This window comes from Chelonoidis abingdonii, chromosome 2, assembly GCF_003597395.2.
Source record: "Chelonoidis abingdonii isolate Lonesome George chromosome 2, CheloAbing_2.0, whole genome shotgun sequence".
Taxonomy (NCBI): Eukaryota; Metazoa; Chordata; order Testudines; family Testudinidae; genus Chelonoidis; species Chelonoidis abingdonii.
This window is the reverse complement of record NC_133770.1, coordinates 209,074,421-209,146,509: the sequence shown is the minus strand read 5'-3', so window position 1 is coordinate 209,146,509 and position 72,089 is coordinate 209,074,421. Positions and strand designations below refer to the sequence as shown.

At 41.2% G+C, this 72,089-nt stretch overlaps 1 protein-coding gene across 2 annotated transcripts; it reads left to right on the top strand.

Moving 5' to 3' along the window:
• The first annotated feature begins 12,877 nt into the window (after positions 1-12,877).
• Positions 12,878-55,741, top strand: VAPA (VAMP associated protein A). 2 transcript variants are annotated; one of them, XM_075062936.1, is made up of 7 exons: positions 12,903-13,240; positions 37,967-38,119; positions 42,651-42,754; positions 47,525-47,605; positions 50,091-50,330; positions 51,595-51,771; positions 53,134-55,741. In XM_075062936.1, the coding sequence occupies exons 1-7, from the start codon at positions 13,165-13,167 to the stop codon at positions 53,290-53,292; spliced, it is 990 nt and encodes a 329-aa protein (XP_074919037.1). In that variant the 5' UTR covers positions 12,903-13,164; the 3' UTR covers positions 53,293-55,741. The 2 variants fall into 2 exon arrangements, with proteins under 2 accessions (XP_032629889.1, XP_074919037.1); XM_032773998.2 differs by lacking the exon at positions 50,091-50,330 and having other exon boundaries at positions 12,878-13,240.
• The last annotated feature ends 16,348 nt before the right edge of the window (positions 55,742-72,089 follow it).

Sequence of the window (72,089 nt, the reverse complement as noted above, 5' to 3'; positions counted from 1 at the left end):
GTGTGGCTGACACTGCACTCTTGGAAGTTAGAGGAAAATGTAGATCTCAGAAAGTCTGGAACGTTCCTCAAGATTCTACAATGGTCCAAAACATTCTAATAGGTCAGTAAAAAATGAATCCAGATACGGAATACCTGAAACATTTTACTTCAAACATTCTATTCTCCCTTTTGTTGCTAACAACAAGAATAGCACCCCAAGCCCTGCACACCCCAAGCTTGACATGCCAGGTGGTTGCCTGGGTCACCTGCTCCTAAATCTGGCCCTTCTCCAAGCTGTGGAGAGTAGCAGCAGCAGCAAGTTCTGGCTCCTTGAGCCTTACCAGCCCAGTAGCAGACATTAGAGCAGCAGCAGAGACTGGCTTACAATACCAGTGAAGGATCAGGCATAGTGGAGTTACTCTAGCAAACTCGTTCCTTCTTATGCCTCTGCAAGGGGACTACTCCATCTGCTAGCTGAGCCACAAAGTAGCCATAGCAGACAGGACAATTTGGCCTATTAGGTTTTCCTTTCCTCCTTCCTTTTATGCTGGTTAATTAAGTCTCCCTCTAATGTAGACTTTTAAAGGCAAGATTCTGATCTACAAGACTGCCGGTTTATTTTTATATAATTTCTTTCTTGATCTCTGTGCCTCCTGATTTCAGTTAAGAAATTGGAATCAAGAATAAAAAGAACAAAGAAGTACTTGTGGCACTTTAGAGACTAACACATTTATTTGAGCATAAGCTTTTGTGGGCTAAAACCCATTTCACCGGATGCATGTAGTGGAAGATACAGTAGGAAGATATATATACACAGAGAACATGAAAAAATGGATGTTGCCATACCACTTAATTACAGTAATTAATTATGGTGAGCCATTAGGTGTTTATCACTACAAAAGTTTTTTTCTTCTGCTGATAATAGCCCACCTTAATTTATTACCCTCATTACAGTTGGTATGGCAACATCCATTTTTTCATGTTCTCTGTGTATATATATTTTCCTACTGTATCTTCCACTGCATGCATCCGATGAAGTGGGTTTTAGCCCACTAAAGCTTATGCTCAAATAAATTTGTTAGTCTCTAAAGTGCCACAAGTACTCCTCGTTCTTTTTGCTGATACAAACTAACATGGCTACCACTCTGAAACCTGGAATCAAGAATTTGACCGTATATCTTCTATCCCCCATAGCTCTGTCCCCATGGCCTGATGAAGAGAGGGAATATTTGATTCAACAGTGGGTGTAAATGGCAACCACTGCTCATTGGATTTAGTGCGCGGGTGCTGGGCAGAACTGGTGACCAGTGATATGCAGAAGGTCAGGCTAGATGATCTGGTGATCCCTTCTGGTCTTAAACTCTATGACGCTAACCAGGGTAGCTGTATCCCCATGTGTATCTACTTGGGAGAGTGAGAGTACTTGAACTGCCATACTCCAATGCTTCTGTCAGAGAAGGGCAGTTTTAGCTGGTGGTCAGGATCCACTAGGGACTTGCTGGTGGAATTTGCACATGGCTGTGTTGAACTGGCGCATCCCATCCCCAATCCCTTCAGACAGCACTGGCCACTTTTGGGGCTGTACTGGCAGGCCCTGTAAGTAGGGTGGGTTTCATGGGTGCCTTATGATGGTCCAAGCCTCCCAGTAAAGCAACTGTAGAAAAATTTAGTTTCCTTATATGGCTATCTAGTATCTGCTGATAGCAAAATGGAGTGATTGATTGGATTTCACTAACTACTCAAATCCCATTAAGGGGACATGTGGGACCAAGACAATTACACTTTAAGAGCATAAAAGCTCATGTTTTCTTAATGTTTTAAACTCATGGCTCTTTATCTTGGGTTCAGTCCACTTGATTTACCACTGTCCAAATAAAGAGTTGGGGACGCTGAAGGTTACATTATGGTGATCCACTCAAGTGAGCCACTCCTTGAATGTAAGAGGCATTTCATTTAATATGCTCCCCAGTCAGATTTCAACGGAACAAAAGTCTCATGAATTATACACTGGCAAGGCCTACACCTCACACCAATAGGAGGGAAATAGAGGTTACTGAACCCTATTAAAACTATTTGAATCAGTGGCCCACATGAAACATGCAGAAACCTCCATCCAGCTAAATTTTCCCTCTGGAAGATGAACCTAAGAGAGTTAAAATATAATTTCTCATTGGAGACAAACTTAAAGGAAAAAAACCTGAAGATGTGTCATATCCCGTGTCACTGAATTGCTAACTATTACTCCCACCTTCTGAAATCATGAGCTAGGAATTTTGGAGAAAAGTCTCCTGAAGTATGGGCTCTATTCTAAATAGTGAGTCTGAAAAAATGGAATAATGGGACTCTGTTTTAGCAATCTTAATTCTGGCATTTCCTAGTTTATGAGTGCTTGCTTTGCAACCTTAATAACGATCTTTCAACTTTTTTAAAAAGTGTAATAGGTATGTAGGCTTAGAAACAATGGAGCGTATATCACTGTATGTTGAGTAAACTAAGTCAGTGTATAGGAGTGAAGATTATAAGGGTTTAAGGGGAGCATGAAGGGAACTAATGGTTGTAGACTGAGAAGCAGCGTTTATGGCTGCCATCCTGAATAAGTTTCAGAGTGGTAGCCATGTTAGTCTGTATCAGCAAAAACAACGAGGAGTTCTTGTGGCACCTTAGAGACTACCAAATTTATTTGAGCATAAGCTTTCGTGGGCTAAAACCCACTTGCATCTGATGAAGTGGGTTTTAGCCCACAAAAACTTATGCCCAAATAAATTTGTTAGTCTCTGTGGTGCCACAAGGACTCCTTGTTGTTTATCCTGAAGAACTGTACCAAAGCTTTGTGCACATTCCTAATGCTTGGCCACAAAGAGATAACTCTTATGGAATATATTTTTTTTCTGTGACTCTGCAACGCATCACAACAAAGTCTCAAGGAAGAATATGCTAGTCCTCGCTTATGCACAATGTATCAATTGCATGTTGCAACCTAACAGGTTCTCATTGGTATCACTTGCACAGTAGCTCTATAAATATTTAAACCCAAGGTTGTCAAAGATTCCATCAATAGAACTATACAGGTTTTTTTCCTGACTGCCAAAGGAATGAATATTTCATAAATCATCTCTCAGGTAAAAATGCAAGGCCTATAAGCCTAGTCTATGACTAGTTAAATGCAAACATGGAACACATTTGCAACAAACCAAACTGGGAAAATTACAGAAACCTTGTCTTTGGCCCACAGTGTATTGACTGAATTTTAAATTAAAAGCAAAGCCAGTACCTGTAATGTTCCATTTCTAGTAAATTAGTAATATTGGCCAACAACTCCTCCTGCCCCTGTCTAGAACCAGCCTTTCTGAATGCTTGTCTGTTTTTTACCACAGCATAATTGTGATGGGATCTCTTGGGGTGCAACCTGGGGCTGTGGGGCCACTGTGCCCTCTTAACTCTCCAGCCTGGGCTGTCTCTCAAAATGCCTTGCTAGCGACAAGCAGCAAACCCCTCCAGGTGCTATCGCTCAGCACAACCGCATGTGGAGCCCCACAGCCAGCTAGATTGCATGAATGCTCCCAGAGCCACTCATGAATTACAAAGGGTAAGGCACCAGCCAAATCCCCCCAACACCCAGGTTTGTACCTCAGGAATATGCCACCTTGCACTGCTCAAAACCCTTTCTTGAGCAATGCAAGTCTAATAATTGGTTCACCACTTCATCAATGGAAAGTGGATATACACCAGCCTTTGCAAACATGAGGAGATTTATCAAGCATATCAGGCAAACTCACTGGTAAAGATAAACAGTAAAACAAGTTTATTAATGACAAAAGATAGATTTTAAGTGATTATAAGTGAGAGGCAAAAATTCAGAGTGGTTACCAAAATAAAATATAAGCATGCAGTCTAAACCTTAACCCTTATCACACTAGGCAGTATTTAGCTCAAGCAATGTTCTCACCCCACTAGATCTTACAGTCCTTAATATATAGGTTTGTCTCTTAAACTTGGGCCAGTCTCCTTTGCTGGAGTCTACAGTCTTCTGAGCATTCTTCTTGCTTGTAGCATACATGGGGGTGATGAGAAAAGGCCAAACATGGGGCCACACTGTCTGTTTTATACCCTTAGTCCATGTGCTTGGAGAACATAAGGCCAGGCATGTCTGGGGGGCACTGCTGAGTCGCCAGGCAAGGTTGAGCAATTCCCCTGGTGTGGACTTGTGCAAGTGAGTCATTGAATTGTAACTCCCTTGCAGGACAATGGCTGATGATAGTTGTTTGACGCCCCATCCTTGTCCTTGTCTCTGGAGATCTAATATCTAGGTGATTCCCCAACTCACAGCATATTTTAGTGACAACCATACTACATATTATCATAACATCATATACGTTAATGAATACATATTTAGATGGAACAGTGGGTTTCAGCAGAGCATAACCTTTCCCCTGATACTGCACATAGAATCATAGAACTGGAAGGGACCTCGAGAGGTCATCTAGTTCAGTCCCCTGGCCTGCTTTATGTTCAATATCACAATTATATATAGATGAGGAATATGGGGGCTACAGGGCACTCCCCCCAAGGTATAGAGTGTCACAACAACAGCGACAGACTTGCCAGTGACTGCTTACAATATTATTGAGAGTATGGTAATAGCAGAGATGCCTTTTTAGGCTCTGATCCTGCAAATATGCATGTTTAGCTTAATGCATGTGACTATTCCTACTGGCTTCAATGGGACTACTCACGTGTACAATTAAACATGCACATAAGAGTTGGCAGGATTGGGGCTCATAGATATCGTAACTGTTATTGATACAATTGACAACTCAGTTTTTCATAAAATCATTAAATTAGTTGATATAAAACTTGGATGAAACTGGTCTTCCTTGATCAGTAGTTATTTAGCCAACAGTTGATCTGTCAGCATAGACTAATATTTCATTCATATGCTGATAATACATATTTATTTTAAAATTCTCTCTATGCATTCTGCTACCTCTGTGCCATTTGTTTGTCTAAGTGGCGCCAGGGCCTGGCTTTCCACAATTTTCCTACAGCATAAAGTGGTGTGAGAAGTGTGACTGGTTGGATCACAGAAACCCCTTTGGGACTGCCAACTGATGTGCTGAGACTACCTTTGAGCCTGTTTCCCCTGGCAGCTTAGGACTTCAGTGCCCTGCCTGGTTTGAGCCAGACCCACTAGTCTGCTGCAAACCCAGACCCAGGTCTGAACCACATCCACCAACAGCTGCAGGCTTAACTGAAAACAGCTTAAGAAGAGTTCCTGTCTCCAACACTCAGATGCCCAGCTCCCAATGGGGTCCAAACCCCAAATAAATCCATTTTCCCCTGTATAAAGCTTTTACAGGATAAACTCATAAATTGTTCACCCTCTATAACACTGATAGAGGTATGAACAGCCAGAGCCGGCTTTAGGAAGTGCGGGGCCCAATTCGAACATTTTTGGTGGGGCCCTGGCAGGGATGACTAAAAAAAAAAAAGAAAGTGTTAAAAAAAAAGCCTTTCATTTCTCATGTATTATTTACTTCCATAACTATATAAATACAATTATATATTATGACATTGCAATATATATGCTGTTGATTGGTATTAATGACTGCCATTTCACATGTGGGGCCTGCCACTCCTGCAGGTGTGATAGTGTGGGTCCCAGCTGCTCCTGCCCCTCATTGAAGCAGGTGGTGCAGGGTTACTGCCCTGGGAACAGCAGGGCGCAGTGGACATGGGGCTGGTTGGAGGCAGGCAGGGACTGGACTGGTTGGGTCTGGCTGCAGGCAGGGCAAGGGGTTGCAGGGCTGCTGGAGACAGGGGTATGTGGGTGGGCTGGCTTCAGGCTGGCTTGCAGGGGATGCAGCAGGGTTGGGAGGCTGGAGACAAAGGAGTGCGGAGACTGGCTGGCTTCAGGCAGGAGAGGAGCAGTTGCGAGACGGGGCAGGGGTTTGGGGCTGGATGTGGCGCAGGTGTGCAGGGCTGGTGCGGCACGGTGGTGGGCGGGCTGGCTGGTTTGGGCAGGGCCACAGGGGTGTGTGCAGGGGTGGCTGGAGACAGGGCAGGGAGTTTGGCAGGGGCTGGTGTGGCACGGGGTGCAGAGCTGGCTGCTGGTGGGGGAGGCTGCTGTGGCAGGCGCGTGAGCAGGGCAGCTGATACCCGGCCCTTTAAATAGTCCCCAAGCCTCCGCTATCCCGGGCTCTGGGGTTTTTAAAGGGCCCAAGGCTCCCCTGCTTCTTACCCGGCCCCTGGGACTTTAAAATAGCCGTGGAAGCCATGGAGCAATAGATGGGGGCGGGGGCTCCCGGCGGCTATTTAAAGGACGAGGTGGCAGACGCAGCTGGAGCCCCGGCTTAATAGCCCCTGAGCCCCCAGCTATCCCAGGGCTTGGGGCTATTTAAAGGCCGGAGCTCCAGCCGGGCTTCCAAGCCGAGGCCAGCGGGGCTGCGGGGCAGCTTGCGGCGTCCGCCCGGGGCTCCAGCCGGGGCTGCGGGGCTTGCCGCGCTCCAGCCAGGGCTCCAGCTGGGAGAGCAGGGCAGCTTGCCGCGCTCTGGCCAGGGCTCCAGCCGGGGCTGCGGGGCTGCGGGGCTTGCTGCGCTCTGGCCAGAGCTCCAGCCGGGAGAGCGGGGCTGTGGGGGTTGCTGCGCTCCGGCCAGGGCTCCAGCTGGGAGAACGGGGCTGTGGGGGTTGCTGCGCTCCAGCCAGGGCTCCAGTCGGGAGAGTGGGGCTGCGGGGGTTGCTGCGCTCCAGCCAGGGCTCCAGCCGGGAGAGCGGGGCTGTGGGGCAGCCGCGCTCCTGGCGGCACTTTGGTCAGGGAAGCATGGCCATGGAAGACCCCGGAGCAGACCTCAGCCAGCGTAAGTAAAAAAAATTTAAAAGGCGCCTAAGGCGCGGGGCCCTCTTAGGCACGGGGCCTGATTCCCGGGAATCGGCTGAATCGGCCTAAAGCCAGCCCTGTGCACAGCTGTTTGTCCCCCCAGGTATTAATACATACTCTGGGTTAATTAATACGTAAAAAGTGGTTTTTATTAAATATAAAAAGTAGGATTTAAGTGGTTCCAAGTGATAACAGACAGAACAAGGTGAATTACTAAGCAAAATAAAATAAAACACGCAAGCCTATGCCTAATACAGTAAGAAAGTGATTGCAGATGAAATCTCACCCTCAGAGATGTTCCAGTAAGCTTCTTTTACAGATTAGCCTCCTTCTAGTCTGGGTCCAGCAATCACTCACACCCCCATGGTTACTGCCCTTTGTTCCAGCTTCTTTCAGGTATCCTTTGTGGGTGGAGAGGCTATCTCTTGAGTCAGCTGAAGACAAAATGGAGGGGTCTCCCAGGGGGTTAAACAGACATCCTTTTGTGGGTGGACACTCCTCCCACCCCCTGTGTAGAATCCAGCTACAAAATGGAGTTTTGGAATCACATGGGCAAGTCACATGTCCATGCATGTGTTCCTTACCAGCCAGGCCACATTCCTGGGAAAGTTCGGATGTGAATTGGCATCTCCAAGTTCATTGTTGGCTTGAGTGTTTCTTGATTGGGCACTTACTGAGAATAGTCTTTTCTCAGGAAGCTGACCAACTGCTTCACTGAGGCTACTTAAAATTAAACAAGTACATAGCCAATATTCATAACTTCAAATACAAAAATGATATATGCATGCAAATAGGATAAATATATTCAGTAGATCATCATCTTTACAGAGATACGTTACATGGCATATGTAGCATAAAACATATTCTAGTTATGTCATATATACATTCATAAGCATATTCCCACAAAGCATTATGGGTGTAACGTCACAAGAAGTTGCTTTATTAATGGTATGTTTTACTCAATGGATCTGTTCTCCATATATATTAGGTCACAGCTCTGCTTAATTTAGTGACAAAAATAAGGGGTCTTTACTTTTTTTGTTTGTCCTCTCCTGTAAGTACGCAGAGCCCACACACTTTTGGGAGAAAGGTTGTGATTCCACTCATTCTCAAATACAATCAACAGAACTCGTAACTGAATTCCAACCGCCGCTCCATATTACGCATTCAACTGAGGCCTGATCCAATGCTCATTGAAGTCAATGAAAGACTCGTTGATTTTAACATGATGTGGCTGAGACCCTTGGGAATGTGTAGGCTCACCGCAGATACTTAGTTGCACCTGTGCAACCCCTTTGAGAACTAAGGAGGACTGTGGACATAATCTGACGACAATCAAACTAAGCTGCACTAACTACATATGAATGTGACCCAATGCACAGGTGAAACCAAGGGCAGAATGAGCATTACAGATTACTAGATGTCAAAGAAGAAAATCTGAAGCATGACTTCCAGATCCCAGTGTGAGTCTTCAAGGCTGCCACTTAAAAAAAACATAGTTTTATTTGTTAATATATCAAATTTGTTATGAAAATTATATATTTAGACAGCATCTGGCATTGCAGAGTCCTTGTCCATGACTGGGGCTTCTAGGCACTACAATAATACAAGAAAAAACAATAATGAGAATGATTAATAAATAATAGAGATGCAATTAATATGGAACCCAACAATACAATTTTTACAGAGTCTCTTCTCAGACTAGAACCATGCTTTAGGACTGTTTGTCTGATCTGGATACCAGCTACAATCACCTACTTATTTTACTTTGTCTTTTGGTTGCTCTATAATCCTGCTTTTATTCATTGTTAGAAATATAAAGGTTTGGCTGGAGTCTAGTCTAGCAAACTGCTTGTCTCTGCGCAGATTAAAAGAGTGGGAACCGAACTCCAGTTTTAGCTCTGTTATGCTAGCTGTCCTCAGATTCAGCATTAACCTCAAGTTGCTCCTCTTAATTTATAAAGGTCTTCAGAAGTTGATCCAAACTATCTGTTTGATCTGAGAGCTTCCATCTGGTCACCCTTTAGGCTGTGTCCAACTTACACTTCTTTCCCTAAAACTTCCTGACAAAGCAACTACCAGTAATTTTAACTCTTCTATCTAACACTACTCAGAGCTTGACATGGTGGTTAAAATACTGTTAGCCACCATTGCTACAATCGTAGTGGAACTAAACCAGTAGTAATAAAGGGAGACATTTTAAGAAAAAAGCTAGTAAAGACTCAGTTACCAACAGAGTTATTTTGATACTGGTTTGCTTGTCTCATTATTACTTGAACTGGCTACAGTGCATGGCTATTTCTTCACCTATTTAGCATGTTCTCCTTGGAGCACTGTGCAGAGTGCCAAGTATCATAAATCTTGTGTAATACTCATGCAGTTGACAGCCCTATTGCACATTCCCACACCTCATTCCTCACTCCCTAGTTGTAAGAGCCCAGGGACTGCTTCAGCCCACACCCCAACCCTCTGCCCTAGCCCTGAGCCCCTCCCACACCCAAACCCCTCATCCCCATCCCCACCACAGAAGCCGCACCCCTAGCCAGAGCCCTCATCCCCCTACTCCACCCCACCCCACATTGTGCAATATAGGGAAACTGTTAAATGCTTACTGTTTCCAGTCCATTTTTACATTATTTTAAAAAATATATATCGGCTTAGAAGGCACGTGTGGGGGGGCGGGGCAGGGAGGTGAGACTTGGACCCATTCTGGACACCACCAAAAATTATATAAACCTGCTGTCATTGTTCCCACAGTGACACTGGGAGGTCATGCAGAGGTATAGCCAGGGAACACTATGGAGAGTAGGCTCAGCAGGATGTATTGCCCAAGAGACCCAGAGTGACAGTACCCTAAGGTCCTCTGATTGGTCAAGTGCCTGAATTAACCCCACGAGTTGGCCCAGAAAGTTGTCTGAGAAACCACACAGACTTTGGCCTGCCTTGGCTCCTGATCTCTGGCTCCAGCCTGTCTCTGAGTCTGATTTCTTCCTCTGATGTCCACTCTCCAACTCCAGCCTGACTCTGATTCCTGCCTCTTGACCTCCAGCACATCTTTCGGCCCATGCTGCTTCCCGCAGCCCCCATTGCCTGGGACGGCCAACTGCGGCCACTGGGAGCCGTGATCGGCTGAACCTGTGGACGCAGCAGGTAAACAAACTGACCCGGCCCAGCGTGCCGATCCCTGATTTAGATCTTCTTTGTGGCTACTGATAAATATTTAATGTGATCTGATAATCCATCCGGTATAGGGAAGTGGTGCACAGCTAGTAGATTACATACTCAATAGTCAATTGTCTATCTCCATCCATAAAGCATGTGCAATGTAAGCGTCATTTTCTGAACATTTGGCTAACAATGTATTACCTCAACAACTTTCTCCTTTTTCATTTGACAAACATGGATGTATTCCTGGCTTTCTAATGGATTTCAAGCACAGTCGAAATTGACGTAGGGTTAGTGGAATAGGGTTGATTCATTAACTATTGCTTTAGAATCAGTAGATGGAAGCAACAAAAATGTTATTGCCTGATTTCTTCATGAAAATCTCTTTCATACTTAACCAAAAATTAGCATCAAACTAATGGATTAAGAAGGGGGCCCAAATGAAGTCAATGAAAGAACTACTTTAGTCTTCAATGAGAGCAGGAAGAGGTCTCAAATATTAGAAATATTCAGGTACATTGAATTTGAGGCCCATGCTATATGACAGAACCCCTTTAACTGTTATCTTACTGATTATTTCCCAGGTGTATATTTTTTGTTTGTTTGTTTTTTTGTCAGTTGAATTTTAGAATTATGTTATATGTTTATGTAGTGCCCCTATTATAAAAATAAATACATAGTGGTTGAAAAAACCTCCAGGATGTATAACAAACCATTTTTGTAGACTGGTAAATTTAAAAAATTTAATAATGCTATAAATCTACGGGTAATAGTGTGGACTTCAGATTTATCTTTGATTTCCAGTACAGCTAAGCAGCTTAAAACTACATTGTGATCTCATTAGCAACCAAGTAAATTACAGAAATAGTACACTGTAACTCATATGCATCCCAAGTATAACGTTATTTTTCAGAAGTCAGTAAATAACAGCAGGTCAGCAAGACCCCAGAAATTTGAATTTTGTATTTGAACAAAAGAGAAAACATTAACAAGTAAAGGTTCTTACATAATTCCATTAATCCATCCATACTGCACCTATGTACCAATTTTGCTATTACTGCAAGACTAAGTGAATCCTACAAGAATCACATAACACGTCTACGCTTGCTTTGCTACATCTCCAACCCAGGCACAATCCATTCACTCATTCTTAGCATAATGGTGGTGGGAAGGAAAAAAAAAAGATATTCACACATCAACAAATACTACATCTATCTCAGATGCAGCCACATATAACAAGGTGTTGGTGGTGGAAACCATGATTGCAAATGTGTAAAATCTGTAACCATATTAAGGAGAGACAGCAGTAGGACAGAATCCTTGCCTTTCTTCCCCTCAGTGTTTTCGTTTTGATGATTTGTGTCTAAGAACTTGAAAATGGAAGGTATTTATCTCTTCTAAATCTACTATTACTTTGATTGTGTGTAATTTATTGTTATTTTGTACCTCTTTAAAAGGAGAAAAGATGGAATGGTGGGAATGGAACAGTCTCTGTCAGTTGAAATTTTACAATTGTTCCCCAACTCTTGGTCCTTAGAAAGTTAGGCCTTTGAAGTTCTGCAAGTAGGGACAAATCTGACTAATTGGGAGGCCATCAGGGTATTCCTCAGTCAAGAATGACATGATAAAAATTCTGAGCTGATTGGAATTTTGAGGGCTAGTTATTTCCTCTGGACAGTTTACAGTATGTTGTATTGAGCTTTGGTAGATTAGTCAATACAAAGAAGAATAAAAGGGAAAGAGGAAATTATAGAATAAGTATCCATGTAAAGAAGAGAAAAATAAAACAACATGGCAGAGAAGATATTTTTACCTACCAGTCTGTGTGTAACTAGAACTGAGGGAGAAAAACATACACTGAAAGAATATAGGGAAAAAGTGGAAAACTCTTAATAGACATTGATCAGGAGACAACTTGAAATGTTTTACTGTAAATAAATTCACTACAGTCCTCATCTGGCTTGGGAGGGGTTGAGTGGACTATGGTTGTTCACATTATTTTAAAAATCTTTTGATTTAGCCTTATTTTCTTCTACACTGTTAGTAAATAATGTTATCCTATGTCTTGTTATCCACTGACAGTACTATTTTTAAGTACAGGTATAAAATGCAAACCTTAGAAAGGAGAGTGGGGAAGGCAATGGTGAGAATGAAAGGGAAAATACATTTTCTGTCTAGGAATTTATTTTATGTTTAAAGTCAGGAGAAGTGGGGTGAATTGCCCTGCTTTCTATCTACAATTAAACTGTTGCCTCTATTAACTTTAGCTATTGGACACTCTTTGATATGAATGAGGCCATATTATTTTACACCCTAACAGTAGGACAGTTGAGTTTTTGCCTAGATGAGAACCGACTAGCCTACACTGGGCCATGGAAAAGCCCGAGCTCCAATTTGCACATCTATAGCAATATGAGCTTATTTTCCTTTGCACCGACCTTTTTCTAAGGCAGACACTCAACCTGCTCCACGCAGCACTACCTTCAGCAGAGAACTAATCTCCCCCTCTTCCTAGGCATTATTCGCATAAAAGACAAATCAATTTCAACTACCCTGCCCTTGTGCACTGATGTGACCCTTGAAGACTACTATTCCTAGCATGCAATGCTCCCATCGCCTGCAGAGTATTGCATTCTGGGATCTGTAGTCTTCAGATGGAACTTTGGCCACGTAGAACACCACTTCCTGCACCGTCATAGGTTGCGCATGCGCTCTTCTTTCGTTCCTCTCGAAGCGCTCCCCGTCTGCCTCTTCCAGCTCACGCGCCCCCTGCTGCTTCAGCAGAGGCAGCGCGTGACTGCTGGGCCGCAAGGCCAAGTCTAGCGAGCTGTCAACGGACGAGGGGGCGGAAGAAGCCAGAAGGGTGAAAGCGCGCATGCGCCGGTTGGGTTCTGCGACTGCTATCGCCTCCCTCGTGCCCGCGGCGAGGTTGGCGTTTGATCGCAGTGCGCGCGACCGCGGCGGGGGTTGAGTCAATTCTTAGAGGGAAAGGGGAGAGGGGCGCGCGCGCGCGGCCACGGGGGGGAAGGAGGCGGCGGCCGCTAGGTCCGGAGTCCAGCGAGTCCTGTTCCCCCTTCCCGGCGTGAGCGAGCGGCGCCTCTGACCGGCTCCTCCTCCCTCCCCCCGCGGCAGCGAGCGAGCGAGATGGCGGCCGCTGGGACTTTGGCTAAGCACGAGCAGATCCTGGTGCTCGATCCGCCCACCGACCTCAAATTCAAAGGTATGAGCGGTGGGGGCTGAGTCGGCCGGGGCCGAGAGCTGCAGGGGGGCCGGGGCCGGGGCCGGGGCCGGGCTGCCTCTGCGGTGGGTATCGACTTCCCCGGGTCGCGGCGGCGGCAAGGCCCCGTCCCGGTTTCTCTGCGGAGCGGAGAACCAGAGCCGGTGACCGGGACACGGCTCCGCCGCCGCCATCTTGAGATCCCGCAGGGAATCGTGTGTCTCGGGCCCGGCTCCGACCCAGGCCGCTCCCGGGGAGAGGCGGGCAGGTGCCGTGCCAGCAGCCGCGCGCTACATGCCGCCTCCCCCACCTAGTGCCTGGAGCGGGGAGCCGGGCTCCTCCGCCCTCCCGCCGGGAGCGGCTGCTCGGCAGCCAGGCCCTTAAACCTCCCCAGACTTTCCAGCGGAGGGGGCAGCTGGCCTCCATCGCCCGGGAGCTGGTGAGGGACGCGCTGCATCTCTGCCCTGCCCGCTCTCGGGGCGGGTCTCTGGGCTTCAGCGGGAGTGACGGGGGCTCAGAGCGGGAATTGCCCCCTACCACACAACCTGCGTGGCGCGTCTTCCCCGGGGAGCAGGTAGAAGAGGCCGTGGGGTGGGGGTGGGGGATGCTGCATGTGTGAGGAGAGACGCTCCCCTTTTCCCCGGGTGTCCTCAAGTCTGTTTGTTCCCTGTCCGTAGCCGCGCTCTGCTTGCGGCTGGGTTGAGTCCAGCTGTTAACAAGGGTTTGTGGCTGGGAGGGAGTGGTGCTATTTTGCACCATTATCTGCTGGTATCACTTGGGGATCTGCAGCGGCACGCTCCTTTCCCAGCTGGAGTTTGACCCTTTTGGGAGGGCAGATGACATGATGCTGGCGTATTTCAGAGCAGTTTTAGGTTAATCCTTCGGAGTGTCTCAGCGGGCAGTTCGTTAACTTTTGATAATGAAGAAAAGGAATGTGAGAATTGCAAAAGCTTCTGTGTGTCAGATGTTTATTTGTGGGGAGCTAGCTGTGCAGTCTTACTAAGACTGCCTTAAAACAGTGCCGTTAAAATAGGCTCTGATTAATTACGCTGTTCGCTGATAAACCCCAGCGAGGGGGGTTAATAACGAGGGGGGTTCTGAACAGACACACATTCAGTTGCTAGGAAGACAGGCCCCTTGGAAGGTGAGGACCAAAAGAAAGTTGTGCTATGGTAGGCATAATTATGTGGTAATTTTCAGTGCCCACAGATTGACAATGGGCATTAAGTGAACAATTTATTAGTTAAAGCTTTTACTCGGAAACAAAACTGTTACTATTACTGTTAATTTGAGAAAATATAAATAAACCTAATTGCATAAATATAAATTCCTAATTATTCAAATAGCATGAGCAGTTCTTGTACTTCTTAGCTAATCCTTTAATCTGTCTTTGTATTTAACTTTTTACTTTTAACTGTTAATTCTTCAAGTTCATTTTCTATGTATAATATTTTGGGGAGCAGGGCAGTCTTTACTTGTGTTCTCTGGGAAATTTTAGAATCATTTTGGTGGCTTATTTGTAGGACCCTTTAAATGGGCAAGTAGAATAAACTGATATGATCTTGTGTCTTACAGAGGACAACTGTGTTCCTGAAAAATAGCTTTAGGTAGCTCAACAGTGCTTAAAGCTTGCTTATTAGAGAAGACAGTTTTATAACAAACTATAATTTTCATATCAGAGATTTAAATTATCCTCTACCCATTTAGTCAATCAAAATAAACTTACAGGAACGCGCTCACTTTAATATTTTTGGTAGAACTTTTTAAATTGCATATTCTCTGATACACCCAAAATCGTAGAGTTTTTTTTTCCGTTGTGCATTGTTAAAATACTGCCAGTTTTTATAAAGTCTCTCTCAGAGTTAGCAGGCCCCAGAATTGTACATGATCTTAGAGAATGGCTGCACTGTATTATACATTTCAATACCCTGTTGTCTCCCAAGAAGAGTAGAAAGAGGGTACAAGCATGCATACTAAACCAAAGCTAGTATGTATAATAATTGCAGGCATATCAACCTAGAATGTCTCACTTAGCCAAAAGTAAGCAACATTTACTGGGTATAAACAGAACTGTTGAGATGTAAGAGATGCTGTCCTTGAATCATCATTGGATTGCAAAATCTATAGGACAGATATGAGTAAGCAAACAAACAGTCTCAGTATGTACCTTCAGAATGGGAGATATATGAATTGTATTAAGTGTAAACTTAAACTTTATTTAGACATGTACAGGTGTTGGGAAAACTTTTGCGGAAGGGAGTATTTAGGTAGAACGTGAAGCAAAATGGGGCCTTTGATAACTGTATAGAAGGACCAAACCTACTGCATTTCAGATACAGCAGGTCAGTTCACTGACTCTACCTGCCATCTCAGTATGTATGCTTATGTTAAAAGTCATCAGAACAATGTGCAGTTAACAACCATGTTTGTGAACTGCAAAACACTGTTTCTCCAATGAAATAACTTAGAAAGTTGGGGGCAGGGAAGAGATTGTAAGTAATGTATTCTCCTTCTGTGCCACTTAGACAAGCTGATAATAGGTAATGTACCTTAAAAGAGGTTCTCTTTCAAATCGAATATGACAAAATTGCGTTGGTAAAAAGAATAGTGTTTTACTGTGATTGCCACTGATTTGCTGAAGTTCTTTTAATGGGGGCAGAAAAGAGAGTGATTCATATAGCATTCCTAAAATCAAACACTTGATGTGCACACTAGACATCCAGATTGGGATTTTTACAGAATCCAGAACAAAAACAGGCTATTTTTTGCTCCCAAAGGATTTACTTTCTGACATTTGTGATAATTGAATGAGGGTATGATATGTGTTAACATACTTCGGCATAAGCAGTGAGTTACATTTAAAAATAAACAAGTACCAGTCTTGTCAGGAAGCTCTGAGCATCATCCAGTAAAATGTTCCTGGTTTTTGCTTTCTTTAGAGATGAGAAAGATGGTCAGCATCTTTGCTAACTGATTTAATTATTCAGAACCTTAATCAGCAATTGCTGCATAAGGTCTGAACGAAAAGGTGTTACCATTTGAGGTTTATATAAGAAAATATCTGATGGTGGCTGATGTATTATATGAAATATTTCCCCTTCCTTCCCCCCAATGAATGAAAGACTAGCATCCAGTATTTGTACCCCTAGATATTTCAGTCTCAATAGCCTCTTACTTGCTGAGGCAAACCTAGTTTTCTCTTCTGATGTGGTGGGCAATAGTTGATCCTATGAAATTGTGGCAGTCATCAGATTTACTCATTACATGGTTGTTCTCATAAGTAGATCTCAAAACACTTGATGAAAGTAAGTATAATTAAAACCTTTTTTAACAAATGGGGAAACTGAGGCATGGAGTTGAAGTGATTTCCTGAATGAGCCACTGGCAATGCTGAGAATGGAACCCAGGTCACTTGCCTCTTATTCAGATGCTTTGTCCGCTGAACCATACTACCTTCCTAAACCAGAGTATTCTTCCATCTCTCAGCCTAAAACATTTTGCTTATAACTTGAGATCTGAGAAGGTATAGCTATAGTGCCTTGGTATTTGATTGAAAGATTTAAAAATATGTTTGCTTAAAATCCATTCGTTTGGAAAGTGAAACAACTTCACTATATAGTATAAGGCTCTTTCACATCAACCATGCAGATACTGATATATTTAGTAATTGTTGGGTGTTCTGATGTTCTCCACAGTTTTAATCTACCATTAATCTCTTGACTGTAAACAGATTTCTGTCCTGTTTAAAAGTCATGTAGTTTATTGACACTTGAAGCTTTTCAGTTAAAGCTCTGAATTGTCCTGGGATCTCATGACAATCGATAAAGGCTCTCTTTTAACCTTTAAAAGGTATTTATAATTGTGAGAGTTTAAATGGAGTTACTTTTTACATGTCAGTCCTTTTTTTCTTATCTAAGAGCTGCTCCAGCCTTTAAAAATATAATTGTCAATAATAAACAAGGTATGTGTTTTGCATGCACTACCTAAATTTCTTCAAAGTGTTGTGTCAGAGTTCATCATTAACAAATACATTTCCCAGACCTGAAGAAGAGTCCAGTGTAAACTGGAAAGTTTGTCCGTCTCACAATAGAAGTTAGTCCAATAAAAGATGTTACCTCACCCGCCTTGTCTCTCTTAATATCCTGGGAGTAACTTGGCTACAACACTGCATTAACAAGTCACTCATTTTGCTAGTATTTAATAGCCGTGCTTCTGGCCATGCTGGTGAAATGTTACTACTTGTTCTATGTCTTTTGAGTAACTATGGAATATTAGACACATTTAATTTTGAGTATCAGAGGGGTAGCCTTGTTAGTCTGGATCTGTAAAAAGCAACAAAGAGTCGTGTGGCACCTTAGAGACTAACAGATGTATTGGAGCATAAGCTTTCGTGGGCATCAAAGCTTATGCTCCAATACATCTGTTAATCTATAAGGTGCCACAGGACTCTTTGTTGCATTTAATTTTGAGTGGTTTGTAAATATTTATATCACCAAATATTTTCTCACTCCTTTTAAATTAAAAAATAAATCCTTTAGTTACTAACATCTCAAATTATTAAAAATGGAAAAAAACTAAAATTCAGATTTTATAATGAAGATTTTTTACTTTTTCCTCAATTTGGACAATGAAAATAGATTAGTCACCTTCGTTTTCTGGCTCTCTTATGCTAGCATAATACTGCTGTATTAGTTGCAAACACTGCAGAGGAGTGTTTAAATATAGTCTCTTCACTGGAATTTTAAAAAAAAGGTCTGAACATTTCTATTTACTGAGACTGAATTTTGGGAGTAATTGACTTGATAGTGGCCCTTCAAAGGATTATCAACCAGTATCTTATTTAGGGTGTATATTTCAAAAAACTTATTGGCATCGCATAGGAATATTTTAAGGTTTTAAAAAAATGCTTTCTTTTGAGTAGGGCTTATTCTTGATTCATGTTCTTCATTGAAGATCTTGTTACAGAAAATGTGAAATCCAGTTGTTTCTATTGAAAAGGTCCCTTACTTGAAAGTGTAAACAAAGTATCATTGCAAATATGAGCAAGAGTACAGTGGTGGTGTTTTTCCATTTTGTTCCTGATTTTGTCATGTGTTGGGCTAGAATAAAAACATAAATAGACTGAAATCACCCAGTTACTAATAATGATCAGTATAGCAGATCAAATTTCATTTCTTATTATCAATCTGATTTGTAATCTAAACTCATTAGAAGAGTGTAAAATTGCCTCCTGTTATAATCAGTATTCATGAAGATTATTAACACGTTCACGTTACATAAAATAGTGCAAGGAAACACTTTCTAGTTTATGTCAAGTATAGCTGTCCTCCTTGGATTTCTCGTGGTTATTAGAACCATATCAAATAAGTGTTGGAGTTCAGTAGTATGCTTTGTAATCACTGCCTTGCTATTGGTAATGTTGAAAGCTACAGGATATGCATTACTGCAAATCGAGAAGGTTGAATTTAAGAGTAAAAATAGCTCACTGTTAAATCCATCTCCCTGCCTTCAAGATCTGTTGCCAAAATTGGCCCAGGATTTTTGTGTAGGCAGGATTTGAACTCCTTAAATGTAATATGACTGCTTTTTTGAGTGTGCCTAGATTGGGTCATCTTTTCGCTCTGCCCAAAGTGCCAACAGGATTGTGGCAGATTAGTATTGAATTGTTCAGTCTCAAACTTCACTGTGAAGTAAATGTTCCTGAATAAAAATAACAGAACATAAAGTCGTACTACTTACATTTTAAAAAATCAAAATATTAGATTGCATAGGGAAAATTTGATGAAAATGGTTTTGGGCACAATTATGATTTTATTATTTATAAAATGAATTCTTTTATACCTAATGTGTCCATATGCTAAGTGTTAGCAGTGTGTACTGAGATAGATATATCCTTCTATGTGAAGTTGAATAAGGTTCAGTGAATAGTCATTTTTTAGGCCGAAAGTGTGACACCTCCTTCATAACACCAGTTACAGAGTTTCACCAAGTGACTGTTGTCCCAAAATAATCTTTAGTAAGATGAACAGACACTTTCCTTAACCTCTGCATTATATAATTTTAACATTAGCTTTAATAAAATTCTATAATTTTTTGTGGTAGCAATGAAGTGTATGATAAATTAATAATGATTTGTATGTGTTAAGAAAAAATAAAATTCAACATTTAAAAAACTTTGACCATTTAGTATTTACAGGGGAATGTTGTGACCATTGTCATCTCATAATCACACAATTAGGACAGAACTCAGAATTGAGTGATTGATGGGTTGTACTGGTTTGTCAAGTTAGGAATATTGTAGGTGTATTTGATACTGACTGCTGTTACATTTATTAAAGCCGAAAGTAGTGTGCCAAGTTATGTTTGTAATGGTGGCATGTCTTGCTATTTATTCAGATAAACATTTAGAGTATTTGTTGTCAAAGGGCTACCTTCTTCTTTCATTGGAATTAACAGGAGTTGCGTTGCTCACTTTATCCCACTTCCAGGTGCTGGAGAAACACCATCTGTACGTGATCCTAGATCTCTCTCATAGACTCATAGGTCAGAAGGGACCAATATGATCATCTAGTCTGACCTCCTGCACAAAGCAGGCCACAGAACCCTACCCATCCACTTCTATAAAAACCCCTAACCTATGTCCGAGTTATTGAAGTCTTCAAATTGCTCTCAAGTGCTGCTAATCATAGTTTGAGAATGAAACTGACAGACCCTTTTTATTGTTTAAGGCCATTATGGAAAACAGAACCTTGAAGCATAGTCCAAAGAGAGCACTGTGGTGGGAATCCTAGTTCCTTAGCTAAGAGGGTGGATGTTTCAATGCAGTGCTGTCCTCTAATGGTTCATTGCTGAATGAGGTGGTTCATATCCATATAAACTTCTGGCCAGTTTAGTCATTTGATTGATAGCTGTCTTGTAAACTTCTCAAGCACTAGCCATTTAAAGGATTGCAATATACTCATCTTGCCAGTTGCAAAATCAAGTTGGAAGAAAAGACTGAGGAGAGCTTAGTTCAGGGGTTCTCAAACTGGGGGTCGGGACCTCTCGGGGTCGCAAGGTCATTACATGGGGGGGCACCACTGTCAACTTCCACCTCAAACCCCGCTTTGCCCCCAGCATTTATAATGGTGTTATCAATTAAAAACACATTTTTATATATTTAAGGGGGATCACACTCAGAGGTTTGCTATGTGAAAGGGGTCACCAGTACAAAAGTCTGAGAACCACTGGCTTAGTTCATACTAAACTAGTAAGGAAAACTATGAAATATATGAATCCTGTTAAGAGACTAATGATAGATTGGTATTAACTTTCTCCACCCATACTGGAAGTTCTCAAATGAGACAACTGTGATCTTAAAATAAACCAAACACAGACATATTAATTTCGTAGACAAAATCAACAGAAAGTTTGCCCAGTAATACAAGTTGTAGCATTCTGCACAGTTCTTACTGAAAATAGGAAGATAGAAACATGAGTATAGTATATTGTAGTTAAGAAATTCCACTTTTTTGTTTTTTCCTTAAGTTATAAAACTTAATTTCTTATATAACAAAGATGCAATTTATTCTTGGGGTGGAGGGTGATTATAACATACTTGATTATAGTGTACTTGGGCATTAATTTCTGAGGAGAGAAGAGCTTTCAGTGAAGTTTTCTTGTGCTTTTTAGCCCAGAAGTGAAAGTTTGGATAACTCATTTTGTTTTGGAAAATTCATTTTGGCTACGTTTTGAATAATGGGATGTGGGCTGTCTGGGAGGAAGTCCTCCCCTCTTGACTTTATTATGCTTTAAATCATTTAATTTAGAAATGAAACTACCAGCATATGGTATTCAACTTGAATACAGTTGACAGTGAGGTTTGGAGAAGTCTTCCGTATATGCAGCTGTGGCAGCAAACAAAAAGCATATTAGATACTTGAGTGAATTTTTAAAAAAGATAAAGAATAACACAGAAAATATATGTTGACATAACTGAGTATAGTCTTGCTTGGAGTAACATCTAGTTTGACACTTAAGAGCCCAAAAATGTCTGGAAAAGGTGGCTTGAAGTATGGCGATAGTTAAATATGACTAGAGATCATAAAATACTAGGTTTTAGCTTTGAAAGAAGTTAGAAAAGCTTGCCTGCAATATTTAAAATTCTAGATTGTATTTCTACATTGGCTTGTAATACAAAGTGTGGGTTGGGGGCTCTCAGTGAAATCAGTCATGTAAACTTAGAACAAATCAAAAATACTGTTCCATGTACATAGCTGATGGAGTTGAATTAATTGCTTCAAGAGGTTACAGTCAAATACCGGAGCTAAATTTAGGAAATGATTAGATAATTATATTAATGCTTTTGATGTTTTTCATGCTAAAATAAGGGTGATAATTTTGATTGAAAAGGAGATTTTTATCTTTGCGGTTTTCATGATATCTATCATATGCTATTTCACTTCCTTGTCATAATTTTGGTTAGAGTTTTTGGGTGTGGAGATGTGTGTAATATGTAAAATTAAGATACCCAATTTTGAAATAAACTGTGGTTCTATTGTATAGTATAATCCTGATTTTTCCAAAATCTTGTTGTTTGAACCTCTGCATTATTCGAATCCCTTCCTAGTCCCTCATGCTGGGAAGGGATTTGCATACTAGAGCAGAGACCCCTAGCTGCAGGGCACAGTTGCCAACTTTCATGCGGTAAATAAGCACCCCGACTTTCACAGTAAGCCAAAAACCAAGCTAATCCCATTTCAAAATAAGACCAGAGCAAGCCAATCCCTAAGAACCCCAATAGTTTGTGACTAGAGCCCCCCGGTGTGCAGTCTGGGACTGTGGTGAGCCCGCTATGCACCCCTGACTCGCTTTCCTCCCCTTTGCCTCTCTTGTCAGGAGCCGATCCAAAAAAAAAAAAAAGAAACAAGCTTAAACTAGCCAACAAGCAACTCACAAGCCAATTAAGCCAAAACCAAGCCCAATTTCAGTGTTTTTTTTTCTGTGGGTTTGGCATGTCTGCTGCAGGGAAGGCTATCTTACTGTGAATGGTTCCTGCATCAGCGCAGGTAGCCCTCTGGGGCTAATTGGAAGTGCAGGGAAGGCTGTGGTCCTGGTGGGGCAGAGCAGAGTCGGGGCTGAGGGGCTCTGCTCTGCTCTGCTCTGCTCTGCCAGGACCTCAGCTTCCCTCCTGCAGCTTGTGCCTGCAATAATGGAGAGGCAGGAATGGCAGCGCAGTCTTCTGCAGCCTCACTGTCACAGGAGTGAGTGAGCAGATCCGTGACAGTGAAACTGTAGAAGGCTTCCTGTGCTGCTGCTCCTACCTTATTGATTATACAAACTTCTGATTAACTGAATAAAATCCTGAGTCCCTCCTGCTATTTGGATAATTGAGAGTATGCTGTATTAGTTTTACTTGATGGAACGTGATTTGAGGATACTGAGATAATTGTTTCATAGTTCTATATCAGGTGGAGAAAGTTATTTTTTTTAAAGCAAATGATCTAGCACTTCCCTGAGTAACTTAGTCTGGTCCCATCAGTGCCCTTAAAACTAACAGTTGAAGACATGAGTATCAGTCTGTTTCTTTACACTTCGAATGACTCTTTGCACCTCTGGGTGAAAACTCACAATGTGTTTGATTTTTGCCCATGAACCTGCAATGAGATATTTGTACATTTAGAGAGCTTGTACTTAAATGGTCTATTGGATAGAGCACGCAACTGGGAGTCAGGAGACCTGATGTTTATTCCCTGCTCTGCCACTCTCCTATTTGGTGACCATGGGCATGTCAGTTCACCTCCCTGTATCCCCCAGCTGTAAATTGGGGACTATTATACTGACCTCTTCTGATATCTTTGATATCTACTGATTGAACATGCTATGTAAGAGCTAGATATTATCTAGACCTGCATTTAGAAAATGTAAAAGATATGACACTGAAGCCTGTTGAGGTTGGACTTTGTGCATTGTGTCAGGCAGAGGTTGGAGATCAGCAACAAAAAATGAATCTCATTTGATTTTTTAAAAAGAAACTTGCATGGGCTGCTTGCTATTACAGGATGAAAAGAGCAAAAAATATCTCCCTTCCAAAGTCCCCAATAACATAAGTGCATAGATGTGTCTCTGTTCACAGCAGGAGCAGAATTATGAAACTTGCAAAAAGTTGCTTTCATTCTGTTGCTGGAACTTTTCACACAAGGGAAGCAGTGATGACCAGGAGAGTGCTTTTTGAGTTCGTGCATTATGTTCAGTACTTTGAATGTTCCTTGCTTTGAGGCTGGTCTTCTCGATAGCAAGTTTTTGTAGCACGTTAGTCCTTAGAATAAGTGTCTTAAGGTACAGTAGCTGATTTCGATTAGGCTTTTTGTGGAGAGACTGAGTAGTTTGGCACCAGGGCCATAATAGTTGGTAGTCTGAGATGATTAAAATGAATTTTTCTGATTCCTTCTATATTGTTTTAAGAATAGCTTTCCTGTTGCAGCACAGGCTAGAAATATGTATGAGAACTAGCCTGGAAGTTCCATTTTTGAGAAGGCACCTATGCCTTATGGTGCTACTTATCGGACACATTAAATAAACTTGAAACCTTCGCTGTGCTTCAGCCCCACCAACAGTTGATAGTATATCAGGTGAAAACCTTGCGGGTCCTATCTTTCATTCTCAGTGGTTCATTCAGTTTTGTTATGCCAGTCTGGCATTCTGTGTGTGGTTTCTAGTTCCTGTGAGTATCTCTGCTTAGTTCGTCAGTTATTTGGCTTACTTGGATTAGGGAACATGTTGCAGTTCCTGTGATCAAGGATCATGCCGTAACCAGTACGCTACTGAAATACAATGGTTGATCACATATACTTAGCAGTAGCTGACACGGCCTTGGAAATCACTTGTTTTATTAAAAATTCACATTTAGCACTCCTAAAATATTTCTTGCCCACTCTTCTGTTGTCATAGCAATGAGAAGGCTCTTGGAAGGGGAGAATGTTTTATCAGTGTAAAATTTTGAAAGACTTATTTTCTCTCACCCACTGTACCCCGGGAGGAATAAGAATTGTTCAAAATTGTAAAAGTTTACAATAGATGTGGAGTCCTACTATGCAGTAGGAATAACATTACCATTAAGTGAAAGTAGGACGTGAGGTTGGGATTAACAAAGAGAGATGTGGACCTTTAATATAAATAACTGAAAATGAGCCTCAAAGAAAACTTGTCACTCTGCTAAATGGATGTTTGAGGAATATCTTTCAGTAAAGCCAGGACAGTGCAGCAATTGAATATAAATCAGGCTTACTGTCTTAGCTTTAGAATTTAAAAGCACAACTTAAATTAAGACTTAAGTAGTTCTGGCAAAAAGTTACTTATTTTCTTACCAGGTATTGGTTTGTTTGGCTTATAATCACCCTGCCAAATTACAAATTTGAATTTCAATTTCAGTTTTAACACATCATAATATTAGATTTACAATAAAGCGTAACTTTTGATTGTGAGTACCGAAGCACTTCATTAAAGTTTGTTGAAATGTAAGCATGCATAGTTATGATGATAGAAATATTTCACAGCTGGGATAAAGGAATTCTCTCCCATGATGTTTCAAATTACTATCAACTATACAGAGTTGTTTTGAGTACGTATGATCTTCTGCGTATTAAGTGGTTAATGTTAGGGATTCATCATGCCACTGACACCATCAAGTGAGTGTCATGTTTTTGGACCAATATGAGGTTATAAACAAGGATTTTTTGAATGGGAATTTACTTCTCTGTCAGGGTTGAAACTGCTAAGCTTTTTTCTGGCTAAGAAGCAGGCAAAAAGTTTCCTTTTTAGATCTCTTCCCCCCCCCCCCCCCACTCCCCCCACTGTGTGGCCTATCAGTACCCCCTACAGGCATGCCTGTAAACTGCACTGATGTTGCTTCTCAGTGCTCTACCTCTGACAGAGGTAGACAGGATCTCTCTGTGGGTTAAAAATAGAGCTCTTCCCACTCATAAGGGAAAATCTTTAGCAGATCCACTAGCAATCTGCATGATGACTGACAGCCCATCAGGATGGGGAGCTAGATGGAATCTTATATAACACATGGCAAGTGGTGTACTCTTCTGGAGTCCTAGTCTAGACTCAACCTTCTGGAATTTGTGAGCATGCAAGTGTCAGGTTGCTCTCAAAAGTGCTCTGAGTGTCACATGTACGAGGAGAATGATATAACTACTACCATAGCTTGGTTCATGTCCAAGAAGAACAAACAGCAAAAGATTATATTGCAGATATTGGAATACCTGGATTTGTGACTCAGAGATACCGACAGGCTGAATGGCTGCACCATAATGAGCTGGAGGTGGGAGAATCAGAGCTAGCCAGCAAGTCTTCAGTCAGATTATATAGAATAGGTTTCTTCCACAAGTGGAGACTCATGTTGCAATCCAGTTCATAGGGAAGATAACCAAATTCTGCAAATATTTTCACTCAGAGGCTACAGTAGATGCATTACCGCTTCCCTAATTTGCATCCACATGGTCAGAGAGGTCAGCTTGGCTTGGGTTTTGATAATACTGATTTCCTCCTCTGACCCACATGCCCCTGCCTTCCCAGATAGTGTGTGCTCCATAGGTTAGTACTAATCACTTGAGATCTCATCTACCGCAACCTTTGACCTACCCAAATCTGCAGTGTGTGAAGCTTGCCTTGTGGAAACTGAACCATGATGCCTCCTAAAGTAGACTGTGAAATACTTTCAAGTTGCTTGATTTCCTTGTTAGATTCAGAAAACTTTCTACCATTTTGGCCATCCATGGTCTTTCGGGAGGAAGACAGATCCCTGGATATCGGCTATGAAGGACATTTTTAGATGTCTTTCTAGATTGTTTGCAGAAGGTTCCAGTTTCTTGACAGTGCAAGTCTAAGCAGCAAATAGTAGGTATTTCATTATGTCCTGTGCGATCAAGCTATTTCACCTGTATGTAAGGCCCTACTTAACTTGTGATATTGCAGAAATTGTGGATTCCACAGTATTAGGCTTTCACTTCAGTTTTGACAGCGGGAGGGAGCCTCGCCATGCATAGAGGTGACCAGTGGGAGCCCTGGCTGCCCTGCGGCTGAGAGCAGTAGTCCCTGTTCTCAGCGCTGGTCCTTTGCTCTCAGCCCTGGGCGGCCAACAAGAGAAAATCATGGAAAAGTAGTAATGGGCTTTATTACTGCAAATAATAAAGTAATAATAATAGTATTACTTCTCTCCAATTTTTCATGGCTTGTCTGTAACTCAGCCACAGTTTTTTGACAATCATCCTGCAGTTCAAGTAGGGCCTTATCTACATGCTTTGGCTTCTGAAAGTGGTACCTTTTCACAGGCCCCCAATCTGACACCCACTGGAACAATGGAATCCCAGTCTAACAGTAGAAACTCCTAATAAATCATATTTTGAATCACTAGAAGTGTCTTTGATTTCTTAGTCCAAAAGGCAAACTTCAAAGTTATCGCAGTGGCTTTAAGGGTTAGTGAACTTGGGATCTTCGTGTTTAGCAGTCTTGCCTTCGTTTTTCTTCCATTCAGCCCCAACTTCATTCCCAAGAGAAATATGGCCTTCTGCTTAACACAGAATCCTCTTTCACCCTGGAAAAGCGTATATGACTGTGTTTCAGTTTATACTACTACAAAAAAGCATTCATCATAGGCTCTTGAGTGTCCTTGAAGGTAGACAAATAAATACGTTACATTCCATGGCTTTCGATGTGGTCAGGGTAGTAGTGTTTTACTAAAAGAAACCATGGAGGACGTCAGATGCTCTGTTGGAGTTCTTGGGCGTGCACAGAAAGGGGTGAAAGACCTCAAAGTCCTCTCTCTAGATGAATTAAGTTTTATCAAGTTTCTAATTAAGATTCTTCTGAAGGTAATTGCCTGCTCCCCAGTGGAGATATCTGCTTGGTAGCCAAAGAGAGAGAGCCTCTTCAGATGATATTTACTGGGCAGCGACTTGTGTGTCCATGAACACAGTGACAGAACACTACATAACTAACTTGCTTTTGTTTCAACTTTTGGACTTTAGTTTTCTGTTTTTTAATCGTTTAAGCAGCTAACTTTATGGTCTCTGCATGAAACAGGTGTCTTTTGGAGCATTGGTTTGGGTATCATGCATTTCTACATCTGAAATTACTGATAATTATAAGTTGTTTTTTTTTAAATTTTAAACTAAATGTATAAGAAACTCTCATGGAACTTCTGAAGTATGAATGGACAAAAATGAACCTAATAGATTCCTTTGTAGTTACAGATAATCTTAAGTTGTGTAATGTGTACATAAATAAACTGAGGGCAGAAGGTTTTCCTTTAGTCATGGGAGGCAATCTTTTGTGGTAGTGTCTGTGTTTATATACTTATATACACACACTTCTTTCGCAAAAGTTTTATCTAAATGTCTCAAATGTCAGTTACATTCTACAACTTCCTTCCTTACTATTGTCAAACTCAATTCAACTGTCAATGAAATGTAATCTGTCTCCATGGAAAATTACAGAAATACTGTATAATTTTTCTTCCACACCTTGGTACTCTCTGGTTGGGACAGGGATTTTGGAGATTAGGAAAAATTTATGTTTGAGTAGAAAACACGGCAGTGTAACAGGCTTAAATAAACTCAAAGGGGCTCCTCCTGCACATGGCTCCAGCTGCTCAATAATGCAGTGCCTCCCCCACTCTAGAGCAATATAGCAGGCAAGCCTTGAACTCTTTGGAGCAGCCTTACAACAGGAGGCGATGATGGTGCAGAATCTCTAAGCTAGCTGTCCCTGGCTTTGTAGTGCACGAGGCTAAGCTGAAGCTGGCAGCATGGGCTGACTCTAACAGCAGCAACATTGTAGGCAAGCCTTAAGCTGCTTGAGTGGAAATTCAGCAGCAGGACATGGCATGGCACTTAGGAAGCAACAAGCCAGAAATTCATGGCTGTTTTTTTACTGTTGACTGCATGGTGTCCAGGTCTCCAAGAGGCTGGTAAATCAGAAGGACAGGAAATAGTCATGGCACAGGATGTCCCAGTACTTTCAGACTGCCACGATAACCAGTTTTTTTTTGCCCCAGTTGTTCCAGGTATGGCCGTAGTGAGTCATGGTGGTTGTTGGTATCCTGAACTCCTGCCCTGCCCCATAAATGTTTCTGTTAGTCCCCTCTTGCTGAGGGAAGGCAGCTTTGAATCCCGCAGACTGTGAAACCAAAACAGTTTTATAAAACAAACTCACTCAAATGGCTGATTCCTTATGTTTGGTACCACTTACTATTACATCAGGGCAGCCTGATGGTTCTGTGCACTGACTCTGTTCTCTTATACCCCACAGATATGGTGAGTCTGTGCAGCACAGCCTAGCCTGCCATTTCCGCAGTCTTTTCCACTCATCCCACTGGCTTTTCTTCAGCGAGGCAGAGATAATTCACCCATTCTGCCAGCCTGCTGGTACCAGTTTGCCCTTTATTCCCTGGTTCCCTGTGTGGAACCAGGGAATAAAGTGTGGCCTGATCCAGTCCTCCATTTTACAATTGCTTTCTTGGGTTTTTCTTTTTTGTAGGATGCAACACAGCAGTCTTAATTTATAGCTAGCCTGCCAGTGCCTATAGACCTTCTGTGTTCGATTTAACCTTCCTGAGGTTAATGTCCTCTAACCCAATCTGCCTCGTTGCCACACCTGCTGGTTGCTTTTTTTTAATCTATGCTGCAGAGCAGCCTAGCCCACATTGTCAGCCTGCATGTGCCAATAGAGCCGCCCCCCCCCCCCCCCCCCCAAAGCTGGAATCTGCAGATCGTAATGCAATTAAATTTTTCTTCTTCTAGTTTCCCTTTGTACCAGTTTATCCTTGCTGGCCATTTGTTGAACCTGACAACAGCTTTCATCTGAGTAAAATTGTTGAGTGTCTGATTGCTCACACCATCAGCCTGCCAATTCCAGTGGATGATTTGAAAGACTGTGATCCCGCACTAAAATGTCAGCATTAAAGGATCTTCCATTGTTGTATGCAATGTTGTTGTAGCTGTATTGGTTCCAGGGTATTAGAGAGACAAGGTGGATGAGGTAATACCTTTTATTGCAGTGGTTCTCAACCAGGGGTCCGGGGCCCACTGGAAGGCCATGAGCAGGTTTCTGAGGGTCCACCAAAATAAACCAGCGAGCAGGACTAGTATTAGACTTGCTGGGGCCCAGGGCAGAAAGCTGAAGCCTGAGCCCCGCTGAAGGCTAAAAGCCAAAGGCAGAGTAACTTAGCTTCACGGGGCCCCCTGTGGTGTGGCGCCCTAGACAGTTGCCCTGCTGGCTATCTCCAACTATCAGTTTTGCCACAAATGTACATTCTCTTCCTTGCTCTGGGACCAGCAAACTGGCAGTGAAGAACAGCACTGCAAGCCTCATTTCTCCATAAACATTCGCTCCTTTTCCTGAAGAGAGAGATTTTTTTGGAGATGCTCATTTGAGACATATTCTTAATATTGGTCTGACCCTATAAATAGTGTGTAAGGTGGGGTCTTTTTGGGGGATATGATGTGTTCTGTGCTCTTTCCTGGAAACTCCACCCAAGTAGTTTGTCTGATGTGATCGAGAATGGGGAGCCAGTGGAGGGACCCAAAGAGAAAGGTGACATGGTCAAGCAACGAGTCAGGAAAATAGTCTTTGCAGCAGTGTTTGGAATGGATATAAGTTGGGCAATATTGCTTAATGTTATAGAATAATATGTCATATTATTCTCTGCTTAAAGCAGTACATCTAATCTTCCATAATTTAATAATTCTGTATGTATTTAAAACGTGATATACAGTATCAATCCTCTGTGGATCAAAAATACTGACTTTACATTGATTTGAAGTCTTATTTTACTATTTGAAAAAATATGTTTACAAAATGATAGAATGATGCCATAATCATTTATGGGAAATGATTGTTTCTCTGTGTATTCTTTATACAGAGCCCCATTAGTGGGATGCATCTGCACTAAATCCAGGAGCCCTCACTGTTCTGTGTTTTTGGTTCCATAGGAAACATCCCTGGTAACTCTGTTACATTAGTTGTTGCCTGGTGCAATGGCAGAAACTGGGAGAAAAAAAAAGATCAGTTTTAAGACTTACCTGCCTTGTGGGAAAAGAGTATCTATATCAGACCCCTGTGCCCAATGACTTAAATGTTTGGGTGACGAGCACTTGTATAAATGATGTTCCATCTTCCTCCAATTTGTTTGTTAGAACCTCAGAGGTGAAGGGATACTTTCTCCCAGTTCGCCATAATACAAATCTTCTTAGGTTAATGGCTCTGAAAGGAGCAAGAAAAGGCCAAGGAAACGCAGAGGAGCCTCGTATTTGTCTTCTGGGAGCAAGGGCAATTTTTTTTCAGACTTGGGACTAGAACCTACAGAGAAGGAACCTCAGAATCATTTTCTGAGTAATTTTGGAACTATTCTCAAGAGTATTATGTGGACCTTATATACTCCTCCAGATAACCCTCTGAAAAAAGCATAGGAGGAAGTGGGCAAGAAGAAGAGTTCACTACAAGTTAAATCTGTTCTGATTTATACCCCCTAAAGTTGATGGAACCCTAATATCTGGTTAAAGAAATGGCAGTAATACAGAATAATATAATAATAAAAAATAAGGTAATGTCAGCAGCCCTTCATACATCCACTACCTCTACATCTTGTTCTAGAGCCATGCAAGAATGGTCAGACTCCTGTTGCCCATTGTCATTCATGATCATAGATTCCAAGGCCAGAAGGGACTATTACGACTAGCGAGTTTGACCCCGTGTCTAACATAAGACAGAGAACTTTCCCCAAGTAATTCCTAGAGCACATCTTTTAGAAAAACATCTAACCTTGATTTAAAAATTGTCAATGGTGGAGAATCCACCAGGACCCTTGGCAAATTGTTCCAATGGTTAATTACTGACCATTAAAAATGTAGCCTTATTTCTAGTCTGAATTTGTCTACCTTCAGCTTCCAGCCATTGGATTGTGTTCTGCCTTCCTCTGCTAGATTGAAGAACCCATTATTAAATATTTGATCCCCATGTAGATACTGAGACTGTAATCAAGTCACCCCTTAACCTTTTCTTTGTTAAACTAAATAGATTGAGCTGTTTGAGTTCATCACTGTAAGGCAGGGGTCTCAAACTCAAATGACCACAAGAGTCACGTGAGGTCTAGTGCATTGGCCTGAGGGCTGCATCACTGACACCCCCACCTTCACTGCCCTCAACCCTGCCCCCACTCCACCCCTTCCATGAGGCCCCACCCTTGCCTCGACTCTTCCCACCCTTTCCCTGCCCATTTCCACCCCTCCCCCAAAGTCCCCACACAGTGCTGCCCCTTCCTTGTCACCAGGGGATGCAGGAGGGGTGCAAGGTGTGGCAGGGACTCAGGGCAGGGAGTTGAGGTGCAGGAGGTGGTGTTGTGGGGTGCAAGAGGGGTGAAGGGTGTGGCAGGGGGTTGGAGTGCAGGGTGCAGCAGGCAGCTCAGGGCAGGGAGTGCAGGAAGAGTGTGGGGTGTGGCAGGGGGCTCAGGGCAGGGAGTTGGGGTGCAGGAGAGGTGTGGGATGCAGCAGGGCAGGGAGTTGAGTGTGGGGTGCGATAGGGGCTCAGGGCAGGAAGTTGGGCGCAGGAGGGGTACGGGGTGCGGCAGGGGGCTCAGGGCAGGAAGTTGGGGCAGGAGGGGTGCAGCAGCGGGCTCAGGGCAGGGAGTTGGGTGCAGGAGGGGTGCGGGTGCGGCAGGGGGCTCAGGGCAGGGAGTTGGGTGCAGGAGGGATGCGGGGTGTGGCAGGAGTTGGGTGCAGGAGGGGTACAGGGTGTGAGCAGCTTGATGCCGCTTACCTAGAGCGGCTCTGGGGTGGCAGCGGCGCGCATTAGGACCAGGGCAGGCTCCTGGCCCCATGCCGCACTGCGCCGCTCCATTCCAGGAAGCAGCCAGAACCACGGCCCCTGGGGGAGTGGGGGTGGGCACAGGGCTCCGCTGCTGCTCCTCTAGGTACCTCCCACGAAGCTCCCATTGGCCATGATTCCCTGTTTCCGGCCAATGGGAGCTGCGGGGAGCAGTTCCTTGAAGCAAGGCAGCGCAGGAGGCCTCTGCTGCCTCTTCCCTCCCCTCCAGCACGAAGGGACACGCCAACCGCTTAAGGGAGCGGCGCCGGGCCCGCTGCACCATGAGGGCAGCCCATGGGCTATAGTTTGCCCACCTCTGGCCTGGAGGTAGACAGGGGGGTGTGGGGAGCTCGGCCAGCCGCACAGAAGAGCCCTGTGGGCCGTGTGTCTGAGACCCCTGCTGTAAGGCATGTTTACTGTTCCTTTAATCAGTGTCATGGCTCTTTTCTGAACTGTGTCCAGTTTATCAACTCCTTCATGAATTGTGGGCACCAGAGCTTGACACCGTGCGAAATAAAAAGAGGTAAAATAACCCCTCTGCTCCTTCTCAAGATTTCCCTGTTTATGCATTCCATTATTGCATTAGCTCTTTCGGCATAGCATCACACTGGGAGTTTATGTTCAACTGATTATCTACCATGGCCCTCAATCTTTTTCAAAGTCACTGCTTTAGTCTTGAGAAAATATGGCATCTTCAGGGGCCTGGTCTGAGTTTATGGCATGTGGTGTTAGCATGGATGGATCCAGTTCATGCAAGGGCAAAGCAATTTTTAAAATTTTTACAGTATAAATTCTTAACATGGGCCTCAGATTCTAATCCAAGTGGTACCCATATGCAATTCATTGGAGACAGAAATGGGTGTAGGATTGTTTTATCCAGATGCAAGAAGATTTCTTTCAGTTGCTGTGCTGCTCAAACCCACACCAATTAGAAATACTTGCTCCTGGAAACTACTGTAAATATTAATTTTAAACTTCGTATTGGGAAATAGTCCAGACAGTGCAGAATTAAAAGTTTACTTCATCCAATTATCAGTGTCAAAGACAACCATGTTATTCTAAGCAGTTTCATAATTTAGCACTATTTGAATGATGGTTTGAGGGGGATGGTGGTGTGATTCTCCCACACTACCTCCCCCCTCCCCCGATGAAGTGTGCATCAGCAAGATAGGAACACATCTTTCCAGTGCTATCTTTCACCGATGGTACACTTAAAATATTAAGTGTGTAGCAACCATCGTAGTTATTTCATTGATTATAGTGACAGTTATCCTACACTTTGTCTTTGAGTTTATTTCTCTTAACATTTATAGACATCTGTAAGACATACATCTTGTAGCTGGTAACCTCCTAGAATTTTCGTTCTTCACTTGAGTGTTTAAGCATATGTCATATAAAAGGGTGGCCTGTTTTAGATAGTCATATATTTGCACTGGCACAAGTTTGTGCCCTGTCACAGATGACGTGCAGCCACTTCTGTTGTGCAGTTGTGGTTGTGCTGAAACAGGTACAAATTGTGCGCTGCATTTTATGACATTGTCGTTGCAACTCAGCCTTTCTCTTTAAATGCTTCTGTGATTTGTTCAGGGGATTTGCAGTTGTTTGTTTCATTTCATGGTTGAGAATGTTACAGATTTTGCAAGAGAGTTTTTTCTTCTGTCTTTAAATGCTTCTCTAAGAAAATATTTTTTGTCTCTTGCTGATTTATTTGCAAGATCAGACTTTTGTCATGGCTTTTCATTTATTTTTTTGAGGGCAAAATTGTTTTTTCACAGCTGGGCTTTTTCTTATAGGTCCCTATTACCCTCCACCTCCATCCCGATTTTTCACACTTCTATTTGGTCACCCTAGGAGAGACCAAATTTAATGGTTCTGCAGACTTTGCTGCTAAAAAGATTTTCCTCCTGTCCTGTTTCTCTTTTCACCAGAACAGAGTGGAACCAGGCCTGCACAAGAAACTTTTCCTGATGTAGCTTTGTGGTTTTGGGGTCTAAATTTTTTTGAGGGGTGATATTTCAATACTGGCAAAGTCCTAGTGTAGCTGCAGTTTATGCTGGCAAATATTCTTTGTGCCTATATAGCTTATTTTGCTCACTAAACCAGGATAAGTGTTTTTTTTGGTTGGATTGACTTAAATCAAAGTGGCTTTAATCACCCAGCAGGAAACCTTGATTTAAATAATCAATTTTAATTGTTTTGCATTTGTAATTTTTATATTTTCTTAAAGAGAGAACGATTCTCATCAGTTGGTATTGATTTGCAACTAAATATAGCCTTTACGCTATATTTGGTGCTCGTTTTGCTAGTCAGCATGATACATGATATGCACATTTACTTTATCAGTTATATAATGTAACTTATATTCATTTAGATTCTTTATTTTTACTCTGATGTTTAGAAAATGGTGAATGATACATTTCTTATTGATTTGGATTCATTTTTTAATTGTTTTATGTCAAACTCTGGATGGAAATTCAAATTGAATTAAAATTCACAAAATTTTATTTTATTTTAAAGGTGCTGGATGAACTTTTTTGTGTATCAAAAAGTTTTGCATTTAATATGGTTTTTTAAACAAAGGCGGTATTATCTGTAGTTAGTAAATTGAACTGTTTTGTTTCTGGTCATAGCGTCCTGCAAGGTTTTAGATCTAGAAGATCTCATTCTTGCATCTAGTTTTTATTTTTCTCTCCCAGTGTATGAATAAACTCTCCTGCTTTTTCTACTCCCAGTGCTTTCTTAACTTTGAACTGAACTAGTTGTGTAAACTGAAATGAAGAAAGCATTCTCTTTGACCCTGCAGAGGAGGCTATTGCTGTCAAAAGCTGGTTTAGGACTTCAGCAAACTTTGTTTCCGGTTGCTTAGCAAATGGCTTCCACCAGTTGAGTGGTTTGATTTGCTTTAAAATTTGGCAGGAAATATTTATTGCTTAATATTAAGGATTGTAATTAATTTAAATAGATTATAATTTTAGGCCTTATGTAGGTTGTCAATTTCAAATTTATTTTTAAATAGGTCTATTTTTAAAAAATAAGCTCGTATTTAATTTAAAATAAAATGTATTCATATTTTTAAAAAAATCATCAATTTTTATTCATCCTGTTTCTGCTATAAGCTGCATCTGTGCTAAATTGGTATGCTTGTTTTACTATGTCAGTATACCTTTTCTAGTGCAGATATTTAGAACTAAGTCTGACCAAAACAGTTAGTTACAGGTGTGTTTGATCTTTACAATGCTAGAGCAGCCCAAGAACTGAGTATCTTTCTCAATGGAAATATGAATCCCACTCAGTCTTCCTTGGAGTAATCCTAGATCTTTACACACACACACAAATAGAGAGAGGTGTCTCTCTCTCTCCTAGAACTGGAAGGGACTTTGAAAGGTCATCGAGTCCAGCCCCCTGCCTTCACTAGCACGACCAAGTGCTGATTTCTGCACCAGTTCCCTAAATGGTCCCCTCAAGGATTGAACTCACAACCCTGGGTTTAGCAGGCCAGTGCTCAAACCACTGAGCTATCCTCCCCTGTCTTAACCACATGAGGACAACTGCAGCTAAGGTGAGGTTGTGTAACAGCCTTCTAAGCGAATTGGCTGGCATTTCATGGGGAGCAAATGCACAAACTCTCTGATCATCCCCTTTAGCCCTCTGTACATCTGCAGCAGAATACTGTTCCTGTCTAGCTCCATTCATCTCATGTCAAGTTGGTTGATGCACAGCTATATTCAACTGTGCGCATTGTAACTGGCATGATTTGACTCATACCAGTACCATGGCTCCCTGTGTTAAGCAACATCACTCTTCCAAGCGCCTGTGATAAGCATGCTACAGCCAGAATGGTTGAGAAGATCGGGGCAATCCTGGTCCTACCCCTATACGCAGACTTCTTTAACCACTCAAGAGTGCACTTGTCATTGATGCACCTGTTGTGGGACCTCTTGCCCTGCCCAGATTTTTCTGTGATGTCAATGCGGTATGAAGAATGATTTTCAGCTGATGTCAGAAACCAGTCTCTTATAACTGGCCTGACCACATGTATACCTAGCTTTGGTTTGCCAAACTGTTCATGGGCCCTTCTGAACCAATTTTCAATGAGCCAGGGAGAATGTGCAGCCAGCCGTCATGCTTGGGGCTGGCCAGCAGGAAGATCCCAGGTGCGCTGTGGACAACGACAGAGAATGTTTCACATCACTGACTGCCCTCTTACCAATTTGATGGTGACCTGAGGGTTCTGCACTTCGCTGATGAGGCTGTTGCAAATTGGCTTGGCAAGCTCCGCATCCAAGACGAAATGTAGACATGGTTTAAGTGGAAGCCTCTGTCCATTCTTCTCTGTCCTAACATTTGTCTTCAGCCAGTTATCAACTCCTCTCCAATCTCTGACCCAAGGATTCAGATTAAGGGTTCACAGGATTGTAGAAATGAAGGAAGTGCCATACTGACAGATTAGTGGGCCATCTAGCTCAGTATCCTGTCCAGTCGTGGCTGATACCAGTTGCTTCATCTAGAGGTGCTGGGGGATTCCTGTTACAGTATTAACCTACATATAGGGAAAGTTTCGTCCCTGATCTCAGGCAGGGCTGGGTTATATCCTGAAATTTGAGGGCTTATATCCTTTTACTTTTTGTCTTATTTAATGAAAACGTTGTTCTTTTTGTGTGTGACTGTTTTAACTATGGTCAGTTAGAAAAACTAAAATAGAAGTTGTTTTAATTTCAACATTTTCACAATAAGTTGGAGTAGGATTTTTAAAATGTCGCTTAAGACCCCCAAAGTAGTTGTGATAGCTAAAAATTCTGAATGTAAAATTCAGTTAAGAGCAAATTTCATATATATAAAACCTTCTCAATAAAACTATAAGCAGGCATCCTCCCATTCAGTGCTTTTGCTATCTTGCCTTCCCACAGCTTGGGGCCAGTTAACCTCACTTGTGCTTGCAACACTGCAGCTTCCTCTTCTCTCCTCTCTTTATGCCATTGTTACTAGATACCATCTGAGGATGGGCTCTGCTTGAAGAGAAGGAGCTTGTATTTCTGACACTGAAACTCTCTCTCTTTGCTTGGCCAACTTCCTTCATCTAGAACCATAGGGTGGTTTTTTTGTTGTTGTTGTTGTTTTTTTTCGCGAACATACTGTTGTTCATCAAGAGCTGTGTGGATAACCATGGAAACTGAATTCTCTTGTCCACAGAATAGGCACAGTGTGGGCAACAGCAATTTAAACATTTCTGTCTTCTCTGCCAGTTTTTTTTTCTGCCCACATCTGGAAGGACCACTTGAGAGTTAAAGGATTAGTGTGTCTGCCCATTTTGTCCTTGGCAACTCTATCAGCGGTCAACCAGTGAGCAATTAATGCATCTCAGTATCGCAGAATTTTACCTGTTATGACTTAAACTTTTTACTACTCAAGTATAACAAAGGTATAGAGGTTTCTTAATCTTAAATATGCATTGCTTCTGTTTCTAAGGAAAAATACTGCCATAGTTATTTTAACACTTTGACTATCATATAGTATTTCAAGAAAATTGTGGGGAAAAAAAGCATAGTAACTTTGCTGAAAACGTTTTCTGTATTGGCTGTACTATTTTTAAATAATTTGAATCCAAACTATGACTAGTTTGTATTACAGAGGTGTGCACTGGCATGTGTGTGTGTGTATATATGTGTACACACACAGAGACACACTGTCGTGTAACAGAGTACATGTGGGATCTGGACATCTAACAAGAAGAATATGTACCTTGGTGCATGCTTTGTAATTGTTAATGTTCTCAGGAGATAGTTTTTGTTATAAGAAATTAATTTAAGATATTCAAGACTGCATAAGCAAGTTTCTTTCCTAGAAATATACCTTTTTTTTTTTTTTTAAAAAAAAACAAAACAGGTCCCTTCACAGATGTAGTCACTACAAATCTTAAGCTACGAAACCCGTCAGATAGAAAAGTATGTTTCAAAGTGAAGACCACAGCGCCTCGTCGATACTGTGTGCGGCCAAATAGTGGAATTATTGACCCAGGATCAACTGTAACTGTTTCAGGTAAAAACAAGTTTGTTGTGCAGCTTTATAGTTCTTTTTCTCTTGTTCCAGGATACTACATGAAACACTTTGCCACCTGTCCCTTACAGAAACTATTGCATAACATCATTAGCTATGTTTTTTTTTTTTTAAAAGGGTTGTTGATAGTGAATTGTTAGTACAGTCTCTTCAATATTGTTAAGCTTGCATGTGCCACCACAACAACTTGTACACCAAAAGTTAATATATGAAAATGAAAATCCTGGATACTGAAATATTTAGCTGTCTGTTACAAACTATTATATTTCTGACTTAATTTGGACAAGTTAACACATTCAAATTACCCTTTCTGTATAGGTGTGACTTTAAAAAAAAAAATGTGGTTCAAGATCAGATTATGCAGTAGGAAAGGAAATGGGAAGGTGGGATAGTGAGGAAAAGATATGATGCGGGATACTGAATTGCAATTATAATCTGTTATTACCCATGATGAATGTACAGAAGCAAGAGGGGAAGGTGGAAAGGACCAGAGAAAAATTAATGATGCCCTTGGCCAAGAGAGGCATATTTTTGTTTATAATCCACTCTCAGCTTGTAGTGGGACATCACTTTATGGCTGTGAAGTAATTACACTGTATTTGATATCGGATTATAATTAATGACGCTTTAAAAATTAGATGAAAACTTACAGTTGATTGGATCATATAGTACATTCCATATTTAAAATGATTAAGTGGACCATATAATTAGCTTAATCACAGCATCGCAAATCCACTATTCAATAACTATCTTTTCCAGATTATTTAGGTAGCCTAATGCTTTCCATTTATAAAAAGTTCTTAGTCTTTTTAAAGAAGCTCCGACATGTCCATAGTTTGCAGCAGGCCTTTGAAATTCAGCAGAGGAAGAGCCCTGGGGACTGACAGTGCCTTTTCTTTATCCCACAAAAATTTGTTTGGTTTGGCTTGGACAAGTTTTGCTGCTGCTGTTTGAAAAATTGCCATTGCCTTTCTGCCACTTGTGTTGTCAGCAAAATTTTGTCAGCCAGCCAAAATAACTGGACATATGTATTTTAATCTAAGACTGGGCCCATGGTACTGCCAAAGCAGCAGCAGCACTGTACTGAGAATACTGGGTGCGGGCTGCCTCTCCAGGGTCTGGGGTAAGGGCTGTACTCTCCCATGAGTGAGCAAATGGCTCTGGTAGCTCATCCCACTGCCCTATGGAGGCGGGGAGAGCACATGGGGAAGGAAAGAAGAGCCAGGTTGTCCCCTCACCACTTCCATGAAACCACCATATGGATCCAGCTTATCATTCTTTTTCCCCTCTCCTAGACTGCCTTGGGTATTTAGAAGGGATAGGGAAGTAATCCTTTGCTTGGTGGTGCTCTAGGTTCAGGCAGAGTCATTCAGGCTCCTATCTTGCTCTCCTTGGGGCTTCCACAATGTAGCAGGGAAGCTGCCAATGGAACAACCAGAGCTGCTGTTTTTCTTCCTTCTTGTGTGGCAGGAGCCAGTGGAGGAGCTGCTGAGAAGCAGCAACAGGGATATGGGGAGCAGATGTGCAAAGCACTCCTGATTCACATGGATACTTATCTTGAGACGTGGCTGAAGGAGACTGGGAAGGCTGATTCAAACAATTCTGTTTAAAAGTTGCCGGGCACAGTTTATGGAGCAAATTTTTGATTTATAGTCAAATCAAATTTTTCTTCTTAACAGTTGCTCTTGAAGAGAACAAGTTGGGCCACTGTTATGCAAGAGGTAGATCACAGCCCAAAGAGTTTTCTACAGTGATTCCTACATCTATACCAACAATTTATGGTTGAGCTAGAACATTTCACTGAGAGACACCTTGAATTAAAGACTCTGTAGGTACATATACTTTGCAAAAAAACCAAAACCTCGGATAAGGAGTCTGAGAGCCCGGGTCAATTGACTGGGCTCATACTACAGGACTAAAAATAGTAGTGTAGGTGTTTCCAGCCTGGCTGGGAACATCTACACTGCAATTTTTTAGTCCTCTAGCATGAACCCAAGTCAGTTGACCCAGGCTTTGAAACTTACTGCTGTGGGTTTCTTTTTTTTTTTTTTTTGCAGTTTAGACATATCTGCCAAGAGTAATGGAAAACTTATCTTATTTCCAGCAGAACTTTGCTAACTTCACCTTTCAGCCATTGTATCTCATTATGCCTTTGCCTGGTAGGCTAGAGTTCTCTAGTATCAGATATCTTTTCCTTGGGTAGTCAGTTTATAGATTTGTGATCAAGATTCCACTTGACCTTTTCTGTAGTAAATTAAGTTGAGCTCCTTTAGAATCTCATAGTAAGGTGTCTTTTCCAGGCACAAATCGTCCCTCTAATTCTTCTCTGAACCTCTCCAATTTTTCAACATCCTTTTTGGACATAGTATTCCTGCTGTTGTTTCACCAGTGCAAAACAGAGGTAATATCACTCTTTACTCCTGCTTGATTCTCCCAGTTAACAGAGTCAGGTATTTTAATAGCCCTCTTTGCCACAGAATCACAGTGGAGGATCATGTATAGTTAGTTGTATACAGTGACCCATAAGTACTTTTCAGAGTTGCTGCTTTCCAGAATCCAGTTTCCTATTCTGTAAGTATGGCTTGTGTCCTTTGTCCCTAGATGTATTGTCTAGCATTTGACTATGTTAAAAGGCAGATCACACACCATGTTTCCAAATGACCCAGATCATTCTTTATCAATGACCATACCTTATTTGCCATATCGCCAGTCTTTATCATCTACAAATGTTATCAATAGTGATTTTATATTTTCTTTCTGATCATTGACAAAAAGTCTAATCAATAGTGGTGGGCTGAGAGTGATTATTTCAGGATCTCACTAGAAAAGCCCCACTGGTTAATATGTCTCAAGTTTAAATGGGGAGTTATCAGTTACTTTTAATCCATTTAACATGTGCCATATTGATTTTTGAATTGTGCTAGGTTTTAAATCAGAATGTCATGCAGTATTGAAGACAAAGAAATCCAAATGTGTATACTGTGTTATATGTATTGTATATTATATCAATAGTTACCTTTCTCAGCTACACTTGTAATCTTGTCAAAGAAAGATATGTTCGTTTGACAAGACTTATTTTCCATTAAACCGTATTGACTAGTATATTTTTGTCCTTTAACTCTACTGATAGTGTGGCAGATCAATCATTCCATTGTTTTGCCCAGGCTTTGTTATGCTAATTGGCTTATAATTACCTAGGTCATCAAATTAATTTTATGAGAATGTTGACACAGTGGCTTACCCACACTTCCAAGACATAAATGGTCCAGAACATTCTTTGGACAACTCTGTGGATTTTGAGGTATTAATAGAGCTTGTCTTGGAGTAGGCAAAGACCCCCAGTGAGTCAGGTTCTCAATTCTGAACTTGTTAGATCTTTTTACCTTAAAGTCTTAACTGTTTTTCTGGAGTTCTCCTTGGAGAAGTAGATATCCACTCTGGTAATACCAGGCCTCAACTGAAAGGGCAAGGCATGTGTTAAAGCTTGAAAGAGAGCCTGGCACCCCACTCTATCAGAATTTATTTAAATAGAATTTTTAAAAAACCAAATACTTTAAACAGTCTGAACAAAAATTTCTTTACTTCTCAGTTGCTCTAATTTCAGTCACTTATCATTATTCTAATCCTATTAGGTTCTCAGTCATCCATGGAAAAACAGAGTGGTGAAAACTTTATTTCTCTTTATTAGAAACAAGAAATGTCATCACCCTTTTTTGGGTGATAGGAAAGTGGGAAACAGTCATTCAGACTTTTGTGAGCCAAAGATTTCTTTTTAAAAAAGTTATGCAAGCACATCTGTTCCCTCCTTCCCTCCCTCCCCCCATCTACAAGACATTGGTGACAGAGCCTATATATAAAATATAAAATTTTATATCAGCACTTTGATCCTAGGTATGGAAGATGGTAGAACTTACAGGTAACCAGTATCAAAGGAGAATGGATCAGTACCTGCTTGTCTGTCATTGTACTCTCCTCTCCAGAGAGGAAGGGAGAAGTTGGCCCAACTAGCACCTGTCTTCAAAAAACTCTTTGGAGTGGATACTGATTGTAACTACCATCGTTTATATTTGGGGTCTGTTGTCTTTGCATTCACTTACATTACAATATGTTTCTGACTATACAGACAGCAAATTATGATCCCTAAGATAGTTCAGTTTGTATTGCAGAGGAATTAAAAATGGATTGAAGGAAATTAAACTTGTTTGTTCTTTATCTTAAATATTTTCTGGTAATGGTAGAAATTAAAAAATGTTCTGCCTGTTTGTAGTTTTGGATCAAAACAGGTTATTATAAATATGGGCTTTAAGTATTGTAAATTCTAGGATTTATACAGCTATAAGATTTGTTCCAGGTGACAGCTGTTGCTACAGTGTATTTCTCTCCTTCATTTGCATTGTGGCTTTGTTATAGGCTAGTCAAGTGAGAATTGAATTAAAGCTAAAATGATTAATATGCTTGCACTAAATGATCAGTTGAAGAACCGTGAATAATCTTACATTTGTTTTTTGTACAGTAATGTTACAGCCTTTTGACTATGACCCAAATGAGAAGAGTAAACACAAGTTTATGGTACAGACAATCTTTGCGCCACCAAGTACTTCAGATATGGAGGCAGTGGTAAGTAAACGGATTAACATGAATATGCTGCCTGCTTAAAGTTCAGTTTCTGCTGTAATAGGTAAACATGTTGTTTTCAAATTTAAGTAATTCTTACTCCGGAACAAAACTCAACAGACATTTTCTGAAGAATTCTCTGACTACTGTGAATAAGTGATCAAAGGTTTTGAAACACAAATGCAAAATCATGTCATTAGTGCTTCTGAATTGCTTAATGAGTTTTGTTTGAAAGTTACTTATGGGGGCTTGGTGAATAGCAGGCAAATTGAATGTGAATGATGCGCGGATGAATTAATTTTGGGTATTACAGCATAGGCCTATTGATCCTTGCAGTCAGTTAACAGACAGTAAACAGGGTTAGTGTGAAGGAGTTCAAAGAAAGTGTGAAGTGGCAAGTTCTAACATGAGAATGGCATTACTAGATGTAAAAGAAGTTCAGCTGGGACAGAGTCTAATGGGATTCAAAATAGTCTGATGGAGAAGATAAGCCTTCTTCTATAGGAAGACCAAGAAGGCAAAAATATGCACAAACTACAAACTCACTTTCCATTCTTGTAGAAGTAAGCACATACCTGAGGTTGAGCTGACAGATACGATTGTTGGGATATGTACCCTTTAGTCTTTGAAGTCAGGTGTTTTCTGGAAAGCATTCAGAGCACAGAGTATATAAGAGCTGTGTGATCCCTACCTTAGTTATTGTCATATTTAGCTGTTAGTGCAAATGATTTTGCCCCATTCCTAAGGATCTTAACTTGGATTTTCCCAAGGCTTTCTCTTGTATATTTCATGTGTGTTCGTTCAATTTAGTTTAGTTATTGTTATAATGGTACTAAGAGTTTTAGGCTTCTCATCCAATTTTTTTTAACCATTGCACAGCTAGGCTTGATTCCATTCCATTCTTGGAATCAGGAGTTTTCTAGCCGATGCAGTTTTCAAAGACCTGGAGAAAATACACCAGTTAAACCTGGACATTTCATACCTCTCCAATATTCCTAAAGGCAGGCTGATGTACACTAGCTGTTTGATTTACATTGGGAAGGTCCACTTTCTAGATAGATCAGGTTCAGCAGCCTTTCAGGAGTGGTGTGCCGAGTCTTCATTTATTCACTCTAATTTAAGGTTTCGCATGCCAGTAATACATTTTAATGTTTTTAGAAGGTCTCTTTCTAAAGTCTATAATTTATAACTAAACTATTGTTGTATGTAAAGTAAATAAGATTTTAAAAAATGTTTAAGAAGCTTCATTTAAAATTTAAATTAAAATGCAGAGGCCCCGAACCGGTGGCCAGGACCAGGGCAGTGAAAGTGCCACTGAAAATCAGCTCGCATGCTGCCTTCAGCACACGTGCCATAGGTTGCCTACCCTTGAGATAGATGCTTCATGTACATGACTTGTATGCTTGGGGCCTACCTGGCTATATAAACACATAATCCAGGCTTTCCTCATGATGCAGGAATTCAGATTCAAAGGACCCACAACTAACTTCAGATCAAACAGTTAGTTGTGCTATTCAAAAAGTCCCAAATTCTGAAAGCTGGCTCAAAAGACAGATTAACCACTAAAGCCATGTACAACTGGTGCTGGAGAAAGGACTGGTCTGAGCTGGTTGATTCTAGGACCCCACTGATACTGGAATGCTCATCAGCACTGTAGAAACCTCTTTTCAAACATGCATTCCTTGCAGTGACTGCATCCCTAAGTATTAGGGATTCTCTCACTGCTAAGGAACTCTGAAGGTCAGGGTCAGTGCCAGGATTCCATTGGATCCATCTGAGTCCTCAGCCAAGGCTCAATTCCTGTGGAGGTGTTTATCTCTGTGTGCTCTCTGCTCCGTTTAAGAGTAAAGATAAGAACAATAACACTGAGAGATCTTTTGTGTGCTGGAGCGCTGTCTTCTAGGAAGAAAAGCTACCATCACAGATCCAGGAAGAGGTGGATGGTCCATATTTCTGGAGATATTTGTTCCATTACTGTTAGTTCTGAAGGCTGCTCTAACCTCAAGGCCTCAATGTCTCCTTCAGGAGGCAGAGAGAGAGAGAGAGTGCCCCTGGCCCCAGGGATCTGGTAACTATGTGCCTTCAGATTCAGGAAATGGGTTTGAGGCTCTTGCCACTGGTGCTGGTTCCAAGAACTTCCTTGGTCAGCCTTGCTGCACTCCCAAGATGCTTACCTGGGTAGCTCAGAGTAGACAAAAGGGCAAAGGCCAGAAACCTGGTTTTACAAAAAACTAAATTCACTAGGGCTCAGCAGACTTGTACTGTTATCTCCTTTTCCTCAGAAGTTGAAGTGTTTAGTATGGCCTCTTTTCATCAGAAGCAGTCATAATCCTCCAGATTTTGTTAAAGCTTCTGGAGAGTTTAGCTGCCTCAGTGGAGCTCCCTGTCTGTTTTTTGTCCCAACCCCATGCTCTGTTAGATCCTGGTTGCATGGATTATTGGCATTATCCAGGAAGGATATAAAAATCCACTTCTGAAACATTATTTTAAATTACCATCCTTGAAAATACACTAACTCTCAATACCCTCTACTCTAAAGCTGCAGAAAATTAATCATTTTGATTGTAAAATGTTGTACAACCAAGTTTAAATGCCTCTGGAAAAAAAGGGGAAAGGGATTTTATGGAATATAGCTTTTTCAAACTCATTCTGTTCATCTGTAATGCTTTCATTTCAAGCTAATTTCAGAAGCCCTCTTAGTGCAAGGCAAATCACCTACTGCAGCAAACCTCAGATCTGTTTCCACCTCCATGGAATTATTTACATTCATATACCAAGTACCACTGCTCAGTTTGGACTCTAGCAGAAGTCAATATTTGGAGTAACCTAGGGGTGCATGGAGTTTTACAGATATTTAATGTTACAGAACTTTTGCCCAAACTCTGTCATTCTTTAGGAGCTTTTCAGTATACCTGTCTGTCTTTCCTTTAGCTTTTTTTAACAAATTGATTGATTAAAACTTGCACGGTTTTTAAAATATATATATTTAAAGAGTACCCCTCTTCCTCACATCACCATTAAATTACCATTTTCGAAGTGTTCACTTTGATTATTAAAAATTATATGTTGTCTTCATTTTTTCTTTAGGCATCCCTTGAGCATAGTTATCTGTAATGGCTGTTTTTTGAAGATGAACACCTCAACAGATTCTTCAACCAATTTCATTCCAACAGAATTGAGTAATCTGTAACTGGTTAATATTTTACTGTTTTAAATGTTCCTTTGGGAATAATTTGATCTCCAATTCAGAGGGAATTTAACTTTGGAGTATTAGGCCATTATTCTGCAGCAAAGTGGCTCAAGATATGCCCATGCTGGAACCAGCAGTTCAAAAATTGAGCCTAGGGAATTGCTCTGTGTCCATACACAGGAGCAGGAGACTCAAGGGCAGTTATTTGTTGAGGTGTAAATCTTTGTAGAACGATTACAGGTAAGTAATTTTTAAAAAGTGTTTCAAGGTGGAGGGATATGAAGTAGCCACCAGAAAGTTAGGTTGTTGTCTGAACCGCTTTTCTGTCTGGCTAGGATTATAGTTTCTACCAAACAAATTAACTTGGAAATATTAAATCTATTCCCAAAAAATAAAATGGCTTATGAAAGACACACGGTATATTTAAAATGGACATCCAAAAATGATATCTAACTTACTACGATTTTCCTCAACTCATTTATGGAAAATCTACACTGTTAACCGACATTGATATATCACAGGGTTTCAATATCAGATCGGTGCTGAGTGGTGCTTAATATTATTAGTGTTCTGGGATGCCTTTATGACCATTCTTTATATTCTATTTAACAGATAAGATGGTATGTAATATCTCTTTGTGTTCATTAGTGTGTCATGGAAACACTTATTTCTATTTGGGAGTAATTTGACTAAACTCTGCCCCCTAGTGGACATATACGATTTTTGTGGCTGTTCTGAATCTTAAAGCTTGTAGGGGGCCATTTTTGTGTACCGTTCTTAGGAGGAAGTCTTGTGACTAAGCATTTAAAGTCTAAAAATCACTTAGCCATAAAAAGGGTGTTTGGCAGCAGGAGAGGGTTGGAATAGTTGTGGATGCTTTCAAGAACTGCAGCTGACATCTGGAACTCAGTAAGCCTAAGATACATTTTAAGTGGCAGTATTTTAAATACCGGTTATCTGCAAGGAGGGAATATTCCAGCCTTTCTTATAGTTGAGTATATTTGACAGTGTACTATAATTCAAAATGTTTATCAGCTGCTATGAAATATTTCTGTAGGCCCAAACAGTAATGTATTAAAAGCTGCAATGTGGTATTATAGTTCAGAAATCTAGAGTAAGGAGAACTGGCCTTGGAATCTGTGAATCAATTAGAAGGGACCACTATGACCCATCTAGTCTGGCCTCCTGTAGTAATAAAATTACTGTGAAAGGTGTAATATAGGATTGTGTTAATAAGGACATACTGTCATTATAAAGTACAGTACAGACTTTTTTCTGTATTTCTAAACATCTTTTAGTTCTTTCCTTTTAAAATCAAAAGCTGCTTCATAATGTTGCATTCTGTTTTTCATCTTTATTTCCAGACTTTAGTTTTTACACATCTCTAGCTTCCATTATTCATTATAATTTGTAGAATAATGGTGATGAGAATTGTTTAAAAGCCAAAGTCTGAAAATTGTAGCTGAAATAAAGGCATTATTCAAACTTGAGTATTAAGAAGGTATAAAAGCAGATCACTTAGGAAATGTTTGGGTTTGGTTTGCATGAACCTTATATATTAACCATAAAAATTGTCATTTTAGTGGAAAGAAGCAAAACCAGATGACCTAATGGACTCCAAATTGAGATGTGTGTTTGAAATGCCCAACGAAAATGATAAACTGGTAAGTCAGAAACTAAGTGATGTTATATTAGCCTTTTAAGATCTTGCAGCAGTTTGTTTATCATGGATCTGAGTGTTTTTAAAGATGCTATGATAATAAACATTGTGCTGAAATGTCCCAGATACCAAAAGTAAGAAAATTAGCAAAGAGGTAACTTAATTTTAAAAAACAGTTTTTTCTTAACCCCTAAACACGTTGCTAGCTGGCTTTTTGCAGTCTTTCACTATATGACATGGTTTTACAAAATCTGAACATGCTCTTCAAATAAATGGTTAGCTCTGCAATATTGGAGCCATATTTTTAAAAGCAATTGAACTTAATCCGTACTATTCTCCTTTGGGGTTCCTGGTATTTTTATACCTCAGTATAATACAGGCTATGTTGTCTAATGCAAGAGCGTACTTGTCATCTAACTTGAATAGACCTGGAAATAGGGGAAGGAAGGCAAATTTAACATTTGACAAGCGTCCCTCTTTTATCCTATAGCTTTTATTTCATATTCTCATATATTCCTCTTTTACCTGAATTAATTTTACCATTCTGGTGATGAACTGAATTACCGTATATACTCAATCATAATCTGGTTCGTTTATAAGCTGGCCCCCCTGACCCCCAAGATGGATAAGTAAAAATGGAAAATAATTCAGGGGTCAGCAAACTTTGGCTCCTGGGCCATCAGGATAAGCCGCTGGTGGGCCGAGATGGTTTGTTTACTTCGAGTGTCTGCAGGCACGGAGGTAAACCTAAGTAAACAAAGCGTCCTGGCACGCCAGCTGCTTACCCTGACGGGCCGGGACAGCAACTGGTGGGGAAATTTTTTGAGGGGGAGAAGCTGGGGGTCAGAGGAGTAACCCCGGTGACCACCCCCCACATGAGCCCACCCCTAGCCCAGGACACCCACACTCTCCCTATCTCATCCCTTCCCACCTTATATGGGGAGGGCTAGGGGAGGATGTCTCTGGCCTGGCTCGAGCTGCTCCGGCAGGCCGAGCAGCGTGGCGCGGCTGCAGCCTGTCAGCCCCGGAGCTGGAGCTGCAGCTGCTTCAGAGGCTGGGGGGAAAGCAGCGGGGAGAGCAGCGTGGCCAGAAGCTCCTCCTCTTTCCTTCTGGCTCTGCTGGCTGTGCAGCCTCTCCTTGCCCCCTCTGTTGAGGGGAGGGGCTGTGTCCCACCTCTCCCTCTCTCTATCCCCGTTCATAATCCGACCCCCTTCTCTGGTGCTTCCCCTTTTTACTAAAAAAAATTTGGCTTATGAACGAGTATATACGTACTTAATATACAATTAGACAAGTTGGGCGAGGTAATATCTTCTGTTGGACAAACTGAAGTTGACCTGAAGTAGAGGTTGGTATAGCTCAAAAGCTTGTATTTCACTAACAGAAGCTGGTCCAATAAAAGAACTACCACCTTGTGTCTCTAATATTCCTGGGACCAACATGGGTATAATAACACTGCAAACATGAAACAGGAAATTGTTATACTATATTAAGTGAGCATACTGGTGTACAGTTGGTGAGCTGTGCTAAATAAGCCTTTGCCTCGAAGAACAACATTCTGTGGATATAGTTAATACAAATTGTGGTGTGGCCTTTACAGATGGTACAACATTTAGAATTTGTGAGTTTTAGGAATATCAATAGACAAATATTGCATTAATTTTCAGCCTTCATTTTGATGCTTTAATATTCTTGGCTGTTTCAACAGACTGGGTAAACAAATGACTTTTCAGTATTATTTGCAAGACTTTTCATACACTAAAACTTAATTTGAATATTTGAATATTAATGAAAGTATTGATGTCCATTTAAAAATAAACTTCAGTCAGTCATTTCAAACCTGTAATCTTGAGTTCAGTTTTCCTCAAAAAGAAGGTGCTGCACTTGGGCTTAGTACAGATACTCGTGGGCCCTATGTCCATCTTTCAGATTAGCAGTAAGGAAGGGAAATACAGGTTAGAAAGATGCATCGTTTTACCTGTCTGCACCAAAATCCATTCAAATTGTATGGCAGATGGTAATTTCAAGTTGTGTAAATTGAAGAGGCCTTGTCCTCTCTGCACTGTCTGACATTCAAAATAACAACTTGCTGTCAAGTTACTCAGAAATTACAAGGGAGCAGGACTTTGAAGAGTAGAACTCCCAGGCCTGTGTATTGAAAGCATGTTACCTCAATATTGTCAATTGTGATTTGGGAACTATCTCTGCATTCATAAGCCTAGGCAGGGGTCTTGCAGACAACAGCCTCATTCACTTCAGAGCCCTAAGAAGCATCCATCTTGTCCACAGAACGAGACAGAAGTTTATTGGAAAAAAATAGTATGTGGTCATATTATTAAAGTCTTCATTATAATGGATACACACAAAGGGGTCAAATGAAGATTGCAATTAATTGTATAAAACTAACATCTGAAGCAAACTTTTTGTACTTTCTGTAACTTGGTACCTTTTATATTACTGCTTGTACATAATGTTTATGTTTTTCTGAGTAGCAGCGTGGGGTTGCAGAACCTAATCCTTTAGCCGTTGGTTTAGTCACTCCCTTAAATCTTGCAATGAGAAATCTGCCGAGTACTGAGGGTATGGCTCACCTGCCACCTCAGGATTTACCTACACAAGGATACAAGTATTTCACTCCAATGAGCAGCAACTTTCTTCAGACACCTATCAGTTATAGCCAGAAGACTGACATGAAGGAACCAGTCAGTGAGGTCATACAGCAGAAGAAGCAGGTTTGTTCCAGGGAGCTAAAAACTATAGGGCTCTAGTGGAGTTTGTGTGTTAAAGCAATTTCTATTTAGTTTATTGCTGGTTTGCAAGCTAAGTGCCATATCATGCTGTCCTCACACAAGTAATTCTGTTGAATCCAATGGATACTACCTATGGAAGACAGCAGGATTTGGCCCTTAGGCTCTTTATGACCATACAGTAGAATATATTGAAAAATGTCAACAGGTGTAATGAGATAACCAGTAGCAGCTTGAGTTGTTACTAGTGAAGTTCAGTTAGTTATAAAGACCTTTGTTTTTTCTGCATATTGAAATCAAGATATCTTCTGTTTTTACATAATTGCCGTATTAAGTTTAAATACTATTTAAAATCTGTTTGTTTGAAAGTTAAATACCAAATCAGATTGCTTACTTGCTATTTGAAGAGGTGCAGTAGAGTGGTGACCAAGTAAAAGTAACTGCATAGTTAATCAGGAAAAAATATAAAGTAGTGTTAACATAATTTACTATGATATTAATTACTATTATCTCCAGTGGTGTTAGCATGTGGTTGCTTTGTTTTATAATTCCCATTTAACTGCATAGTTAATCCAGGTCACCACTGTATGGAATGGTATTTTTCATGTCCACTGGAGATTGTTTAATGTCTGGAGCAGGAATGTGGGAATCTAGACTCCTGGATTCTATTTCCAGCTTTGTGACAATCTGGTTGCATGACCTTGAGCAATCACTTAACCTCTGCTTCTGTTCACCCATATTCAAAATAAGTGGAGTCCTTCCTCCTTGAGATGCTGTGAGGTTTAATCAATATTTGTAAAGTGCTTTGAGCTCCTTGCATGAGAAGCACTCAAAGTTCAAAATATTTTTATTTCCTTATCATGCCTCAGTCCTTAACAGAACTTGTGTGTCCTGGATTTCATCTTTCTAATGTTAGCCGTTTTTTATTGCTTCCTATTACTTAATTTTTTTCTTTTCCTTTTATTTAAAAATGGAAGTTCGCATCTTACGTTATCATTTGGATGCCTGTTGAGTCAGTGTTAACTCAAGAAGTATAAGGATTGGCTTTTTTCTCAATGGCATTGTACTAAATGCAAACAATGCTATGTTCTTGTGCCTTTTAATGCTGTGTTTTGGATTACCTCAGATATGAGCTTCATTTGAAATGCATTGTAGCAGTAGTTTAATTTTTTCAATTTTTATATTAAGCTGTAAGTATTTCTTTGGATCTAGAAAATTAAAATTCTCAGGTTATTCTTAATATTTGCAGAATGATGTAGAAGCAAGCAAATCTGCCCCAGTCCTGAATACATCTAAACAGGATGGACCAATGCCAAAAGCACACAGTGTCTCTCTGAATGATACTGAAACAAGGAAACTAGTGGAAGAGTGCAAAAGACTTCAGGCTGATGTGATGAAACTGTCAGATGAAAATCGGCACCTGAGAGTAAGTTCTGTTCTAATGAGTTTCATAAAATGAGTTACTCCTAAACAGGTGATTAAAAGACGTGGATTTGTATAGATGCATGCAGATAAAACTTAATTTTTGAAGTTTTATCTGCATAAAACTTAAAAAGGGGAAATATTTTGGGGAATATTTCTTAGAATGAACAAAGGTAAATACAATTATCTGTATAACAATGATCTGCTATATAATTTTCTTGTTCTCCTAAGCAATAGGGATTGATCAAATGTAGCTGTTTCTTCAGCAGCATTGTTAGCTAAGCTATCACTTCTCTCCTTATCTAAAAACTCCATTTCTGTGTCAATTTCAGAAGTAAGTTAGCTTATCTTTAAACCTGTTTCTAAACCATCTAGGAATGATTATTCCGTGATGCAAGAATGTGTGCAGCACAAGTTCATGTTAAATGTAAACACTCATCAGTTGTTTATGGTATCTTTTTCTTTCCACTGATGAGAATTTGAAAGTATGCCAGTTATATATATTTTTAAGATGTAGTGGAATAAGAAGTCCAGTTTTCTAAGTTGGTACTCAAACATCTTGGGTGTCTTTATAGTTTCCACTGCATTACAGCTTTTCATAAAAACTCACTATTATCTGTTTTCACAATATTTTGGGTCTGTTTATTAGGTACGTATATATATTTACTCAGGTGCATATAGCTGAGAACCAATGCAAGAGCATTGCAGATCACAGAAAATCCCTTGATTGTTCACTTACTAGTTGTGTTCAGTGTGGTGTTGCTTTCTGCTGGCTTTGTAGTAGTACTATGAGCTAAGAGGTGAAAACATGACCAAAGTTACTTCCAGAATTACAACTTATCAGTACACAGCTGATATGTTGTCGTCGTAGCTGTTGGGTATATGACAGTTCCTATATTGTCAAATAATAACATTTTAATGTATAAAGAAATCTGAAATAACGCTAACTTCTAAACAGTAGTTGTGATATCAAAGCACATGGGGAAACCACAAAATGTAAATGGTAGCTAGTGGGGAGTTATTTCATTTACTTAAATTTTTTGTGTAAATTAAAGATGGATTTTTCAGTGTGCAAGATGAGTTTTATTACTTTTACTAATAGATATACACAAACAGGGTGGGATACATGTGGATTAGGTATTGGAAAAAGGCAAAGGTAACTTGATAAATGTACACTTATTTTGAATGTTGCAGTATCTTGATTTTTTTTCAATTTAAAAAGTAATAGTACAGCTACTCTTCTAAAATGGTTTTGTATGACCTGGTTGAAATACTTACCAAAGAGATTCAGTCTCCTGGTTAAATTTTCACCATTCATAAGACAATGATTCCATATTCATGAATTTCTTGCATGTGTTCTTTTCAGGAGGAAGGCTTGAGGCTCAGAAAGGTAACACACTCCGATAAATCTGGATCACCCACAGCCTTGGCCCTCAGAGAGAATGGCTCCAATCCTCTTCCTTCACTTCTTGTTGTAATTGCAGCCATTTTCATTGGATTCTTTCTAGGGAAATTCATCTTGTAAAAAGAGAGAGAGAGAGAAGCATGCAGAGTGCAGCTTCCTTTTTTTTTTCCCTTGGGCAGAAAAAGATTTGTTTACCTACCACTTCATTGGTAGTATGGCCCAAGTGACCATTTTTGTGTACAGCGTCATACAGGCTTTGCCTTTAATGATCTCGCACGGTTAGAAAACACAATTTGAAAAAAAGACAAACTGTTCGGCTACTGGACAAAATTGTACATTAAATCATCAATAGCAGGTGTCAGTTGCACATTCAGTCCTTTATGAAAATTCATAAATAAAGAATTGTTCTTTCTTTCTGTGGTTTTAATAAGAGTTCAGAAATTGTTCAGAGTCTTGTAAATGTTATTTTAATAATCCTTTAAAATTTTATCTGTTACTGTTACCTCTTGAAAAATGATTTATTAGATTGCTAATCCCACTTGTTCAGGAATATGACAAGAGGTTTTCTGGAGGGAAAATGGTGCCTCTTACTGTGTAAATTTTCTCCTTTACCTTACTTTGCTAATATCATGGCAGAATTTCTGTCTTATCCCTTGTGAGGCAGTTATTGGCAGTTTTTCATCCTTACAATCCTGTCCCATGATATTTAATATTAAAAACAGAAATAAAATTAACAAATTTTCTGCTGGGTAGCCTGTTTGTTTGTGTCATACTTTTAGAGGGATTCCTATCAAGTTCATTGTTCGTGATAATTTGCTACTTGTAACAAATGGATATTTTTTAATTTACTTTCAATCTTTGGCTTAGACTGTTGTATTTGAAGTTTGAAACAAACATTAAGAGTTCCCATTCTATTTATGAAGTTTGGAACAGTTTTTTGGCTGCTTTCAGCTATAGAACAGATAATTATCTAACTTATTTTGAGACATGGAGATAATGTAGGTAATCCAGCAGGTATCAATATTGGGAGACAAATGTTTTCAGTATCTGGTTTTAAAATATTTACTTGGATTGTGTGGGTGTATAACAGTCAACTTTCTGTTGCATCTTTGCGTCTGTTGGGTGTCTTCCAGGGTCAGATTCTCCTTTGGTTTCATAGAGGGTACACCATTCAAGTTTACTAATCTATCAGCTCTCTTTGTAACTCCATTTTAACTGATATTCTTAAAAACATTTTTTTCTATTCAAACACCCATAATGAATTTCCATGATGCAGAGGAGTTGATGTTTGCTGAGCAAGCCTCAATTTAACCCCCCTCGCCCCAAACCCAACAAATAAAAAAAACTTTCATGCAACTCTTGGCAAATTTACCGATTTTTAACCATATATATCTAAGTTTTAGAGAATGCATTTATTGCTTTCCTGCACTTAATCTTACGTCTTGCCTCATTTCTGATATATAGGTCATAAAACCAAGTAGATGGTAGTATTGGGGGAAAAAAATTATCCATACTTCTGACTAAGCATAATCCAACACAGGGAATTTCTTGTAAACTGACAAATTCTGGAAGGGATATACTCCTGTAAGCAAAATTGTGTATGTACTTGGACAGCTTGACTTGATGTGGTGCAGCTAAGTGTGTTAGACCTTGGTGTATACACACATTGTGTAGCTGAGAAAAATGTTCTAGGGAAACATTCATTATCTTGGTTGTCTTTGATTTCTAGTGCTTTTTTAATGAAAAATATAATTACATCATGTTCTGTCATTGCTATCTGTGGTAAACTTTTCTAAAAACATCTTGCATATGTATAAGGAAGACAACAAAGAAAATACAAATAATGCTTATCCTTTCCCTTAAAAGCATGCAAGTACAGATGTTTCCATTTGTATGTTCCAGTATCCGCATTCAAGTCTCCTCTCAGCTTAATGACTGGAAAAATATTCTGAAGTCTTGATTATTTTGATTCCATTGGTTCAGAAACCAATACAATTCTCCAGTTTGTGCTCTGTCAAAATGATGATACATCTGACTGTATAAGCCTGTTTCTTAAAGGAAAGCTGCTAACATGTAAAGTAACAAAAAAAGCTATAGTGTGCAGGATGTAGTTTGCTTCAGACAAAGCAATCATAAGGATATGTATATGCAAAGATTTGTAATAATGCCCAGCATTTTCAGGGCTATAGAGCGGAGTCATTTCTCAGTGCAGCCCAATTATGTTGGATGTCTGGCATCAATACTTTAGAATGGAAAAGGGCATAAATTGAGATAAAAATGATTATAAAATCAGCCAATTAATATGAATTTTTATAAATACAAAGCAGGTGGAAATTGTTATGGTTGAAGTAATATGTGCAGATTAAAAGTGCAAACAGGCATCGTAACAATATACATAACATGAGGTGCTCCTGATATAAGGAGACTCTTTTGGTTTCCAGTAATCCTTCGTAACTGTGTATATAATGTAATGCTAAAACTATTTTGCTCTCAGGAGTGACTTTGGATGAGATCAGCTGTATTCAGTGAATTATGTAATATGGATTAAATTGTTTGTCTGTTCCTGAAATGGTTAGAACTTCTTACTTTGTGTGCCTGCTTACTTGTGTATGTTAGCATGGGGAAATATAATCCCCACTGCTAATAGTGAGAATATGGTTAAATGATAAAGGCCATAAAGTCATGTACGACGTTAAATGCACAATTTCCCCAACTATTTTTAGTTTAATGGAGAACACAGATTGCATTTTTCCTTGCTCACTAGGGCAAGATGTTAACAAAAACCTCTTGATCCCAAATACATAGTACAGTATGTTAAGTTTTTTTTTTTATGGATATAGCACTTTAAAAAATGTATAACACTTCAGAAATTCAGCTACATAGAAAATACTTCATTGTCTTTTAATGCGTTTCTGTAGTAATTTAGATCCCCAAATTTAACCTACTTCAAAATTACTATAGTAAATAAATTAGCTTACCCTTTATCGAGCACATTTAAAAAAAATACTCTGCAACCTGCACCAATGTGCAGTCTTTTTATGCATTCCTACTGCTTCTCTAAAAGCATTTGACAAGTGCTATCAGTCAGAATCTTGCATGTTCCTGCTGTGATTTGAAACAGATGTGCACACAGGAAATAAACCAACAAAACACTAGCGTGAGCGCTATTAGTGTCTCTCAGGGGGCAAAAGGCCTTTGCCAAATGGGAAAGGATAACATCAATAAGCAAATCTTATTATAAAGGTTTTAAGGGTATTACAAAGCATAAAGTGTTAATAAACTATTAAAAATGTGACAGTGTCTTTTGTTTTGAGACTTACTGATTCAAGTTTATACAGTAGATCTGTGTTTCTGTTCCAGATAGGTGTACCTAGTTTGCTGTGTGGCTTGCCATACTGCCTTGTTTGTTATAGCTAATGTTGATAAATAATTAAGCATGAAGTTAGCAGTAACTGTTAGTGATCAGTTTTGACATGTTGGATAGTCAGACACAGTAAACAAATTAAAATATTCTGAGTGTTGTGGTAAAAAAAACATACCTTCTTTTGTATTTATACTGGAGCCCTCTGGGCTTTTGTTTGCTTTTATACTCATCCAACAACCTTCTGACCAAGGAGGTGAAGCAGATGGAGTCTACTGCTTTAGTAAATAGCCAAGTCTCCCTGTAGCACTTTCTAGGAGTCTAAATTGCATCATAAATCCAGACTGCCTCTGATTTACTCCAGAATAGACCACCTTTCACTGTGATGTATTATCCTCTTATTTCACAGAAAAGATCATCCACAGCCAGGCTAAAATGATAAAGGCCATAAAGTCATGTATGAAGTTAAATGCACAATTTCCCCAACTTTTTTTCGTTTAATGGAGAACACACATAAACAACCATGACCATCAAGCAGAATCCATGAACAGAAACACAAAACACTCTTTTCAAGAATTAAATCAATTCCCACAAGTAGAAATCATGGAGTATTGATGGCAGTTGGCATATAATCTTTTGTAACTGACCCCTGCCTTTCCTGGATGTTAAAAGATAAAACCTCCATTTTCTAAGCAAGCAGATCAAAAAGATAGCAAATAATCTCTGCTGTCACATGTCAGCTGTCAGTCTCTAAGATCCTTCAGTTACACTTCAGGCTGGGGTATGGTACAGAGATAGCACTTGTTAACTTTGGATAACCTATGCATAGACAAGGGAATTAACATCCATACTTAACCTGCTGGACCATTGTGGCATTTGGTACCATAGGGTCACCAAATGTAAGTGTCCTGTCTTCAAGAAGCTGTATGGTTGAATGGAAACATCCTGAAATTGCTTGGGTCCCTTCTTTCATATGGAGTCTAATGAATCATTGTGAATTACTGGTCCTCCGCCTCCAAACTGCTTGTCTATTGAGTCCTGCAATGCAGGTATCGCCTCATCTTATTCAACATCTGTGTGAAGTCATTGGGAGAGCGGGTGAGACAACAGAGGCTGATGTGTCAATAGTACACTGCCATCCAGCTCTACGAAACTTTTCAATTAAACATAAACAGCACCATTTCCCAGCTTTTTAAATGCTTTGCTGAAGTCTTATCACCTGGATGATAAGCTGAACTCATGCAAGACAGAGGTGCTGCTATGGTATCTCATCACCCATGACCAAGGGCATTTGCCCTTACGTTGTAAGACCTGTGGTCCTCAGTGCTACTGGATGTCTAAACAGCCACTTCCGTCTATGGCAAAAGATTGTATCTCATTTTATCTGATACAGACCTAGTCATTGTGCTCTGCATTCATGTCCTCCTGGCTTATTTGTTGCAATTCATATCTAGGAAGGAAGCCATGTGCTCTCATAGCCACAGCTAGTACAAATTACAGCAGCCCATCTTAGCAAGGACACTGAACAAATCACTCCCAGTGTTTGTATCTTTTCATGAGGTTGGTCACAGCTTCTTGAGAGAAACCACCGCTTCCTCTTTGACTGTCTTGCCATCATAGCTATGTTCTACTAGTATAGTGTAATAAGCTATTGACCAATACAGAAAGGCTGAGTGCAGGTGACTGAACCTCCACAGTTCTGGAGTCCTGAAATAAATAAGTATGAAAATGAAATTAACCACAAAAGTAAATGCAAAACTTTTTTTTTTACTGTTTTCCTTCAAATGAATTCTTTGCATGTGCACAACCAACTAATGTAACCACACTATAATCAAGCTATTTCTTATGAGGTGAGGAAATAAAATTATTTCTATTTTTAAACACTTGAAAGTTGTTCATGTTTTGAGGGCTATATAAAGAGTCCATAGGTAGTGGATGGGTTGTCTTTGTAAATATGTCCTAAGTGTAGATTTAATCAGCAAAGTGGGTATATGAAAATGGCATCTTGTACAAAGAACAGTTCTTAGTCTGATTCTTATCTGCTAGCTTTGGCAACTAAGGGCTTGTCTGTGCTTCCCTGTGGTTTGGACTGTGAATGACAGTACACACCAAAGTGCTGAGCTTTTAACTCCCCTATATGGAAACTGCAGGCATCAACTAAAGGCTTCATAGTTCACGATAACATAGTCCTCTTCAAACAGGCCTACGTTAATGAAAACTAGAACCTTTTAATTTGTACATGCAACATCCACACGGAGGCATTACACCCCAGCATTGTGGTCCGTACTGCTATTCATGCTCCTGTAGTCTGAATTGCAGGGTAATGTTACACATCGCTTATGTTTCTTCTGAACAGCTAAATGTGAACTGGGTTCTAGTTCTTAATGTGCAGTAACAGAATTGTTTGTTACAATCTGCTAGCCTTGTTGCAAAGCTACTGAAAACAGCTGATTTGCACATGTAAGTACATACTACTTTTGCGCTCAGTAGTATAGATCTTTTTTTATTTTAGCTGATGATGCATGAGAAGAAAAGGACCACTCTTGGCTCTTCAATTCTAGGCTGAATTTGCAGAAGATGACACATTAAAAAAAACCCACAGTTTTTATTTCCAGTCTTAGAGCATTAATTTGGAAATCAGTGACAAACGTGGGGAGCCACTGAAGCTATGTTTAGTCACTTTTTCAGAATAGAATGGTACTTGTGGCTAATGGTCAATGCTGAAGGAGAGGTATTTTCATTGTAATCTGGGAAATGAGACCATTTGCTGTATGACAGGATCCATCCCTGCACTGGTCATAAATTTCAGGTTTTGAGTCTGAGTGAGGTGCACATGAGTTGGTCTGAAGTAATATGGTTCTCTCAACTCATACTTCCAATATTGTACTAATTTATTTTCTCTCATTTACCTCAGACACTGAATTACTTATACATACAGATTTTCGTAGTGATAGCTACATATTCTTAGAATAATAACAACACTACTACCTCTTGTAAGTTTTTGGGGAAAGTCTCGAGTTTTAAGGAAAACCTAAAATCTTCAGATACTAGTCATTTGAGTGTGAGAATTTCAGTTTTCATTTTAAAAAAGTTTCTAGCCTTCATAGTTGCCAAGAAAAACATGTATGTTACCTCTAAAGGCTCAAAAAACAGATGGCAAATAACCATCCCTCCCCATGTTTTGACATAAAAAACCCCAATTTGTAAAATCATGAATTTGAGGGCTTGACTCCATATTTTTGAAATATGGGGATTGGTAATGCTGTATTAGTGCAATTAAATACTAGCTAATGAATTACAGAACAGAGGTCTCGGCAGTTAGTTCTGTTTCCCCTCAATATACACACACACCATGTTTTCTGAACATTTTCACACCAGCACGACCAGTGAGTCAGCTCTACTGGTGGTAGCAAGGGTGAGCATTTGCATAAAAGGCTTCTGACAGATGCAAATATTTTAATTACCATGTCTTAACTTTGCTCAGTGCAAATCATCACAACACTGGCAAAATTGCCATCAGATCCTGCTGCCTTGTCTACGCTAATGCTCCCATCTGTTGGTAACAACAGTGGAACTTTTTCAGGAAAAACTAGGGAAGTTTAAAGGGTGATAGTTGAGTATATGTGCATGAAGATTATGGTTGCTACTTGGGGGACAAAACTGAAATCAATACATTCAGGAAATAGAACAGTCCTGCTATAGAAGTAATACCCTTTTGGAAAGCCACTCAAAACATATTTGTGTGATGGAAGATTCTTACCACGGATACATCTATATACATAAATTAGACAGCAAGTTCATTTAAAAATGCGAATGGGATACTGTCAACCTGGTTGCCTTCCCCCCCCGCCCCCATCTGCCTTTCCTTGCACTAATGATAACTTGGGGAGCAATGCTTCCAATGTATTTTTAAAATATCTCCAAATTATAGCCAGTCATCTACGTATGTGAAACATGTTCAGTCTGGTTGCTGCTGCTGATCTCTACGCTCCAGTCTGCTCTCAGGGTAGATAACATCTAGCTCTCATATAGCACTTTCCAGCAGTAGATCTCAAAGTGCTTTACAAATGAGATCAGTGTAATTATCCCCGTTTTACAGATGAGGAAACAGAGACACACAGATGAAATGGTTAGCCTGAAGTTAGCCAGCAGGCCAGTGGCAAAGCCAGAAATGAACCCAGGTCTCCTGAGTGCTCAGTCCACTGTGCCACATGGCCGTCTCTTCAGACCTCTTTGGGTTCTTGCAGACACTTCTCTAATGGGTCTTCAAGATGCTGCTATATGTTATTGGGGAAACTTATCTGGTGGGCACCATGAGAACCTTCTTGAAGAGGAGTGCTGATACCTTCTTGTTCCTGAAGTCATGAAGTGAAGGGGTGGAATGTGGATTTGAGGAAGTCTGGAGGTGGTAAGTTGCTTTTATCGTAGAGTGGCTCATCGCGTCAGTAGGTGTGATGATACCACCAAATTAGTTGCCAAAGGTCCCAATACCCTGGTGATGGTGGTAGTATTAGGGCATAATGCTGATCCAGTGTGGGGGAAAGCTTTCGGTGCTGCTGATGGTGTTCTATATCTATGTGATCTACAAGGTAAGGACAGGAAAAATAGTCATGTGGGCAAATAGCATAGCTACTATACTAGTAGTATCGGAAGTGGGGAATATTCTTTCAGTTCTCATTTTCATAGTTCAAGTAAAGTTAATATGATAAAATAATGCTGTACACATTACACTCATATTTTCTGAAGACATGAGGGCAGTCCTGCATCAAGCGCTTCCTGTAAGGTCTGGAAGAGATTGAATATATAGATTTCCAGGGCAGTTAATGACAATGACTGAAAGTATGTTGAATTCTGCAGTTAAAGTATTGAGGAACATAAGGCTCTTAGGAAGGTTAATACAACCCATTTTTAATTTGTTATAAATGGTCAACTTTAAAAAATCTAGGCACCAAGATGTTAAGGGGCTTATTCCTTCACCCTCTTACTTCCCTGGTCCTTCTCGCATGAACAGAGAGCAACAATACCCGAAGTCCAAAGGTGCAAACAAATTGATGTTTATTGTGGTGAACTTCCAGCAACCATGATTCCAGTTTCCTTCCTTAGTGTCCCCCTTCCCAGCTCTGACACCACAGAGCCTTGCCTGTGTCCCTGTTCCTGTTCCCATTCCCCCTTTAGCAAAACATGATCCCAATTCCCCCATCCCCAGTCCCTGTTCCCATTGCCCCCCCCCGCCCACCTTCCTGATTGACTGCAGACTATATAGTAAACCTGAGTTTTGCTTAGCTATTCCTTAACCAATCATTTTACTGAAATTTAACTAACCAATCCTAATATACTGTAACACGGGTATTTAATTAATTATATTCCACCACCTTCATTGGTTTACACCAAACAAAATTAATTATACAGCAAACAGAAACAATTACAGAACCATACAGAGACCATGCAAATAAACATACAAAACAACAGAAGTGAGGATTTCACAACTACATCTGTACAGACATAAGGGTTTTCTAGCTGTGTCTATTGATAAGTGAGTTCTTGCCAGATAGGATGCTATCAAATTAAGTTTCCTTTTACATCTTCTAGGCTCTTCCCTTTCTCTGGAGGTGATAGGAAGATCAGGACAGGATTGTATTCCTAATCGCCGAATAGCACCTTATTTCAATGTGACTAATTTGGAATGTGAGGATGTGACCATACACTTCCCAGCTTATGGCTGCCTAACTACATCTTAGCTGAAGGCCTTAGCCTGTCACAGTAAGAGAAGGCCATTACACAGACAGTAATTTTGATTCTTTCTTTTATACCTCTATAACTAGCCAATTGATAAGAATATACACCTACATTCTTAAAGTATAGGCCTTTGCAGAGGCCTGAATATCTATATCCTAACAGCATTGCTTTTATCAATGGTCTCAAGTGGTGGTGTGAGTTGCAAGTGGCTGGCTTTAAAATATATCAGAGGAAGAATCTGTTATCAGATTGAGTACAATACAGTAGGGGATGTGCTAGGTCTCAGTGTCTGAGCACCACTGACTGGAATAATTCCATTACCTTAATGCACTGTATTTACTGGGGGAGTTTAGGGAGCCAAAGTGTGAGACTAATGGTAGTCTCCTTTAAAAAAATAAAAACCATCACACTCAGCCAAACACCAAAATAAGCCCAACACGTTGTAACCTGAAATACCTACTAGAAGGTGGCTGTACTAATGAAGAGAAAGGAGCCCTTGCCTGGAGTAGCAGATCAGACAATAGGACATTTTGCAGAGGCTGAACAAAATTAATGTATAGGTGAGCAGATAGTCATTTAAAATCAAGGCATCCGTCACATGGCCCAGGGTGGGGGTATGAGGCAAAGGTGACACCTAACCTGGGATTTCAGAGGAGGTTTGGAAAGCTGAGGGGAGGGCAAGGTAGGTGATTGATAGGTTAGGGTGCTGGGAAGGACTGTGTGGGCAGGTTGTAGTAAGGGAGGCTGGTTGGATAACAGGGAGGCTGGGTAAGTGACATCATGGAAGAAATCTGTTCAGATTGGCTGCTTTTTCATCTAGCAGATGCAGATGTGAATTCCACTTAGGTGTGTGCATGCCCAGACAGAGACTTTTGCCTGTCAGTATCTGTAGAGGGGCAGCACTCATGGTTGTGGCCCCTCCCCTGGCTATATGAATTGTTCCACCCAGAACCCCTTCAGTTCCTTCTCAGCACCTGTGGCTGGAGTTGGAGCTCTATGCGGTTGTCTCACAACCTTGCATTTTGTGTTAGCCTAATTTATTGGATATAATTAGTGTTAGCTGACAGTGAATATTCCCCAGTGATGCCCTCACTGGGGTTTAAATCCTCTCCTTTGTGTGGAGGGTCAATCCCCAAAGCGAGCTTAACACATGGTCCTTGCTTTGTCTCGGTGAGGCTCACCTTAAAGAGTGCTATTTGATTTGTGAACCATTTAAGAAGCACACTCAGCCGGCACAGGATCTTCACCTCTAGCAGCACCTGCTTGAACAGGCAATGTGGCCTGATTTGGTACTGAGACCCTCCTTGAGCTGAAGATCACCATTGGGTTGGGAGGGCAATGCTGCCTCCATTCTGAGGAAGGTGCCTTGCTGAAGAGACAGAGGAACCATTCTCAGCTGGCACTGAGGAAGAGGCGTTATAGGATCAATTGGGACCACTCCAGGTAACAGGGCAACTTGTCTGCCTAATCCAGGACCAGCATATGGGAAGACGTGAATAATACTGAATGGGAAGGGCAGAAACCCCATACCATTGACTCCAGTTCTGATCTCCAGGCATCCGTTGAGTCTGGTACTGACAAGGGAGATGCTGGTACTGACTGAATCCATGTCATTGGCATACCAGGCAGCCACAGACCTCCTCTGCCTTTTGGTCCTGATCTCAGCCTGGGTCCAGGACTTTCCTAGTGCTGTCACCTATGTCCCCTCCAAAGGAGTGAACCACTGGATCTCCATGTCTCTCAGCACTGGATCTAGATGCTTCCCTTCCTGTGGTGGGGATGGAGCTGGTACCAGAATTAGTGCATGGGGACCATTACACTGGGACCCTCTTCAGCCCCACTGCATTTGATGCTGCATGTGTTCTGATTGTGGCTCTCACACCTTTGACATCAGTGCATTTGGGTTCTCCAGTACTGCTGTTTCCACCTGGACCAATTCTGCCTGTGGCACTGACGTGCTCGGTACCAGTGGTACCGCCTTCACTGGGGTGCCAATTCCTGCCTCATTCTGGGTGATAGATGAATTGGACCACTTATTGGTTCCCTTGGGCATTTGCTGTTCCCATGTCACCGAAATCCTGAGGCTCTGATTCCGAGTTGGAGCTGTCAGCCTCCCACTCTGCATCACCTGATGAACTCTGGGGGCTGCCAATGGGTTTGTGTGTGCCCTGTAGCCAGGATGGAGGTCCCTGGCCCGGCCCCTGCTGGCCACTAATGACCAACCCTTCGAGTTAGTGAGACGCTCCTTGTTTGCAGAGATCTTGATCTTCATCCCTCTTGAAGCCGAATCACCCGCCAGACTGATGGTGGCTTTGGCTCAACCACAAGCCCAGGCATAGGTGATCTTCTTCTCTGAGGAGCCGATGGATTTCTCCCTCCTGGGTATGACTTCCTGGGAGCAAGAACCAGTTTTGACTCAGCTGAGAACTTGGTCCTCAATGCCAAACAATGCTCTGCGGCCTGGTTCATTCTCCCTTTCTATTCTGTAAGACTTTAAGGCATACCAGGACCTTTTATGCCACATAGTCACATAACTGGGCATCCAGGCGTTGTTCCTCCAAGTTGGCGAACACTTCAATCTCCCTGGCCACTCGATTACAGATGTAAAAGTCACAATATTACAACAAAAAACTTCAAAAACAGACTCCAATGAGAGACTGCTGAATTGGAATTAATTTGCAAATTGGACACCATCAAATTAGGCCTGAATAAAGACTGGGAGTGGATGGGCCATTACACAAAGTAAAACCATTTCCCCAGGCTTGTTCCCCTCCCACCCTTCTTTACATCTCCTTGTCAATTGCTGGAAATGGGCCATTTTTATTACCACTACAAACAGTTCTTTTTCTCTCCTGCAATAGCTCACCTTAACTGATCACTCTCCTTATAGTGTGTATGGTAACACTCAGTGTTTCATGTTTTGTGTGTATATATATCTTCCTACTGTATTTTTCCACTACATGCATCCAATGAAGTGAGCTGTAGCCCATGAAAGCTTATGCTCAAATAAATTTGTTAGTCTCTAGGGTGCTACAAGTACTCCTGTTATTTTTGCAGTTACAGTAAGTGAACTTTCCCAAGGAGGTAAGTGGAGCAAAGGAAATGGTCAATCAATATACTTCCTGAGGGTTGAAGCAGCCAATAAAGTTTGGTTGCCTCATTCCTCAATATATGGCTAGGTGCTAGAAATTTCTCTCCTGTCCCTTTCCATGGGAGCTGGTGTATATACTTGGTTGAGGTGTTGATCTGTTGCACTCCTGTGGTTCAGTTTAGCAAGAGTCTGTATCTCCTGTTGGGGGGAGGGGACCGAAGTAAATCTGGGAATAACTGGGTTTAGCAAATCCGGTCATGGACAGGCCCTGTAAACAAAAAGAATCCCAGAAAACTAGGATGTACAGTCACCCAACTCACGTGACTATAGCTGCCTAACCTCAGGCTTTTGGTCTGACATTTGACCCCTTGGCACTGCCTCCAAATTCTCAATCCTTTCTGCTGTACCATAAACTGTTCTCCAGCTTCACTTAAAGATTTAAAATGATTTTTCTCCTCAACCTGTGGAATGCCAAGGAAACCAGGTTCATTTAACTTGGAATGACATTGGAAAAGAGCATCAATGTACTTGTTAAGATTTCCCTAATGGTTTTCTATCAAAGGCACCAGAATGAAAGGTTGGCCCTCTCTCAAATGCCTTTCACAACCTGGAACATAGCCATTTCCATGCAGTTAAAGCTGGAACCATCCACTGCCATAGGGAAGAAATCTTGCAACACTAGGAAATATCAACCTAGGTACAGTCCCACTTGCTCCTCTCCCCCCTTGACTGCTCCATCTCAGTGCTTCATAAATATTAGTGAATTTTTACTCTTCACACCCCTATAAGGTGAGTGAAGGGGTGATATCCTTGTGACAAAGATAGGGAAACAAAAGCACTGAGAGACTGACTTCTGCTAAGTCACACAATAATTTGTGGCAGAGCCAGGAATAGAACAGTGCGTCTGGGTCCCAGCCAGTGCCTTGACCATAGGATCAACCTTTCTTCTCTCTTCTCTTCTCTCATATACTGTTTGTATGTCTGTGCATACATGTATGTTTACATACCACAAATGTGGCTGTGATATCTATATAATTGTGGAGCCATGTGATAGAGGAGCTGTGAGTATCGCATTGTTCTGAATTTTACCACACACATCTGACTGCTTCAATTTTCCTCTGTCCATCTTCCCCCCCACAGAGCTGCTGACATTTCAAACTTCTGTGCAGCTTCAAGGTCACTATTTTTTTTTTTTTTTTTTTTTTTTTTTTTTTTTGGAGCAAACTGTCAGAGAAATGTTTCCTCCTTTCTCACCAAAAGTGGAATGGTCTATCCTGAAATATCACCTCCCTAAGATTCTCTTCCATTGTGGAAAGGTTTCAGGTCCAGTATGACCCTGCAAGGATAGAAACAGGAGTCGTAGGCCTTTGGAAAAGGAAGATCCCTAACATTCCAGTGTGGGACACAGCATCTGCTTTTACCTACGGAAGATGCTGAGAGATCAGACCTTAAAGTCAAGGTAGTTTAGGTACCGGAAACCTAATCAGATGATATTTATAGCTCCCTCTGAGCAATGTGTGTTTGGATTCATGGCAATTAAGGCACCTGGTTTTATAGGCAGAATGAGACAACAAAATGGTCCTAATAATTTTTTTCTTAAGTAATTGTAAAATAGTTTTTCTGTAATGTGGTATATGCAGAATATATGATGGCCTGATGTAAAAATACTGGCATTGGCTTGGTGTATTGTGGTATTGATTGGTACTCATTTGGGATCACTTTTATATCTTGTGGCTTCAGCATTCATTAGTAAAGTGATCGTTCCTAATTTGTGCTGATAAAACCTTTTATACTATTGTCATAAACAGATAGTTAAGGGTTAATGTCTCTCTTACCTGTAAAGGGTTAAGAAGCTCAGTGAACCTGGCTGACACCTGACCAGAGGACCAATAGGGGGACAAGATACTTTCAAATCTTGGAGGAGGGATGTCTTTGTTTGTGCTCTTTGTTTTGGGTGTTGTTCGCTCTTGGGACTAAGAGGGACCAGACATCAATCCAGGCTCTCCAAATCTTTCTAAACCAGTCTCTCATGTTTCAAAATTGTAAGTAACAGCCANTTTCTTAACTTGTGAATGTGTATTTTGCTGGAAGGATTTTTACCTCTGTTTGCTGTAACTTGAATTTCAGGCTGTGGGGGGTGGGGGGGAAGTCCCTCTAGTCTATATGAGCTGAATACCCTGTAAACATTTTCCATCCTAATTTTACAGAGATAATTTTTACTTTTTCTTTCTTTAATTAAAGCTTTCTTTTTTAAGAACCTGATTGATATTTCCCCCTTGTTTAAGACCCAAGGGGATTGGGTCTGAACTCACCAGAGATTGGTGAAGGGGGGAGGGGAAGGTTAATTCCTCTCTGTTTTAAGATCCAAGGAGTTTGAATCAGTGTAGTCTCTCAAGGTAGCCCAGGGAGGGAAAAGTCTGGGAGGGGGAAAGGAAGGGGGATGATTTATTTCTCCTTGTTTTAAGACCCAAGGGGTTTGGGTCTTGGCTTCCCCAGGGAAGGTTTTGAGGGAACAGGAAGTGTGCCAAACACTATATTTTGGCTGGTGGCGGCGCTATCAAATCTAAGCTAGATATTAAGCTTAGAAGGGTACATGCAGGTCCTCACTTTTTGGATGCTAAAGTTCAAAGTGGGAAAAATACCTCGACAATTATGCAATGGAGCATGTGTGTGTACATATACATCAATATTTCATTTAAAAAGGTATAATTTATGTGCAGCATTTGACAAGATAACACTGAAGTTATCCATTTCATGGCTTTTAAAAACCCATAGAAGTGGCTGATAAGCTGACAGTCCATGCAGACAATTTAAGTGTTTCAGTACTTTAGAGTGCTGGAGAAGGGATTCTGTTTAGGTATTTTATATAAGTTTGATTTAAGTGACTTGCCTAGCTTCACATACGAACTCTGTGGTAGAGGTAGGGATAGAATCCAGTTCTCCAGGGCAGAATTCAACTGCCTTAACCATGAGACCATCCTTTCCCTTCTTAAAGTCCCCTGCCTCATTCACTACACATCTTTTAGTTTCTACAAGAAGTGAATCGGGGTCCTACAGACTGTCTCCTTCACTATAAAATCCTGATTCATCCCCAGAGCATGCTCCGTCATGTGCCCTGAATCAAGCAGGGGTCCTGTGGGGGGGAAAAATAGTATACAATTGTATCATTAAAGACTGTATCATAATGCACGCACACAAAAGCTCCACATTAAGGATACACAAGCTTTTCACATAATTCATGGATCATCTTCAAATCTGTAGCTAGATATTTAGCACCTATTTAATTATTTTAAAAAATAATTGTTTGTTATTCTCTTCATATTCAGCAATGAGCGCTGGTGTTTCTCTGTGTAGCGTGGAGGAACGTCAGGTGGGGGAGGGCCCACGGTTAGGCCTTGCCAGACCTCACGAGGGGGCAGGGAGGGAGCACCATCCAGCTTTACTTTGCCCCCAGCTGTGCTTCGGCCCCGCCCCCAGCTGCAATCTGTGGCCCTTGGTCTACTCTCGGCCCTTGGTCTACTCTCAGCCCAGGCTGCGGTCCCTGCTCCCGACTGCAGCTTGGCTGCTGGCCCCTGCTCTCAGCCGCTGGCACCTGATTTCCAGCTACAGCTCCCAGCCTGGCTGCAACTCTGCTCCTAGCCTCGGGGTGGGGCCCACAGACACATTCTATTACCTGTAAGGGGCATGGAGGGCATGAGAAGAAAAGTTATGGGACCACTGATGTAGTGTGTGTTGGCATGGGCGGCAGGTTTGTAGAAATTTTGGTGGTGCCCAGAACTCACCTCTGCCCAAACTCTGCCCCCCCAAAACTCCGCCTCCCACCTGCCCAAGGCTCTGGGAGGAGGTCTGGGGTGCAGGTGCTGGGAGGGAGTTTGGGGATGGGAGGGGGTGCAGGGCTGGGGCTGGGTTTGGGGTGGGGCTGAGGATGAAAGGTTTGAGGTGTGGGAGGGGGCTCAGGGCCTATGGAGAAAGGTGGGGTGAGGGCTGGGGGAGTGGGGCTGGGGGGTTCATGATAGCAGGTAGGCGGGCCACAGGGTTGGGGCAGGACAGGGTGCAGGGGGTTGAGGGCTCTGCCTGGGCGGATGAGGGTTGTCGGGTGTGGGAAGGGCTCAAGGCGAGAGTAGAGTGTGGGGAGTGAGGGACTCTGTCTGGGATGGGATGAGGGGTTTGGGTGTTTGGAGAGGCTCAGGGCTAGGCAGAGGGGTTGGGGTGCAGGGGGTGGTGTGAGGGGCTCTGGGGTGGAAAATGAGGGGTTTGGGGTGCTGGAGGGGGCTAAGGCAGAGAGTTTGGCAATGCAGGAAGGATAGACTTCTGGCTGGGACTGGGGAAAGTGTTTGGGGAGTTGGGAGGGGTCAGACTAGGCATGGGTGTGTGTGTGAAAGCTCTGCTGAGGGCTCTTGGGTCTGGGGCTAGGGCTGAGGATGAGTTTGGGGTGCAGGACCTGCTCTAGGACAGGGGCGCAGAGAGGAGTGACTCGACCCCAGCCTTTCGCTGCCAGCACGCAGCTCTGGGGGAGGAGGCCCCTTTTCCCGCCCCCTCCCGTAGCTAACACACCACCCCCACCACTGTCACTGCATTGCTCATAGGGCCCCTCGTCAGTGTCCAGGACTCCTCTGCTGGCCCAATGGTGCCGGGGGGGCTGCGAGCGTTTCCGCCTTCCTCCATGCTGTTGCCTCACTGACTGGAGCCTCACTGGGGGTGGGGGAATGGGCTGCCTCCTTGGCCCAGCATGCGGCGAGGAGTGGTGACTGGGGGGGGGCGGGGGGGGGGGCTATGCTGATGGAGGGTCCCACCGGAAAAGGGAAGGGTCTGAGGTGGAACTGCAAGCTCAGTCAGTCTGCCCTGGCAGTCAATGTGGGGGGCACTAGGACCCTGCGGCAGCAGTTGCTGCAGGGAGGCAAGCTGCACGGAAGAGGCAGGGATGCTCTGCTCCCTTTGGGGCCCTGGGACGTGCATGGGGCCAGCAAGGGGGGGGCCTGGGGACGCTTGGAGGAGGCGCGGGGGTGAGACCAGGCCCCAAACGTTGGTGGAGCTGGGCCCCTGGGCTCTGAATATTGCTGGTGCCCAGGCGCCACGTGGGTATATAACTTGCCACCCATGTGTGTTGGTAAGACTTCATTAGAGAATTAACATAAAACATGGGGAAGGAATAGCTCAATGATTTGAGCATTGGCCTGCTAAAACCGGGACTGTGAGTTCAATCCTTGAGGGGGCCACTTAGGGGTCTGGAGCAAAATCAGTACTTGGTCCTGCTAATGAAGGCAGCAGGTTGGACTCATCCCTGCCAGAGAGAGGTATACGTCCATTATTTAATTTAAAAAAGAAGTTACCGCTAGATGGCAATCTTTTCTTATGCCTATCCACTGTTTTCTTTGAGAGAGCTTAATTTCTTTCAGTGAGTTCTAAATTACCTACTGAACTGCTTAAAGATACTGGTATGGAGACATTACGAGATCAGTTGATTAAATCTTTAAGCTAACTTTGAAGTCCCAATACATGTGAGAAAACTTTGGGGGGTCTGTATTTGATTTTGAAGCAAAATAGTTGGTATGCGGAGTTTTATGGAGCAGAGGTATCATGGTGGCTTATTAACACATTTACTTACTGGAAGATATGACTGACTCTAGTAATATATATTAATATGCAGTTAAGCAAATGAAACTAATGCACATTTACTGTTTTATTGCTTGCCTCCTATAGTCTCCAAAATATTAGTGCTTCTGGCTGAGAGAGAAAAAAAATCTATTTGGGAATATGTTTAAGCTTTAGAGAAATAAGAGAAATGTCTAGAGACATTTAATATATGCATTTTGTTCTCTTTTTGGAACTTGTCTAACCTGTGATATATATGGCCTGATGCCATACCTCTTATATAGACAAATCCATTGAATTCCATTCAGTTTGCTTATAGAGAGCATCTCAAAGTGTAAATTTGTGCTGCCATTACTTAGCAAACCCTTCAAGATGAAAGCCTTTAATTTATTTAATGAAGAAAATAGTCTCCTGTGCAGTTTTCACTCTCATTTTTCAGTAGAATTTCTTTTAAATTGCAAAGACTTAACTAGAACTGGGCAAAGTTTTTCCACACAAATTTATTTTTGGCGTGTGGAGGGGGGATGCAGATTCAGTGACACCACAGTGTTTCAGAAATTGGTCTTGATTTTGCTCACTTGTTTCAACTAGAAAAAAATTCTGAAAAAAGCTAAATGTTTTGTTTCAGTGTTTGTGAAACGTTTCATTTTTTTTGTCTGACAGGACTTTTCATTTCAAAACTTTTCAACTTTTTTTTAATAAAGTTGTCAAAATTGAAACAACACATTTTGTTTGATCCAAAATGATTTCTTCTACTTTTTAATTTTCCAAAAAAAAAGCTCATAAATAGAGCTCATTTATGAAAATATTTTGTTTCTTTTGAAATCACACACCCTTTGTACTGACACAGCTGTTCTGACTGGATGACTGTACAGTCCTCTGAGGCCAACAGTATCATTCCTTGTGTGCTCCCAGCATATACTTCAGTCCATTTTATCAAAGAATCCAAAGAGCTTTAGTTTGAAACTTAAATAATGATACCTGTGTTCATCAGAGCTCTTTCTAACCTCAGCTGAGGTGATCTGAAGCAAAAATACTATTTACTAGATAATAAAATCAGTTTTTCTGCCGCTAAGTTATTAGATAAAGGGTTTCAGTCTAGCTTGGGTGTAATTTTCCAAGAGCTTTTTATTTTTT

Coding starts and splice junctions, on each gene's coding strand:
- VAPA (XM_075062936.1), top strand. CDS start 13,165: ATGGCGGCCGCTGGGACTTTGGCTAAGCACGAGCAGATCCTGGTGCTC. Junction 38,120..42,650: donor ATCAACTGTAACTGTTTCAG/GTAAAAACAAGT, acceptor TTTTTTGTACAG/TAATGTTACAGCCTTTTGAC. Junction 47,606..50,090: donor CCAACGAAAATGATAAACTG/GTAAGTCAGAAA, acceptor TTTTCTGAGTAG/CAGCGTGGGGTTGCAGAACC.